This window comes from Phytophthora cinnamomi (assembly GCF_018691715.1).
Source record: "Phytophthora cinnamomi strain GKB4 chromosome Unknown Contig19, whole genome shotgun sequence".
Classification (NCBI taxonomy): domain Eukaryota; phylum Oomycota; class Peronosporomycetes; order Peronosporales; family Peronosporaceae; genus Phytophthora; species Phytophthora cinnamomi.
The window spans coordinates 1,369,792-1,438,822 of NW_027150952.1; the positions used below are offsets into that span (position 1 = coordinate 1,369,792).

General features: G+C 52.6%; 15 protein-coding genes across 15 annotated transcripts; 4 read left to right on the top strand and 11 right to left on the bottom strand.

Annotated features, from left to right (window-relative positions):
• Nucleotides 1-6,656: 6,656 nt before the first annotated feature.
• IUM83_13116 (Zinc finger, RING/FYVE/PHD-type) lies at nt 6,657-7,677 on the bottom strand (the record flags this gene model as incomplete). The annotated part of the gene is made up of 2 exons (XM_067937775.1): nt 6,657-6,666; nt 6,779-7,677. 2 exons carry the CDS (start codon nt 7,675-7,677, stop codon nt 6,657-6,659), a joined length of 909 nt encoding a protein of 302 aa, XP_067795847.1.
• A 955-nt stretch (nt 7,678-8,632) lies between these two features.
• On the bottom strand, nt 8,633-10,111 carry IUM83_13117 (UBX domain-containing protein 2; the record flags this gene model as incomplete). The annotated part of the gene is made up of 3 exons (XM_067937776.1): nt 8,633-8,845; nt 8,910-9,006; nt 9,075-10,111. The coding sequence occupies 3 exons, from the start codon at nt 10,109-10,111 to the stop codon at nt 8,633-8,635; spliced, it is 1,347 nt and encodes a 448-aa protein (XP_067795848.1).
• A 7,715-nt stretch (nt 10,112-17,826) lies between these two features.
• IUM83_13118 (uncharacterized protein) lies at nt 17,827-18,361 on the top strand (the record flags this gene model as incomplete). The annotated part of the gene is made up of 2 exons (XM_067937777.1): nt 17,827-18,253; nt 18,324-18,361. The coding sequence occupies 2 exons, from the start codon at nt 17,827-17,829 to the stop codon at nt 18,359-18,361; spliced, it is 465 nt and encodes a 154-aa protein (XP_067795858.1).
• Nucleotides 18,362-18,551: 190 nt separating this feature from the next.
• On the top strand, nt 18,552-20,111 carry IUM83_13119 (putative ribulose-1,5 bisphosphate carboxylase/oxygenase small subunit N-methyltransferase I; the record flags this gene model as incomplete). The annotated part of the gene is made up of 1 exon (XM_067937778.1): nt 18,552-20,111. The coding sequence occupies one exon, from the start codon at nt 18,552-18,554 to the stop codon at nt 20,109-20,111; it is 1,560 nt and encodes a 519-aa protein (XP_067795843.1).
• Nucleotides 20,112-20,636: 525 nt separating this feature from the next.
• On the bottom strand, nt 20,637-23,175 carry IUM83_13120 (Nucleic acid-binding, OB-fold; the record flags this gene model as incomplete). Its single annotated transcript, XM_067937779.1, has 5 exons — nt 20,637-22,148; nt 22,224-22,490; nt 22,557-22,642; nt 22,720-22,834; nt 22,942-23,175. The coding sequence occupies 5 exons, from the start codon at nt 23,173-23,175 to the stop codon at nt 20,637-20,639; spliced, it is 2,214 nt and encodes a 737-aa protein (XP_067795751.1).
• A 215-nt stretch (nt 23,176-23,390) lies between these two features.
• On the bottom strand, nt 23,391-24,104 carry IUM83_13121 (magnesium-dependent phosphatase-1; the record flags this gene model as incomplete). The annotated part of the gene is made up of 1 exon (XM_067937780.1): nt 23,391-24,104. One exon carries the CDS (start codon nt 24,102-24,104, stop codon nt 23,391-23,393), a length of 714 nt encoding a protein of 237 aa, XP_067795750.1.
• Nucleotides 24,105-25,303: 1,199 nt separating this feature from the next.
• On the bottom strand, nt 25,304-26,659 carry IUM83_13122 (HAD-like domain; the record flags this gene model as incomplete). The annotated part of the gene is made up of 1 exon (XM_067937781.1): nt 25,304-26,659. The coding sequence occupies one exon, from the start codon at nt 26,657-26,659 to the stop codon at nt 25,304-25,306; it is 1,356 nt and encodes a 451-aa protein (XP_067795753.1).
• Nucleotides 26,660-27,332: 673 nt separating this feature from the next.
• On the bottom strand, nt 27,333-27,974 carry IUM83_13123 (magnesium-dependent phosphatase-1; the record flags this gene model as incomplete). The annotated part of the gene is made up of 1 exon (XM_067937782.1): nt 27,333-27,974. One exon carries the CDS (start codon nt 27,972-27,974, stop codon nt 27,333-27,335), a length of 642 nt encoding a protein of 213 aa, XP_067795752.1.
• Nucleotides 27,975-29,215: 1,241 nt separating this feature from the next.
• IUM83_13124 (magnesium-dependent phosphatase-1) lies at nt 29,216-29,857 on the bottom strand (the record flags this gene model as incomplete). The annotated part of the gene is made up of 1 exon (XM_067937783.1): nt 29,216-29,857. One exon carries the CDS (start codon nt 29,855-29,857, stop codon nt 29,216-29,218), a length of 642 nt encoding a protein of 213 aa, XP_067795747.1.
• Nucleotides 29,858-30,721: 864 nt separating this feature from the next.
• On the bottom strand, nt 30,722-32,866 carry IUM83_13125 (DUF4246 domain-containing protein; the record flags this gene model as incomplete). The annotated part of the gene is made up of 1 exon (XM_067937784.1): nt 30,722-32,866. The coding sequence occupies one exon, from the start codon at nt 32,864-32,866 to the stop codon at nt 30,722-30,724; it is 2,145 nt and encodes a 714-aa protein (XP_067795746.1).
• A 617-nt stretch (nt 32,867-33,483) lies between these two features.
• IUM83_13126 (DUF4246 domain-containing protein) lies at nt 33,484-34,515 on the bottom strand (the record flags this gene model as incomplete). The annotated part of the gene is made up of 1 exon (XM_067937785.1): nt 33,484-34,515. One exon carries the CDS (start codon nt 34,513-34,515, stop codon nt 33,484-33,486), a length of 1,032 nt encoding a protein of 343 aa, XP_067795749.1.
• A 1,335-nt stretch (nt 34,516-35,850) lies between these two features.
• IUM83_13127 (Myb-like protein) lies at nt 35,851-36,240 on the bottom strand (the record flags this gene model as incomplete). Its single annotated transcript, XM_067937786.1, has 1 exon — nt 35,851-36,240. One exon carries the CDS (start codon nt 36,238-36,240, stop codon nt 35,851-35,853), a length of 390 nt encoding a protein of 129 aa, XP_067795748.1.
• Nucleotides 36,241-37,458: 1,218 nt separating this feature from the next.
• On the bottom strand, nt 37,459-38,079 carry IUM83_13128 (Myb domain-contaning protein; the record flags this gene model as incomplete). Its single annotated transcript, XM_067937787.1, has 1 exon — nt 37,459-38,079. The coding sequence occupies one exon, from the start codon at nt 38,077-38,079 to the stop codon at nt 37,459-37,461; it is 621 nt and encodes a 206-aa protein (XP_067795745.1).
• A 3,971-nt stretch (nt 38,080-42,050) lies between these two features.
• Nucleotides 42,051-42,311, top strand: IUM83_13129 (Lipase 3; the record flags this gene model as incomplete). The annotated part of the gene is made up of 1 exon (XM_067937788.1): nt 42,051-42,311. One exon carries the CDS (start codon nt 42,051-42,053, stop codon nt 42,309-42,311), a length of 261 nt encoding a protein of 86 aa, XP_067795744.1.
• Nucleotides 42,312-43,190: 879 nt separating this feature from the next.
• IUM83_13130 (Myb domain-contaning protein) lies at nt 43,191-43,811 on the top strand (the record flags this gene model as incomplete). The annotated part of the gene is made up of 1 exon (XM_067937789.1): nt 43,191-43,811. The coding sequence occupies one exon, from the start codon at nt 43,191-43,193 to the stop codon at nt 43,809-43,811; it is 621 nt and encodes a 206-aa protein (XP_067795860.1).
• Nucleotides 43,812-69,031: the final 25,220 nt, after the last annotated feature.

Here is a 69,031-nt window from a genome sequence, read left to right on the forward strand (position 1 = left end):
TTACCGAAATGCACAATCCGGAAGGTGAACGTGAAGAGTATCCACAGCATCAAGGTAGTCCAAATGAACGATATCTGCGTCTCCAGCACGAAGGCCAGCTGGAAGAGCGCGTTGAGGCCACAATTTCGCTTCATAACGGTTGCGAAAACGACAAATGACACAAGTTCAAGTAGCGCAAGCAGAAACATCCTGGACACGACACTGTCAACATTCTCGCGTGTGACGCCTACCATGTCAGTGTGGTATTGTGCGCTGGGTAGGTTGACCATTGCTAAGATAAAGCCAGCATAAAAGAGCGGTATGAACACTTCCACGTACTCGGTCAGCACGATACTCTCTGACGTGAATAATACTTCAAGCGTTTCCTGGAGAATGTTCGAAAAGCTAACCCGCGAGAAGGTTTTTCTAAGAGATTTTGCTTCGGTTGTGCTTATTGTATCTTCTGCTGACTGAGGATGAGGCAGGATAGCAACCAAGTTGCCCCGAAGTTTTGCGGTAGGAGCAGACTCTGGGGATACTTGTTGCTGTAACGCGTATACCTTATTTAATGAGCCCTGATGCGACTTGGCACCAGAATTAGTCGACGCACACATGTATCCTTGGAGTGTTGTAAGTAGTGTTCGCCCTTCGACAGATAGGCGATGAAAGATAGAAGAATTTCCGGGCTCATTCGCACGTTTGAACTACAAGTAGAACAAAGCGTCTTAGTTGTAGCTAGCAAACTTCCTGGATCCAAACGTTTGCCATCGATAAAAGTCCTATTCAGACATACTGTGATATTTCTCGTTCGTTCGTGAAGTTCACGCAATTCAATCAATGTATCCGCAATATCGAAAATCATCACGACTGTTAGGGTAGACAGAGACATAGTGTGCATGAAAGTTGCAAAGTAAAAAGCGTCGAAAAAGTCCACAGTGAAGACGACTTGCGCAGGTACCATATCCTCTTTATGGGAAGCTGAGGACGCAAAGATGGCTTTCATGACGAACTTGAAGACGGGCAGCGCACAATATACTGGAAACTCATACGAAGTGTGATTGACTTTGTTGAACACCACCTGATAGATTGGATAGAGAAAGCACATTGTTCCCTGTAGCGCCGATATTTTGTTGAGTCGGCTGAGCTGCGTTCGCTGTGAAGCAATTCGCCAAAAGGCGCCTGCTCCTAGCACCAAGCGCAATATTCCCACAAGAGTGGCTGAAGCTACCAGAGAGAGGGACGGAAAGAAAAAAGGAACAGGAAATGCCCAAATATTTGCAAGAAGCATACCAGAACCGACGAAACTAGACGTCACGCAAATGCAGTACACTGCAATCTGCGTTGGGAAAAGCGGTGGGACATCAAGCCAGAATCCAATTTGTCTCGCACAGGCGTTAGCGATTGCGAATCCAGTAAATCACACCCAAAACCAAAATCCATAGTTGAACTCCCAGCCCACCGTAGGATCCTGCAGTAGTACGCTTTCTTGGCAGAGCACGAGCGCGATAACAAAAACAATGGCCCCCCAATAGTCACAAGCAACGCGCAGAACAGCGAACTAGTTATAGTATATTCTTCCAATGCCAGCATTCGTTCGATTGAGTATTTGCCTCCACAGTGAGCAAGCTGCTTTCTTTGATACCCATGGAGCAAATTCGAGCTCCAAGCCCCATGATATTGCAAGAACGATGATTTGTCGACATGGAGTTTGGCCACGCGGTTGTTTTGAGCGGCGCTCTCTACAACGAAGATCCAAGTTAGCCATACACAACCGCCGTCTATTTCGGTGTAATGTCAGGGGCAACACGACTTCTAACAATACGCACACTGCAGTAGTAGCACTAGTACTCAAGTATGTGTTTAGCTTGCTTTGTTTAGGCATCGTGCTCGATCCAATCGAATTTGAAGGAAAAGTCGCAGCCTGATTAAACAAAAAGTGATAGTTAACTTTTCACTATCAGGGGGGGGGTCGACAAGCTGGACGTACCGAAATGCACCACACGGTATGGCAAGGTCATCAATATCCACAGCATTAGTGTGGATTGCACGAACAACGCTTGCGTTTCCAAAACAAAAGCCAGCTGATATAGCGCACTAAACCCACAGGTTCTCTTCTTTATCATTGCGAATAGGACAAAGGACCCGATCTCCATCGATGCGTACAAGAAAACTCTTGAAACGACCTCCACGATTTTGCCGTGAGTAAACCCGATCAAGTCGGTGCGGTATTTCGCACTTGGGGTGTTGGCCACCACTAGCACAAACACGCCGTAGATAAGCGGGACGATAGCTTCCATGTACTCGGATAGAACAAGATACTCCGACGTGAAAAGCACCTCCAAAACCTTCTCTAATATATCTGAAGTGTTTTCTACGACTTGGGGTTTACTCTTGCTTTTTGATTTAGCGCCTTTTGGAATGTCATGCTTTGTCGGAGACGTAAGTGAAGCAGGTGCTGGCGGAAGTGGCCCAACCGCAACTGGTTTACGAACGCACGATTTGCACCAACCTTTGGTAGACGCGTATGGAGGTTTTCGATCGATCGTTGAAGCTGAGGACCTTTTCAAATTGTGCTGGTACGAATTCAAAAATGATCCGCTACATGAAGAACGTTCGATCTTACGAAGCAATGCCCTGCTCTCCTCAGACAGTTCGTGATAAGTGCAAGAACGCACTTTGATATTGCTGTGAATTTTTAGGCTTCCTGGGGTGTTGCACAGCGCTCGGGCAACATCGAGAAGGGTGTAATTGTCATTTATTGGTTCTCCACCAAGTCGATGATATCGAGTTAATATTTTTCGGGTGTGTTGACGTAACTCAAACATATCACTTGCTGTCTGGACAAAATCCACTGCCATTACTGCTGCGAGTGGTTTTCCAGATGTAGTCTGGATGAATGTCGCGAAGTAGTATGAGTCGAAGAAGTCCACAGTGAATACAACTTGTGCCGGAGTCATGTCTTCTTTGTGCGAAGCGGCAGTTGCGAAAACCACCTTTAGTAGAAGTCTAATGACTGGAAGCACCAAAAGCACCGGCATCTCGTAGCGTGTGTAACTTACCCGAGCAAAAGCTAGTTGATACACCGGGTAAACTACGTACATGATAGCTTGTACAGACCCGACCTTGTTGAGTCTTCGAAGTTGTTCACGACGAGACAAAACCAGTCTAAAGGTCTGCACTCCTACCACTAGGCGGGCGGACACTCCAACAAGTAGTGTAAGTAGAAGGCAGAGTGTGAACATGTAAAACGGGATTGGAAACACCCAAAGGCTGGCTACCAGCATTCCAGCAGCAACGTAGCCGATTCCCATTAGCGCACAGTAGGATATGACTTGCTTTAACGACAGTGGAGGAATATCATGCCAAAACCCCATCTGGATCGCCGCTGTATTCCCAACCCCAACTCCGATTAACCCCACTCGGATCCAGAAACCATAGTTCACCTTCCAACCACCAGCTGGATCTTGTAGAGGAACGCTTTCTTGAGAGACGAGAAGGGCAATAACAAGAATTGGAGCACCTAAAGTCACCAATAATACCCTGGTTATCGATGTGTTACGCGTGTACTCTTCCAGCGCCAGCATTCGCTCGATTGAGTATTTTCCACCATAGTGAGCAAGTTGCACCGAATACCACGCATCAATAAATCTTGTGCATTGGCGTATCAGGAATCGATGAAGGTGTATTAATCTGGATCGGGGTAGAGTAGATGTCGAAGCCGCGGGCTGTGTTGACTCAACTGATGTGAACATTGGCTGAGCTTCTATGTGTGGTTATGATGAATGTAGTGTCTTCAAAGTATAATGATAGGTCGAATCAACTGACACCTCGCGATGGCAGTTCTAATTATATTGGCGTGCTTTTCTTCAAGGTTAAAACAAAGTCGTCTTCTAATGAAACCAAGTTAAGTGGCATTACGTGAGAAAATATTCAGCTCTGAATTCTGATCGTTGAGGTCCATCGACCCTGCGCAACGGACAATGAAAAAAAAAACACACATTGGGAATAACAATAAATTTGGTACGATAGGCGTAGCCATAAAATGATGAAGACATGATATCCGAGTCTGACACAACGTTTATCAAAAGAGCGGTATACCTTAGTATCTTCAACAAGATCGAACTACAGTACGCATTAGCAACGTCATAAATGCTGTCGAACCCATTCGAAATGAAAGGAAAAATCACAACCTGAACGAACGTAATTGTACCCTTAGAGATAGAAGAAAATTTGTAGAGAAGACTCATTTACAATGAGGATGATAATGTTGAACGTACCGAAGTGCACCACGCGATATGTCAAGGTCATCAGTATCCACAGCATTAGCGTCGACTGCACAAACAGTGTTTGGGTCTCCAACACAAACGCCAGCTGATATAACGCGCTAATAGCACAGCCTCTCTTCTCGATCAATGCCAGGGCTATGAAAGACCCAAACTCCATCAACGCGTACAAGAAAACTCTTGAAACGACCTCAGCAACCTTGTCCTGGGTAATGCCAGTCAAGTCCGAATGATATTGCGCCCAGGGAAATTTTGTCACTACAAAGACAAAAATTCCATAGATGACGGGAACAATAACCTCCATGTACTCGGATAGAATGAGACACTCAGAGGTGAAAAGTACTTTCAGAGTCTCTTCCAGCAGAGCCGACGTTTCGGTCACAGACTTCTTTCTACTCGTGCCTTTCGATGCCTTGAAGGTCGGGATGTCGTGCTTTGTTGGCGACAGACCAGCTACCACAGAAAGTGGCTGGACAAGGGCTTTCTTTCGCGACAACCACTTATGCCACGAGCTGGAAGAGGCGGGGGCAGACTTCGGTGTCTCAAATATAGGCGTAGATAGTGTTCTGAAGTTCTGCTGAAATGAGCTGATAGATGCTCCGGCGTGTGAATAGTGTTCAAACCTACTCAGCAGCAGCCTGTCCTCCTCGGAGAGTTGATGGTAAATACATGAACGTACTTGAATACGGCTCTCGGAGTTGGCGCAGTTGGTTTGCAACGTGGTGCAGAGTGTTCGAAAGGAGACAAGAAGGCTGCTGTGGTTGTTTGTCGCTAGAATGCCTAACCGGTGGAGCTGCTCGAGGATTCTTTGCGTTCGCTGGTGTAGCTCATACGTCTCCGCCAGTGTCTGGATTAAGTCTACCGCCATAACCGCTGCTAAAGTCCACGAAGACACTGATTGAAGGAATGTAGCGAAGTAGAAAGAGTCGAAAAAGTCGACGGTGAATACGACCTGTGCTGGGATCATGTCTTCCTTATTGGCAGCGACTGATGCAAACATCAGCTTCAACACGAGCCGGATAGCAGGAAGCAGCAGGAGTACTGGAAGTTCATAAGCAGTTCCGTTTACCTTAGTGAACAACACTTGATAGACTGGATATACTAGAAACATTAAACTCTGCACCGTTCCGACCCTTTTCAATTGGTGGAGTTGTTCGCGGCGTGAAAGAATTTGCTGGAAAGTAGTGAGGCCAACCACAAGTCGGATGTATACTGTAATAACAGTCCAAGTAACCATACAGAGCGTGCACATGAAAAACGGGATTGGAAACACCCAATACTTTGCTATCACCATTCCACCAGCGACATATCCAGCGGCCATCAGCATGCAGTAAACCAAAATTTGCCTGAGTGAAAAAGGTGGAAAGTCAAGCCAAAACCCGATCTGAATCGCCGCCGCATTTCCAACACCAACTCCAATCAACCCCGCTCGGAACCAGAATCCATAGTTGGCCTTCCAACCATCAGTTGGAGCTTGAAGAGGAACGCTCTCTTGACAAAGCACAAGACCGATGACAAGAAGCGGGACGCCAAAGGTAACTAAGAGTACCCGATCTATCGACGTCGTGCGGACATATTCTTCCAGCGCCAGACCTCGTTCGATTGAGTATTTTCCACCATAGTGAGCAAGTTGTACCGAATACCACGCATCGATGCATCTAGAAGCACGAACCACTAGAAAATCGCGTGCGCGTGCCGATCGCGTTGTGGGTGGAGCTGGTGTCGACACCATGGACTTATCACTGTTTGGGTCAAACGACGAGAACATAACGTGGGACTCGTGGCAAGATGGAAGAGAATGTTTTCGACCAAGCTATTTGTAACACTAGATCATCTATTGCTGCCTACATGTAACAGACAATTCCAGGATATCTATTTTTCGTTTTCATGAAGTCAAAACATGATGACGGATTTTGCGTTGTTCACCAGAATACAATAGTGCAGCAGCAACAACAACAACGACGACGACGACGACGACGACGACGACAACAACAACAACAACAACAACAACAACCACATATAGTTGTAGTTCACGGATTCGGCCAAAAACTCGTCAGAGAAACCATGAATGTCAAGGTGAATTTATGTCGCTATTAAAAGGGAGATTTTTTTTGGTTGTATCAACCGTGAAATCATGGAACCTCATACCACTGGAATCTACGTATACATACCTACACACCTAGCGCGTCTCGTAGAAAGATCCCGCGGCCGTAGTGGTCGCATCATCTCGTTCGCTGCTGCTGGTGATGGATGTTCTACCCGCATCGAGACTTTTCCATCTCTTCCAGCGCAAGTCACGTCGAGCAAACACCACGGGGTTCAGCGCCTTAGCTCGGTGCATGCACAGTATGCACAGACTGCACTTGTTGATGTTGACACGGCCGTCCACGACGCCTACCGGGATCTTCCTCACCACCTGGCACGTGGTGCACACAGGCTTGCGGCACACAATGCATCGCCGGAAGTTGGCACTGTTCTTCGGTCCTCCAAACGCGTTCTTGCAGCGCCCCACGCACTCGTCCATAGGTGGAGCGGTGTGTCTACTAGCAGCTTTGCCCGCGTCGCGGATCATCCACGCCAGCTTTTTTGAGTACGCGGCGTCGCTGGTCATACCGACGCCCAGCACACAGTTCACCAGTACCGGGAACGCCGCGAACTCGGGGATGATCCCCATTGGTGCGGCGAACCCTTTCATGTACAGCTCCACTTTGCCGTTCGACAGCTCCGTCTTGAGCCAGCACAGCGAACATTTCGCTCGAATATAGTGGCGGTTGCTCGCAGGCTCCGACAAGTCCACCGAGTGGAGAACGTAGTAGCCCATGCGCTCTCCGTGTTGTGTCGTGGTCATCCCCATGGAAACAATAACGCACCCGTCCCTCGTTTTAGCCAGCGGAAGGGTCTTCCCCAACGTACAGCGTGCGACACCGCAGAATCGAAAAGGGTCCTCCTCGCTCGGCTCCGCAATAGTCGCCAACAGGTGGAAGTTGTCCATCGCGTCGCTCACAAAGCTCGACCGCATCTTGACGGCGTCGTCGCTGTCGGCGAATGACCCGTACATCTCGTCGTCCAGCGTGCCCTGTAGCATGCCGACGATCTTGACGGAGGGCGCCGCCTTGCACGGTACCAGCTGGAGGCTGCCGTCAAGCGATCGAATTGACGGATACGTCGGACGCGGCCCCGACCGTTCGCGGTAGACGATGAGGTTATCGCGGTGGCCCACAGCCTTCCAGGCTTCCGGGTTCACCACACGCTTCTCCACGAAGCGGAACCTGTCGTAGAACTCGATGGTGTCCAACACCACCTGGTCCGCCAGGTCTTCGAGGCGACGTGCTTCCTCCTGGGAGAGGTACAGGCGCTCTTGCGAGCTGGTTGTGCGGGAACGCGTCGCACGCTCCGAGGAAGTCGTGCTGCTCATGCTGCCGAAAAAGCGTCGGTGGGGTGGCTCGAGCTCAGCAAAACGCGAAGTGAGCTGTCTGTCTGTCAGGGCCTTTGGCCTCATTCATGGCCGATGGCCGAGGTGACGCCGTGCCACGCGTCTAAGTGAAGTTCCGACCAGCACCGATCGCCATTTTTGAGCAGAGAAGGCTCCCGACCGGAATTTCCTGGCCTCTCTTGATGGTTTGGCCAGCACCACAGCCACTTCAAGGACCGATAAGGCTGCTTGGGGCCGGACAGTGCCACTCGTTCAACGAGTCGTTGGGGAAAGGCAGTGTTTTCGCGTTCGTATTAGGCCGAACGTCGTGATCATAGCGTACGGTTTATCAAACCCTCTTAAATTTGGTTAATGGTAATAGCAGGATACTAATTTACAGATAGACTATAATATAATGAAGATGTATAAACGGTTTAGTGTAATGTTTTTGTATTGAAGGGGTATAGGATCTAGAAGTTTGAGCGACCAGTACCCGCAACTTGACACGAACTGGAACGAATCAGAGCTGGACTCGATTGACAAGCTTTGCTTGTACACACAGCTGGGAATGCCGCGTGAGTGATCGCGGCCAAAGCGGGCCTCGGTGGCATTACACCTTCCATTTATCCTGTCGACGGGCTTTTCCTCGCTTCGGGTGGGGCTGGACTGGGATCGTGCGATGCCACGAGAGCACCCTGCAACACTGTTGGTTTTCTTTGACGACGAAATCCACCAGCGATAGATATATTCCATCCTCTTGGGTGCAGCACTGCATCAGCCCAACGGGTGGCTCTTGTTTGAGCCGCTTCTGAACACTGCCAAGCCACGCAATGGCGTCTTGCCACTTCAACGCTGTCTGACAACAACCAAACGACAAGCGATACACATGTAAACGAATGCTGTACAATGCTCGGCGTTGCACCAAACATTCGCTTGTCCGCGAGTGTCTTATCCCCGCTCAAAGAATATACTCGGCCGTCTCCGCGCTGAGCGCTCGGTTGCTGCGAGCGCGAGCCTGGGCCATTTCCCTGGCGGCAAACACAGCAGCGCTGGTCTGCTTGGCGTACCCCATGCACACGAAGCAAATGCAGCAACGCGTCTGCTGCACCACGTTATCGGCCGCCACGTCCACCGTCACTTTCCGCGTCGTCCGACACGAGTTGCAAACCAACTACAATCCAGACATCAGTGGACATCGGCGGTCAATCTCCGACAAGACACCCACTACAACTTACCGCGCGGCAGACGATGCAGCACCCGAGCTTCCGCTTCTTGGCCACCCCGAAATGCGACTTGCACCTCCCCACACACTCGTCGCTCGACGACGCCGGCCTACCACACAACAAATGCACTATTAGCCCCCTCTAGTCATTGCTATCAACACAAAGTACAACACCCACCGCCGTGTGGAGCGCACCGAGTCGTGCAGCATCCAGCGGATCTTCTTGGAGTACGATGTATCGCTGGTCTGGGCGAGTCCCAACGCAGCGTGGAGAGCTCCATTCACCACCGCGAACTCGGGGACACTGCCCATCGGGGCGAAGAACCCTTGCATGTAGAGCTCCACGCCTCCATTCGGCAGCTCACACTTGAGCCAGCACATGGACCCTTTAGCGCGCGTGAACTTGCTGGTGGCGTTGGAACTTCCTCCGATTCCAAGCCCGAGCTGCGTGGTTCGACCCATGGGGCCATTCGAGCTCACGTCCACCGAGTGCACGACGTAGTAGCCAACGCGTTCGCCGCGTGACGTCTCCGTCACGCCCATGGACGTCACGACGCAGTAGTCGCGCTTCTTGGCGAACGGGCCGTAGCCGGAATTGCCCAAATCCGCCCACGTGACGCCGCAGAACCGGAATGGGTCGTCTTTCGTAGCTCCTCGGATGCGAGTGAGCACCCGGAAGTCGTGCACCTGGTCGTGGATGTAGGACGACCGGAGCCTCGCAGCGTTGTCGCTGTCGATGTGCATGCCGTACATTTCGTCGTCCAATGTGCCCTGAAGAGCCCCCAGCACCAGCAAAGTCGGCACCGACGTCTTGCAGATCACCGGTTCTAGGAGACCGTCGGGCGTGCACAGCGTCTGGTGCTGTTGACGCCACGACTCGCGCTCCTTGAACGCGACGAGGTTGTCCTGGCGACGAACCTCTTTCCACTGCTCATCGTGCAGTCGGCGCTTCCGGATGTCACGGAAGTGCAGGTAGTCGGTCAGAGTCTGCCGCATGACGGAGTCGGCGAGGTGCTCGAGTGAATCGGCTTCTTCGACTGAAAGGATAAGTGGGGCGGGAGGGCCGTGGAGTGGAGCAGTGGTGGTGGGTGCGTCGGGGACTAAAGGGCGATAGTTCCTGCTGGCTGTCACGTTGGCATTGGTGCTCATGGACGCACTCAAACTGGCGGAGAAGGTCATCGAGCCGCCGATCTGCGTCGAGAACTGAGGCGCCATTGTCGTTGTGGAGAGAATTCACAAGTGACGAGGAGGAACATCGCGCCGTTGTGGCCATGTGGAAGATGGAATTCGCGTTCTGTGTGACAAGGGTTGTATCTAGGCAAAGAAGCGGAGGATCGGATTCGAGTTGAGTCCACCACCTTGTATGTCCCGCCAGCTCTATAATGTAGAACGTCCGGCTTGATAGCTGCTGTGGAAGTCTTGGTTTTCAAAGCCTCCGGGACGACACCATAGGTTTATTAGAGAGGGTTCTGGTATTCCAGGACCTGGTCATACATAGCTCACGGTCAAGCGAAACCAGAATAGACAGCAGAATTGTGACTTGACCAGGCTCTCAGTACTATTCGACCTGCAAGTTCGAGACGAAGTAGCGTATCATGACGGGTCTTGGGTTGTCATCGAAGGTGGTGCCTTTTCCAGTGACGGCCGCTACAGGTTTTCGTTCGGAATTCGCTGCAAGGATGACAAAAGGACTTCACGCGTGGCATGCAACGCAACTTTCGCACTATGGTGGCAAATACTCCATTGAGCGGATGCTAGCGTTGGAGGAATACAGTCGAACGACGTCGTCGGTTCGAGTTTTCATGGTGATCATCAGCCTCCCAGTTGTTCTCTTTGCGGTTGTGATATGTCAAGAAGTTGTTCCTCTTCAAAATCCGAGAGAGGGTTGGCAAGCAAACTATGGCTTCTGGGTTCGTGTGCTCTTTGCTGGTATTGCTGCTGCGTATGCCGTGGCAGCACAAGTTGGGTACGTGCTGGACATTCCCCCGCTCTCTTTGAAGCAGCAAATAGCGTATTGCGTCTGTTGTGGGGCAAGTTTCCTCGCTATGGGAATGGCGCTTGCTGCGGTGACAGTATTTCCTGTGCCATTTTTTATCTTGTCGCTCTCGATGATATCAGCGCTTTTGCTAGTTATAGTCTTGCGTGTTGTTCTGGGGAGTGAATCTCGAAGTCGTATAGCTTCACAACGGGAGCTGTGGCTACAATTCTTTAGACTTACAACGGTGAATGGATCGATGTGTGCTGGATACCCTGTTTATCAGGTGCTTTTCACTAAGGCAAACCATACGTCGTACGAATTACCGGTGCTTCTGATACTCCCCCTGCTTAAATTTGTCCTAAAGTTAATTTTCATGTCTGTCACTGCCCTCAAGGAGGACACAATACCCGAGGAGGTTGTTTTTTCCGTGAACTTTTTCGACATTTTGTATCTGGTGACGTTCATGCAAACGATATCTTCAACGACGATGACAGTAATTATGGTCATGGATATCATCCATTCGGCAATGTCGCTATTTTCTCTTCACAAACGAACAAGGGAAATCGCTTCTAATCTTCGCGAGGTTTTTGGTGCCGACATCGCGACAACTAAGAATTTCGATTTACTCAATTCCGTTCGATCGCTTTGCAATCATCGACAGAAATTCTACAGTCAAATGCGCCCAGATATTCGCATCCGATCCTGCACTCTTCACCAGTTGTCGTCTGAAAGTACTGATCTACTGAAAAATCTCGAGAAACATCTTCTCTACAATTCTTCATCTCAACAGTATCGCGCGATTGGACATCAAACCGAAGCTAAAGTACACACTAAAAGGAATACAGCGATATCAATCCCATCCCAGACGAAGAAAAAAGCTAAATTCAGACACTCGGACACTGTAGCTCTAGTTACAAGAATTGTGCCAGAACATGGAGCAACAGCGAATAATTTGGTCCTTCATGAAGCTCTGGAATCGCTTTTTACGTCGGAGTGCCTGATACTGGCAGAGTACGTGGAATTCGTAGTGCCGCTGCTCTATGGAGCCTATGTGCTCATGATGGTTCACCTGCAGAGTGCTCGCTATCATTCCGAAATGGCGGGCGTTACTATTGATAACATCGGCAGATCTGTGTCAGGAATATTTTCTTACGCTCTGTTGGAGTTTGCGTCATTTGTTGTACTTGCAATTATCACAAGGAGAAATTGTGGTATTCGCGTATTGTACCAGCTGGCTTTTGTCTTAGAGACGCAAGTGTCCTTGGTATTCTCCAAGGTTATCCTGTGGACGTTGTTGACGCTGACCTATCGCGTTGTCCACTTTGGTAAGTGTTTTCTTTTGTTCTTTTCTTATTCATGCCATATCTGGGGCAATGTTAGTCTGACTGTGCATTTGCTTCCAGGGGCTGACTTTACTTTTCGATTCCAGTGGATCCATAATCAAAGCTGAGGGTATTCAGAAGAGTGAAGTCTGGAAGGCGTCGGTGGAAACACTGTTGGCAATTGCACACCATTATTCAGAGATGACCGGAGTTACTATAGAAAATATCACCTGGCCCGTGTCAGGAACCTTTGCTGACGAATTTTATACCTCACGGTGTTATTTTCCGAACCTCTAAGCATTCCGCCTAATTTGTCAGAAAGGTAGGCAAGATGCGGTGCATTAAAAGTTCTCCTCAGCAAAGTGTATCAAACTGCAGTCTCTGTTCTAGAATCCAATGCAATCGCTGCTATATGCGGACCAATGAACAACCGCTAGAATAGAACGTGTATAGTGAACAAGTATCATTTTAGTCGATCCATCGTCAGACGAACTGAAGTCTCAAGGCTCCATTCCCAGCATGATGCGTCCGTCAAAGGTAGTGCCTTCGGCCGTGGCACCGCGCATAAATTTTTGCACGCGGTTTCAGGCGTGACTGGCGGGATCATTATGCGTTTGGAATTCAACACAAATCTCCCACTTTGGAGGTAAATATTCCATGGAGCGGATGCTTACTCTGAAGGAATACAACCGTACTACATCTTGGACTCGGGCTGTGCTAGTGACCATCAGTATTCCACTTGCTGTCTTCATTGTCGTGATATGCCAAGAAGCCGTTCCACTCCAAGATCCAAATGAAGGTTGGCAGGCAAACTACGGCTGTTGGGTTCGCGTGTACTTTGTGGGAGTTGCTGCATCCTACACCGTCACGTCTCAAGTCGGGCTGTGGCTCCTCTGTCTTCAGGACAGGTGATAGCGTATTACACCTGTTCTGGTGCCGGTTTCGTCGCTGTGGGAGCGACAGTGGCTGCTGTGTCGGTGTTCCTGTACCCTTTTTTGTGTTGTCGATCTCGACAATTCTAGCTCTAGTCTTGGGTGTAACCTTGCGCTTTGTGCTAGGCAAAAACGTTTGGGGAGCAGTCTACTCACAGAGGGGCGATTTGTGACAGTTTTCTAAGATTGTTATGCTGGGAGGCGCAATCTGTTCTGGATACCCAACATACCAAGTGATTTTCACCATGGCGAATCATACGCCCTACGAATTACCGGTGCTTCTGATGCTTCCCGTGGTCAAATATATGATAAACCTTTTTTTCTATATCGGCGGCTATCCACAAGGAGGACATGATGCCTGAACATGTTGTGTTTACGGTCAACTTTTCGATATTCTGTACTAGGCGACTTTCATGCAGACGATTTCTTCAACGATGATGATAGTAATTTTGTCATTGGACTTTATTCATGCAACAATGTCGTTGGTTTCTCTCCACAAGCGAACTAATGCAATTTCAGCTAACCTTCGCATGGTATTCGGCGCCGACATCCCGGTCACGGAACGGTTCGATTATCGACAGAAATTTTACAAACAAGTACTTCCTCTGTCCGGAATTAAATGCAAAATCTAGACGCGGCATTTGTGCTGGCGATGGTTCACCTACCGAGTGCTCGATACCACTCGGAAATGGCGGGTGTTACGCTGGATAACGTGAATACCGCGGTGTCGGGAATAATTGCTTTTGCGTTGTTGGGATCCGCGTCGTTCGTGATTCTCGTGGTTGTCACGAAGCGTACTTGCGGTATACGCGCATTATACCAATTGGCTACTATTTTAGAGACTCAATGGTCGCTAGTCATGTCGAATGGTAATTTTGTGGATGCTCTTAACGCTAACATTTCGGATTGCGCACTTTGGTAAGTTATGGCACGAGGAGTTATCATTTAACTGCGTACACTAATTGTTGTACACATCGTCTATTTATGCTTTCAGGGGCTGATTTCTCCTTCTGTTTTCAGTGGATCCATTCTTCGAACTAGTCGACATTCTCCAGCACAGGAGCTGCATCAGAATAAAAGAGAATGTAAATATCATCCGTACACTGTACACTGGGTGTGGTGTTTTCCTTCTTCGAAGTAAGAAACTTGAACAAGGTCATGTCTATTGTAAACATTTAGTGATAGCAACAAAATAATTGTGTTCATAAGAATTTACAGTTTTAGGCACATGCATTGCTAAGCGCATAGCTCACTCACCACACGATGAATTGGTAAAACGAAGTAGTCCATAAATCGCTCCGGAATTAAACTCAGGACACGGCAGCTCACCATTACAATGTCCGCCCGAACGCGAAGGTTCCTTATGACTTCATGATTGAAGCTATCCAATGGGTTTTACAAAATGCAACTCGTCCATTATGGTGGAAAATACTGGATCGAACGAATGTTGGTCCTCGAAGAGTATTCCCGAGACACCTCGTTGTTCCACGTGTTGGTGGTTGTGATGGGTCCGCCGATTTTCACAGTTGCAGTCTTACTTGGCCAGGAAAGCGTTTCGCTTCAAGGTCCGTCGTAAGGGTGGAAAGCCAACTGGTATTTTTTTTGGTTTCGTGATTGCCTGCTAGGTATTGTAATTAGGTACGAGGCAACCACTCAAGTCCCTCCATGGCTAAACGTTCCGAGCTTTACGCCTAGACAGGTCGTGGTGTTTAGCTTTGCGGATACTGGGTATGCGGATGGTAGTGGGCGAGGTCTGGGTGTTCGCAGTTCCGTTCTTCTCCTAACATGTCCGTGTTGCAATCGGTAGCTATTGTCGGGTTGCTGCGTATTATCGTAGAGCACCTGCATTCTGACTAATCGCGTCACGAAAGGAGGGGCTTTAACGTCTAAACAATGTCGCCGTATTGGAGACCTGATGTGTGCTGGGTATCCCGTCAACCAAGTGTTGCTCACTGAGGTCAACAACACGCCGTACGAACTTTCAGTAATTTTCCTACTGTCCGTGATTAAGCTCACGATGAAGAGAATTTTCCGATCTACCGCTACTAACGAGGACGACATGATCCTCAAGCAAGTCATCTTCACCGTGAATTTGTTCAATTTTTTTTTACCTTGCTACATTCATGCAACCACGTTTAGTGGTAGTAATACTTGTCGATGTTGCCGAGTCTGTGGTCGGGTTGCGCGATCTTAATCGTCGGACGACTATCAGCTGATGGTGGGGCACTGTTTGATATGCTGGAGCACCACCCACGAGCTGGGTTTTCTGATAATTCCAAATTCGTCCGTTGTAATACCTTTCTCTAGTTCTGATAATTGTGTAAGCCCGAATACGCCATCTGGGACTGACGAATTGGCGTCCGGCCTCTGCAGTGAAGCGACTGATAGTGATGAACGTTCTGGCTTAGATCAGATTCAACGTCGAGCATCGGTGATCAAAGCAGCCCAAGTAATTGATGCGTCACTTGAGATTTTTTTCACTTTAGAGTGTATTGTACTGACTGAAAATGCGGAAATCATCATTCCCTTGATGGACTCTTCGTTCTTGTCACGGTTCACTTGCCCAGCGGGCAGTATCACAGCGAGCTGGATGGTGTTACTCTTGACAATGTCGGCGGTATGGTTTCTTGAGTGTTGGTCTACGCGTTGTTGGCGCTTGCATCGTTTCTACTGTTGTCCTTGCCGTGATTATGAAGCGGAATTGATCCAGACGCTTTATCAACTAGCATTTGTGCTAGAAACAGAAATTGCGTTCGTGCCACCCAAGCTCGTCATGTGGATACTGTACACATTGACGTACAGAGTCACACACTTCGGTACGCTATTGCCTGGCTCGAACTTCTCTACGCTGAAACACTAGGTTTTCGTCTGGCACAGGCCCTGATTCCCCCTTTCGATTCGATTGGATTAAACCTCAATCGAGTGGCTAATGTCCAGAGAAAAATAAACGTAGTGGCCTTGTTGGTGGACTTGTTGATATATTACTAGCTATGATAAGCTGGTTGTTGACGGGGTATTATAAAGGGTGTATCTCAGTCCAGGCCCAGTGGTGCTAGGGACAGGGACGCCTCGATCCATTTAGATATTAAACTTGTCTAATACAAACCCTCCACGCGGCCACACGACGCAGATCGAGTTGCTGTCCGCATGAATCCGTCGTTGTTAGAAGCTGGGAGGTTTTGTGCTCTTCAGAATTTAGATAATGGTTCCTGTAACTACCGAAAACCCAGATTAAATCAATATAACTCACTTACATCACGCCAATGATCACAGGCTGCTCTAAGATAAGAATGCAGGTTTAACCACATTTGTCACCACCTCACTGTCGACACCCACCACGACAATAATAAATTCATCCAACTGTGATCACTCGACGATGCAGACGCACCCCAACAAGCGACAACAATGACGAGGAAGGAGCAAGCACGCAATGGACTCATGATCTGGGGGAAAAAGTTCTACGATACATGGTTCGACTTGCAGCTTATCCATTTTGGAGGCAAGTATTCGATCGAACGGATGTTGGCACTCGAGGAATATACTCGAAACACGTCGTTGACTCGTGTGCTGTTCCTAAGCATCGGGCTGCCGCTTCTCATTGTCGCTCTTGTACTGTGCCAAGAGAGTGTTCCTCTTCAAGATCCAGCTGACGGATGGAAAGCCAACTACGGGTTTTGGGTGCGTGTGGCTTTGGTTGGCGCTGCAATCGCCCAAGCTGTTGCGAACAAAGTTGAACCTTGGCTCGAGGTTCCTTCACTTTCGTTTAGGCAAATTTTAGCGTACTGTAGCATCGTCGGCCTTGGTCTCGCTGGTGTTGGAGTGGTGATTGCTGAGATCTGGGTCTTTCCAATTCCTTTTTTCATGCTTATCCTTTCAAGTCCGGTTACTCTTCTAATCATCGGTGGCCTCCGAGCCGTCGCTGGAGCTTGTACGTTTAGACTGATAACCTCACAAATAGGGCTCCGTCGCCGGATGAATTTGGTCTCGGGGCTACAAGCCTTGATGGGTACTGCTTATCCAGCTTATCAGGCTCTCTTCACAAAAGTGAATCACACCAACTATGAGTTGCCCGTGATTTTGTTGCTTCCGATATTCAAGCTCATCACGAAAGCGATCCTTGCACACGCTGCTTCTCACAAACAGGACATGATACCAGAACAAGTTGTATTTACTGTCGATTTCTTCGACGCTTTTTATCTCGCGACTTTCATGCAAACGTTGTCGACGTCAACTCTAGTGGTGGTTTTAGTTGTTGATTTACTGCAGACGGCTATAGAGATGCAGGAATTGCACCAGCGAACGCGCGGTATGATAGATCAACTTCACAAAATCGCTGGGACAACCGCTGACACTCATGGTGGTGGCCTGCTCACTAACCTCAAGGCACTGTGCTCAAAGCCGGATGTGCTTCGAAAGCAAATGCGCTCAAAAATTGAAGTGCGTTCGTGTATTTTCCACAAACTCTCTCACGAAGGTAGAATTCTGTTGGAAAAGGTGGTCAACGAATCGAGAGCAGGGTCATCGACTTCTATTTCCCCGTTTCAAAGTCCACAATTTTCAGCTCGAGTACTATCCAGGTCGGCTTCCCTAGTGAAAAGCAGTCGCCGTAGCTCGTCCAGTCGATGGTTCAGACACGGTTCTCGGAATGTCATCGCTGTTCAGCCACTTCCTGCACTTGGAATACCAAGCGCGCCAACCATGTCAAAATCTATTGTGCACGACAAACCAACCACCTTAAGTATTAAGAGCGCCGGAGCCCTCCAGGAAGCCCTGGAGGTGCTCTTTGCCTCAGAGTGCATCGTTCTTACTGAGTACGTGGAAGTTTTCGTACCAATTATCTATGGGGCATTCATCCTCGTGATGGTTCATTTGCCCAGCGCAAAGTACCACACGGAAATGATGGGCGTCACACACGAAAATGCCAACAACATGGTGTCTCGGATGTTCGTCTACGCTCTACTCGAGTTCTTGTCATTCGTGATTCTCGCAGTTGTTACGAAGCGAATCTGCGGAATCCAGATCATTTACCAGCTAGCATTCGTGCTGGAAACGCAGATGGCATCAGTGCTAACCAAGGTGATGCTGTGGCTGCTGGTAACGCTAACATATCGCGTCGTTCACTTCGGTACGTTCCAACCACTCGAGACTCAAACATCATGATTATACATGTACTGACTGGCATTACTTGAAATCAGGTGTCGATTTTACCTTTCGCTTCGACTGGATAGCCTAACACTACTGTAACACTAGATTGCCTGGGACTGTTAGATGCGAGTTCAAGAGTTCATTTGTGTACCCACATTCCCCTTCAAACCCGTTGCGTCCTTTCGCGCATCAAGCGATCTTCAGAAAGATACCATGCGTGTCATCCGTAGCGTCTAGCGGTCATTCCTGGAAAACCTCGCACCAAGTCAAGCACAATAATGGTGGCGGCGTTCAGTATTTTCTCGCTGTTATTGCTGTACGGAGGTCGCTCAGCCTCGCCCTTGTCGATCGACGCAAGTGCGGATGTCGTCTCTGCTGCCAGACCGGAAGTTGAGGTGGAATTCGACCTGGACCCGGAATCCAAAGCGGAGTGGGGCGGCTACACTGCCTCGCGCTCGGATCGACCGGTGCTCGAAGGTCGGTCGACGTTCCCCGACGGGAGTCCAATGGGGATCAACATCCGACCCATTGGAGGTGCAGCCAACGTGGCGACCCCCACCTCCACGGTTCTGAAAGGTGAGGGTTTCAACTTCGGTCGGGGAACGGCCTACGTGACGACGGAGGACGTGACGCGAGGGGAAGAGTTGCTGTCGCTGCCAATGAGCAAGGTGATGAGTGTTGCTTCAGCGGCTAGAGGTCGGGTGGGGCTGTTGCTGGAGGTGAACCCGGATCTACCGCCAGCCATCGCGTTGGGGCTGCACTTGCTGGAAGAACGGGCGCTTGGGGTGAAGTCCAACTTCTCCGAGTTTGTGTCGACGTTGCCCAGTGTTGACGCACTCAACAGCACGCTGTTCTACTCGGAAGACAAGCTCAAGGAGATGGAGGGGACCCAGCTGCTGCGCTACACGATGGGGAGAGTTCAAGCGGTCGAAGCGTTCTACGACGCACTGCTACAGCCGGTCACGTCGAAAGAGGCGGTCGATCCTCCGATCTTCAAGGAGGAGGACTTCACACTGGAGCAGTTCCGCTGGGCTATGGGCGTTGTGTGGGCAAGTGCGTTCCCAATGGGTGAACACGAACAAGATGTGATGCTGGCGCCTGTTCTGGACACGATCGGGATCTGCACCGATGTCGATGATGAAGGCAATGAGACCTGCCCTCCTAACCGAATCGAAGTGGATCAAAATACGCAGCGCTTGGTCGTGTTTGCTTCAGCGGCTTACAAGAAGGGAGAGGAGGTTCGACTCAGTATGCCGGGTAAATCATCGGCGCAGTTCATGCTGAACCACGGCTTCGCGCGTGATCGAGCGTCACAGAAGCTGGACAAGCTGGACCTCACTGTGACGCTGGACCCCAGCGATGCACTTGCTCCCATGAAGAGCTACTTGTTGCAGACGCAACTGAACGAGAGTGTTAACGCCAGCTACGCTTTTTTTCACGGTGGTTCCAAGATTGACGATGAGATTGCGAGGTCACTGAAGATGAAACTCTTGTCTGGGGCCGAGTTGTCGCGCTACAAGGAGCTGCTTACGCCGAAGGAGGAAAGACACTCCGAACACGACCGAGCAATTCTGAGCCTTCGCAACGAATTTGTTTTCACGCGCGCCATCGTGTCAACGTGCACGACTCTGCTGGAGCAGTACCCGACGTCGATCGAACAAGACGAGCGTGCTCTTGATAAGCTTGCAGACGAAGACGACCTCGAAAGTACGCGCAAGGCTCACGTGCACCGTATTCTTATCATGGAAAAGCAGATTCTGGAACAGACCAAGGACATTGCGCTCGAGGACTGGAAAAGCCTCGTCTTTTCCTCGCACCTCAACCTTCAAGAAGTTTAGGTCAAGGGGGCAGGCAAACGCAGGCCAAGATACCAAACGTTGCCCTATTGCAGCACATCGTTCACTGTCAAAAGCAGATTTGAGTGTAATTCATGAATCAGCACTTTGGTTAAAATAACCTCCTGATGCGAATCAACACACCTACATACTCGACTTGGCGACTTTCATGTAACCAGAACTTCAACATCGATGACACTATCGATATTGTATCACAAATTCTGCCGCTTCCCTGTTCGCGCGAAATTTCAGCTAGCATCGCGAGGTTTTCGGCACTGACTTGTACTTACTTTCTTCTAGTACAATTAACCCATGTTCTTCCTGATATACTTAAGTAATGCTTTTCTGCTGCAGTTGTCGCTTGTACGCAAAAAAATACCCAACCCCCCATCATGGTGAAGCACGTATAACAGCAAAACAACTCGCATCTCACATCCTACACCACGGTTCATTAGGCAGGTGTCGAACATGATTCATGGATCAGCACTTCTTGTCACCATCTTTAAATCTGCCACCCTGTGCACGTACCTAATTGTACGCTTCATACTCACCAGTGCGAGCCAGGGACAACGTTTCCACCTGCAGCATGGAGTGACCACGCGCGTTGCGAGCCATGAATCCTACTGCGACCAGCTCGTCTCCTTTTCTAAGAAGGCTCACCACCTTTGCGAACATGTCTGGAGACCAATCAAGCGTGTCACGCTGCAGGAACACTTGCAGAGGACTGTCGTACCCGCTTCCAGCCAATTCCAGCGAAACGAAGGCCAAGCCATTGCTAAATCGACGAACACGAGAAATTTCGCCTGTAGCTTGGATGTATACTTTTCGTGGGTCGGCAGCATTGTCAGTAACAGCTTGCTCTTGATCTTGTGCCGCCTTCAACCGTGTGTCTGGGCTGTTCATGACGACAAGCTTGTCCCCCAGTTCACTCCTTCTCTTATTTAAGTTTGTTTGCAATTGCAACCACGTCTCAATAGCAGCATCTCGGGCAACCGTGCTTGCGCTGCTAGGTTCTACACCGGACGGTTGCTCGGTGGCGGCGGTAGCCGCAAGACTTGGAAGGGTTTGTTGCTTGAAACAGCAGTACACGTACACTGGTGTCCCTGGAAACTGTTTTCGGGTTGCAATAAGTGACAGCACGTCGTATCCCAAGTCTTGGTGCGTCAGAAACTCTTTTTTACGCCATTGCTTGCGTGGAGTTAAGCAGACCAAAGACGCGCTTTGGCTTACAGCAGAGCTGCCACAAGCGGACACGAGCTGATCCAGCGTACGGCACAGGAGGCGGAAAAACGTGGGGTTCTTCTTGGCACGACCACGAAACCCCCGGAAGATAAAGCCAGCATCTAGAACACAAGCGAGCGCTGGTGCTAGTGATCCTTCCTTTTCAAACGACACGGTGATCTTCTCTTCTTCGGGTTCCTCCTCCTCACCCGTACTCGAGAGAGCGAAGGAGGATTGCAGCGTAAAGAAACCACATGGGTCAATCTTAATAGTCTCCTCTTCGTCGTTCTCACCGTTTGGCTCTGCACCAAGGTCGATGGTGCATTTGTGGAGCTGCAGCTTCAGCCGCTTGATACCCCTCTCGCCGCTGTCAATAACACTGAATGATAGTTCCTCGGACAACGAAATTGTGTAGACGTTCGTGTATCCACCACGCAACAACAAGCGAACGGCCATGCGACGCGGATGCCATCCAAGAGCGAGAACATGGGTATCCGTTTCGAGATGCGACGCCACAGCCGACGGCAGGCTACTGCCGATTGTCTGCTCCTCTGCCATGTACTCTTCCTGGGTCATCGAAGAAACGTCACGGACTAACTCACCGACGGTATCGCCAATGAAATCGAGGACTCCATCATACCGTTTCCTCAAGTCCTTCATCTGCTTCTCATTGGTGTCCGCTTCCGCGCGCTCTCCAGGCATCTTCTCAATCTTTTCGATCATCTCTTTACGAACACAACCCTTCATGACGCTCGATGCCAACGAGAGATCAGCGTGAGAGGTGTTAACAACAGACTTGCCACCAACCCACAAGCGGATCTACACGGAGACAAAATAAGAAAGCCAATGAGACGTTGTAGCGAGAGCAGCATGATCCAAACGTCAACAACGTACCTCGCGATGGTCCGAGAGCACACTGAAGTCATCGTAAACAAGATCTGGGCCGCGTCCGAAGAGGACTTCCTGCTTGCCGTACCAGTTGCAGCAGGGCAGCGTGACGACACCGCACACCTGTTCCGCCTGCACCGCGCTCAGCGCCTGGTCCAGTGTCACGTGGGCGTGCACCAGCACCACAATAGCCCTTCTCAGGGCGATTCGCACGTTCTCAATTTTGTTGCGCACCACCACAAGGTTCGCCACATCCGCCCATCCCTTCGACCGCTGCAAAACATCAACAAAGCTATCAACTCCTCATCCAAATCCCCCCACCAACTTCTTGCAGCTAACCTCGCTCGTTCCCTTCTCCATCGCTGGATCCACACTGTAACACTTCCAGCCTCGCATTCGGAACGCAAACATCGCAGCCGTCCGGGCTGTAAAAAAGGTAAAAAAAAAACTGTAAATCACATGATACGAGTACATTTCAACAGCACTACGGCCCAAAACCCACGAGTGTTGCCATCTCCAACGACGACAATTCCGTCGTGTTTCTCGCTGTTCTGCAGCTCTTCCCCATTGCTTTTGGGCTCGATGTACCGTCGAACGGCATTAAACAGAGCCATACTCTGAGTTGTAATAACAGCAAAGCACGTATCCACAACGAAATTTCAAAGAACCGGTCGTCAGATTTCACCGACCACTTAATATTCTTGTTGAGAGGTTGGACGGTTACCTCCGTGACCTCCTTGGCGTCCGGGAACAGGCCGTGCTGCAGCAGCGCTGGCGCGCAGTGCAGTTTGCCCACGAACTCATTGAGGTAGCGCAGCGACACGGGCGGCGTGGAGGCTGAAACTGTTGCAACGGGTGGAGACACGTCCGTATCAGAGCTGGGCGAAGTTTCTCCGCTGTTACAGGCCTGGGGCGGCCGGCACAGCCGCCACCGCGAGACGTGTCGGCTCGACGCCATGGTGACCGATATTGAGTGGCAGTTAGGTCGGTAAAATGGGTACATTTCATTTGGGTCCTCGTATGTATCCAAATTTGATTTGAATGTATTCTAGATAAGAATAAGGGTCTAGATATGTTCCCATTTTACGAACGCTCCGCTATTGAAGCTGCCAGCGTTCCTACATGTTGAATAGTCTTTGTGTATGTTGCAGCGAGCCTACATGGAGCCTAGAGTTAGTTCTCACTGATTTGCTTCCGTTTGGCGGCCTGGAACGCCTCCATGCCCTGGATCCAGGAGCCCTCGGTCAGTCCCTGCGGACAGTAGGCGCAGGTCACTCCGAGCCGCTGGATGTCCGTCACGTTGCCATACTCGTTGTCGAAGAAGAGCATGTCTTCGTACGGGATGCCGCTGTCCTTCTTGAGCTGCTCGAAATGCACGCGCTTGTTGCGCGGGTAGATGGCTTCGTAGTCGACGATGGTCTGCAGCGCCGTCTTGACCACCGCCTCGTCCTCCTCCTCGTCTTCCTCCTCCTCCTCTTCATCCTCGTTCTCCTCTCCGTCACCCGTTGCAGCAGCGGATCGACTGCCAATGTCGACGTCCATGAGGCGCATGCAGGTCTTGGCCCACTTGGGCTCCGTCGTCCTGGAGGCCACCGCCACCTCCGTCGTGTCGCGGAACTGCGGGTCCGTCTCCAGGATGCTCAGCACCGTATGCACCGCCCCGAAGAAGTGCACTTGCTCGCCCTTGCAGTCCGTTACGACGCCCGTGCTCGGGTTCTTCTTGAACGGAGCCCCCCACAGCTCGTACATCTCCGGGTACCACAGGGTGAAGTCCAGGTCGAACACCACGAGCCGCGGGACGTGGTCCCATTTCCGACTACTAGCGCTGTGAGCCCTCGCGGCAGACCCAGACGTCTTGGCCTTGGCGCGCTTCGCCTTGAGCTTCATTTTCGCTTTGGCGCGGGGCATAGCGAACGACCCAGCGGAGACCCAAAAGGTCAACAGCTCGATGGGGTGAACAGTGGTGAACCGTTACGAACAGGGATTCGTAGTAATGAAAGATATCGGGGTATTATAGTACAGTGATATCGCAGTTCATATTATAATATATTGTAACATATATTAAACACGATATGCACACATTATTAATAATATAGTACTCATTTCCGTTCCATTAAGTACGATTGTAGCTATTACAATTTCGCCGTGGTGGTTAGATTCCTCCGACGCATGGATATCTGAAGCGCTACTGCCAACTGGTGACTACTTTGAGGCCAAGCGCACATCTTACAAAGTCGTGGGTGTCTGGCGGTGTCTGGACCACCCGCCTGTACTCGGGTTTTATGGTGCGTGATGCCCGCCTTCTTGTGCGACAACTGATCTTGTCGGCAACCCCCAACTAATTCACCGCCTACGCATTTATGGCAAAATGAACCGGGTGAATTTGGGTACCCGAAACGTGCCGTCGTGTGGGTGCAGGGTGGGGCGAGTAACCGATATGCAAATAAGTTATGATATTTAGCTACCTATTTCGAAGCCTGACCATATGCCTGGTGGCTGCTTGCACGGGTGCTTACTACTAAAAATACTCGACATTCCATAGAATAGACTGTCTGTTTGTTAAGCATCAACGATGACGCACCTGATAGGTGTCACTCTTGACGACGGAGGGCAGCGGCCTCAGCGGTTGATAGAGCGGTCTCAGTTTGTAGATCTATGTGCTGACCAAGCCGCCACCAGATGCTGCAGTAGTTATTGTTAGCTGAGTAGATTATAGCACGCATACGCACCTCTTTCAGGAGGTACAACCCAAAGAGCCCGTCCAGCCGACGACGCAGACCTAGGGCAGCAGGAGCGACCAGGTGTGCAACTGAGCCTTCAGTGTCCAGCATATTACATTGGTCGATTTAGTACTATCAAAATAATATCAGTGTAATTCTATCGACATTATATTACTGTTTGCAACTTTATTTATTGATGTTATATTAATATTACATTATTATTATATTACTATAGTTAATGTTTATTGCTGTACTACGAATCCACGACGGGTAGTCGTCGGATTGCAAACAATGTAGCCATCTTCTCCAGGAACGCAGCTATGTATTGTTGCTCTAGGATTGTAGGCTGCGTAGTATGTAACTGGGCTAGGATTCAGTGTCGAGGAAGAGGTACTGAGCGCATGCATTGTCGCTATCGACGGCGGACTTGTAGTTTTCGCCGTCATTGGTGCTAAATCCCGACGTGATCCACGAGCCGATGACTTTGTCCTGGCCCTGCAGGAGGTAAGCGTTGTTCGTGTCGGGCTCGGTGGTGCCGAAGTACTCGCACGCCTTCTGGTAGAAGCCGTTGATGCACGATGAATTGGACTTGAGGCGGTTGTTCGTGTCGACGACGCCGTCGCGAACTGTGTTGAGCATCTCGCAGTCGCCGGTGGAGTCTCCCGTCGCGAAAATTGGTGCAGCGTCATTGTGCTTTGGCTGCAGAATGTTCGTGACGATAGTTGCCTTGCCCGGGCCCCACGTGATAGGATAGTTGTTGATGAGTTCTCCGGTGAATATACCTGCCTCGTCCGTCTTGAAGCGGACACCATAGACGTTATCGCTCGGCACCATGTTGCCGAGTCCGAAGAGATTAGCGGCTTCAGCGGCGAATAGTTGGGGCGACGCGCTGATCACATACACATCAACTCCGGCCGCGCGCAGAGCACGCATGGTCGACTCTTGGCCGTTGAAGAAGCGCAATCCTTTCGAGTATGAACCCTCAACTTCCAGCTCACCGGTGGATGTATACGTGAGAGTCTCGAGCGATTCGGCCAAGTTCCAGCGGATGCTGGAGTGGATGAGAGCCTTGATCTCGTCCTCGGTCATCCCAACCAGCAACTGAGGGAATACGGTCATGGCGATGGTCATTGCACAGTCGGAGTGATCGTCGCCTCCGTCCATGGCCTCCAAGCCGAACGTAAGTAAGGAAAGCTTTGCCCGGAAGTTGATGAACTCCGTGGTCTGCTTGATGCTGTCCAGCGAGGGAGGCACCGCGTAACCCTTGGTAAGGTTGTGGGTTGGTCCGATGTACGAGTTGAACAGCACAGCATAATCCTCGGCAGTCTTGGCAAGAACTGTGGCCAACGTTACGTCGGAACCGTTGGCATCCTGTCCCAACACCGAGTTAGTGCCATTGACAAGACAAGCGTCGCTGCTGGTAGTATTGTATCCGAGCGCGAAGATCGTCTCGAAGTTTTCTGGCCTGACGCGAAAGTATAAGTTTTCCACCTGGTACAAGACAGATGTGTACGATATGTCGCCGAACATGCACGTGTTGTCCCAGTCGAAGACAGCATAGCCCTCGCCGTCAGCGCGGACCGAGCTAACATTTTCCAACAAGTTGGACACCACTTCGTTGTTGTAGTCCGGGGCCTCAGCTGTGAAGAAGATTTGGTCGGCGGAAGTGCAGGAGTACAGCATGGCCACTGATAGCGTGACTGGGGCGAGGACGCGATCCATGCTTGGAAGTTTTGGGTGGGCGCAGGCTTGAGGCAAATTAGAGAATGAGTTGCCGGCTCCAAGTAGCCTTGCCGTAGTCATGTAGCCTACGCATTGTAGGGAACATACACCCAGATAGGCGCAGTAGCTTCCGACATTCGTGTCGGTTTGCCACGACAGCTGAGATTCTCAGCCTGAGAACCAGTATTTCGAGCTTATTTGCTAGGTTCATGGGTGCTATAGTGTTGGCGTAGCGACGTATGGATAACCGCACGCAATAGAGATTTCTTTTGATCATTAGCATACCAAACCAACCTAATCGAGTTCGTTCACCGCGGTTTCGTTTTCTGGCTGGGTGACTTCTATACGTCCTTCCGTTGCCTCTTTAGAAAGTGCGGCCTGTCTGTTACTATGGAGACAAATGCAGTTTTGCGCGAGGTAGACTTTCCCTGCGTGAGTCGGACGTGTGTCTCTTGTTCTTCAGCTCTTACTACGCCTTTAACATTAAATGTTTAATATACGTTACGTCTCGAAAGTCGAGTCGTTGTGGTAAAACTGAAATGAAAGCAAGAAAACTGATTCCTTGAGGTTTGTATCATGTTTTCTTAGTGACTGCAAACTCGTCGATGAAGTTTAGCAGATCACAGCAAAGGCTTTCGTTGGTCCAATTGCGGTAGTCCTTCCCATAGTCGTCTTACTGGCTCTGTTGCTTCTTGGCGAGCTGAAAGTCCTCCATGCCCTGCAGCCACGACGCCACCGTCAGGCCCTCCGGACAGTGCGAGCACACCACGCCCAGCGCGCTCACGTCGTGCACGTTCTCTTCGTCGTCGTCGTTGAACAGCATGTCCTCGAACGCGACGCCGCTCTGCTGCTGCAGCTGGCGGAAGTGCGTCGTCTTGCTGCCCGGGAACACCGTCACGAAGTCGGCGAGGCTGCCGAGCGACTGCGTGCCGACGATCTCGCCATCCTGACCGCGAAGCTGCACGTCCATGAGGCCGAGCACCGTCTTGGCCGTCTCGACCTCCTCCGTCCTGGACGCCACGCCGATCTTCGTATCACGGAACTGCGGGTCCGTCTTGAGCACGCTCAGCACGGCGTGGATCTCCGGGTAGAAGTGCACTTGCCAGCCGACGGCGTCCGTGACGTCCCCTGTCGCCGGGTCCTTGCTCAGCTTTTCGGCGTGCAGCTCGTCCATGGCGGGGAACCACATGGTGAAGTCGAGGTCGAAGACCACGAGCTCCGGGACGTACGTCCACTTGCGGAAGACGCGCGTGGCGTGGTCCGGGTCCTTGGACTCAATGGAGCGGTTCTTGCCGGGGGCGAGATCTTTCGGCATGGTGGCAATAGAGTTGAATTGGTTGAGTAGAGTTGAGTTGGGTAGGCGTGGCCTTGGTGAGTTTGCCTTCTGGAAGGTAAATTGAGGAATGAGGAGGACGGTAGGAAGGAAGCGGATGCAGTCTGTGGAATTGCCACAAACTTCGGTGTGCATTCCCCGGGGCCCTACCTATCGGCCAGTTGTGTGGTGGTTTGACATTCGTCTTCTGTGGAAGATCGGCGTGCAATCGTCAATCTGCCATAATCAGCAACTGATTCGGCTTCAACGTGCTGCGCGCACTGCTTGCTCACGTGCACCGCTTACTCGTGTACCATAGAGTTTTGCGCATTAGCGAATGAGGAGTGCGTCGTGTTCGGGACACGGTTGTCCATGATGCGAGTGCGTCACGGCAATGGCAACACGCTCCTAGTATTCAATCCCAGCGCACATCGTCTTGACGATCTGCGTGCGGGACTTGGACAGAGACCGCCTGTTGTGGGGCTGCTGGCGAAGAAGTGAAGGGTTTCGGCGGTGCAATCTGTGTCGAGTGTGCTCCTCCTGTTAATTCACTGGCGAGACATGGGCGCTGAACGTCCGTCTTAACATGTACTAATGCGCACGCGGACGACTGGCTTGTTGCTTGCTGTGTGCGCTGCTGATCCCGCCAGACGCTTCACGTGCTCGCGAGATTCTTCCGTTCTTGTGGCCCCTGGAGAATGTTGCGTGCACAGGTACCAGCTCAGGGACTCGCGACCGACCGTCACTCACGAGCGAAGAGCTACACAGGGAGAAGTCGACGCCTTGAACTGCGTCCGTGAGTGTCAAGCCTGCAATTGCTCCAGAGGATCATGGCTGTTAGGTATATGTTTTTATTCCACTTCAAGGACATGCTGCTCGCTTTGCGAGACTGTTGCGGCTCTCACTGCGCCCCACTTGCTGCCGATTCCGTGGAGTTCACAACAAACTGAAGTAAGAGTGCAAGGTGTGCTTGCACGCTGTTGGCAGTGCAAGGTGTGCCGTTGCAAACGAACGAGCATAAAACGATCATGTCTGACTCACATCCAAGCGCACCAAGCAGACAAAAATGTAGCCATCTCTTCGCGGCACTCGCCAAACAAGCTGCTCCGCTGGAGCTCCAGCGCTAGCACCCGGCACGCACAACATCAAAGTTGCGCTGCGTATATAGTCACCTACGTATATTCGCGCAGAGGGTTTAAAGCTGCTACCGTAGGCTACTTCCAGCACATCTGCACGTGACCCACTCACCCACTCTGCTGCTTCTTGGCGAACTGAAAGTCCTCCATGCCCTGCAGCCACGACGCCACCGTCAGGCCCTCCGGACAGTGCGAGCACACCACGCCCAGCGCGCTCACGTCGTGCACGTTCTCTTCGTCGTCGTCGTTGAACAGCATGTCCTCGAACGCGACGCCGCTCTGCTGCTGCAGCTGGCGGAAGTGCGTCGTCTTGCTGCCCGGGAACACCGTCACGAAGTCGGCGAGGCTACCGAGCGACTGCGTGCCGACGATCTCGCCATCCTGGCCGCGAAGCTGCACGTCCATGAGGCCGAGCACCGTCTTGGCCGTCTCGACCTCCTCCGTCCTGGACGCCACGCCGATCTTCGTATCACGGAACTGCGGGTCCGTCTTGAGCACGCTCAGCACGGCGTGGATCTCCGGGTAGAAGTGCACTTGCCAGCCGACGGCGTCCGTGACGTCCCCTGTCGCCGGGTCCTTGCTCAGCTTTTCGGCGTGCAGCTCGTCCATGGCGGGGAACCACATGGTGAAGTCGAGGTCGAAGACCACGAGCTCCGGGACGTACGTCCACTTGCGGAAGGCGCGCGTGGCGTGGTCCGGGTCCTTGGACTCAATGGAGCGGTTCTTGCCGGGGGCGAGAGCTTTCGGCATGGTGACAATGTGGAAGCTTGAAAGTTTAGTCTTGAGTAGATTCAGGCGAATTGAGGAATGAGGAATCGCGAGTGGAGACCATGGGACACGATGCCAACGCCTGCGTCGTGACCGTCCGAGGTCTCTTCTATCCACGGCTTATGCGTTTGCCATAAGATCGCAGTTCCGGTCTCCGCAGCACAATCGGGGGAGATTCAATGGTGCGAGGTTCAGGGTCGCAGCAGACGGCGGTGCGCGATGGTGCAGCGTCACGGCAGTGGACGCGCGTTCCCCGCCTCGTGGTGTTCGACCTGGACTACACGCTCTGGGGCCCCTACATCGACGTGTTGAATGGTGGGCCGTTCACGCAGACGGACCGCCCGGGCACTGTGCTCGATCGCTACGGGGAGGAGTTGAGTCTGCTGCCGGACGTCCAGGCAGTGCTGGATGTGATCCAGACGGACCTGCAGTTCCGTGACACGAAAGTTGCCATTGCATCGCGCACGGGGGAGATTGACGCAGCGAAGGAGTGTATGGGCCTTCTGAAGGTGAGCATTGGTGGAGAACAGGAGATGAAGACTCTGGAGAGTATCGCCAGCTTCGTGGAGATCTATCCGACGTGCAAAGTCGCCCATTTCAAGGAGTTTGAGCAGCAGAGCGGCGTGGCCTACGACGAAATGCTGTTCTTCGACGACGAGTATCGCAACATCCAGGACATCCGGAAGATCGGAGTCACGTGCCAGTACTGCGAAGATGGACTCACGTGGACGTCCTGGCTGCAGGGGATGGAGGCCTACCAAATAGCCAAGAGAAAGTAGCGATGCATTGGCTTATGCAGACTAAGCTGTAAGCGGGTGCAGTAGCGGCCTGTATGGAGTTGGCAGCTTAGTGCTCGCACAATGAAAAGTAGCGGGAGTTTCCGAACGTGTCTTCGTCGTCTTCTTGCACTGCGGCGCGCTCTTCCATCAGCAGCAGGCGATGCTGCTTGGCTGCAGTTAGCGACATACCGCGAGGTAGCATCGACTGGATGTTTTGCTCGACTGAATCAACGAGGTGGAGCCGCTGCAGCATGCTCTCGAGAGTTGGCGTGATCCATTCTTGTTGCTGTGGAGGGATCACCGACGTCGAAAAGATGGAGTTTTCTGGATCAATGAGGAAGAACGCGAGGATTTTACGAACTCCGGGTTTGGTTGGGTCTTCCAGTTCGAACGGCTGGACTTGGTGCTGCAGCCAGTTAGGAAACGCCACACAGCGAGATGCTGAGGTTTCAACAGAGCCGAGTACTTGCACCAGGAGCTCCCCGTTGAAGAGCCCATAGATTTCTGCGACTCCGTCGTCATCGCTTTGCTGATACGGTGGTTCTTCAACCTCCGCGCGGTATGCCAGTCGTGAGTCCTTGATGTTGTCGCTAGCAAAGTAGTAGATGCCTGTGCCGATGATCTTTTCTGCAGGCGTGCCCTCAACATGCCACGACCCACCTTTATACTCGGGATTTTCGGGTGTAAGGATGATCTCGGCGATTTTCACAATAGCTTGCACTACCTTACCACGCAGTGAGATCGGATTAGTCTCCTTCGACAGCTCCACGACGTCTGGGACTCGAGGACGTCGTGGCAATACCGGTATACGCCACGAATCATGGCTCATCATGTCCACGTCGAAAGTCGACGGTAGCATCCCCTCGGCCCGATCAGTGAGCATACGCTCGAAGAGCGGCACAAAACGACCGAAGATAGTCTCAATCGAGTTGTACAGCTCAGAATGTTGTTCTGGATGCAAGTTGTTGATGTACGACAGGGCACGGGCCGCGATATCACAATCTTGCCCAGATTCACCTCCATCGGTGATGAAAAAATCGGTAGGGATCCACTGGTAATCCGTGTTGCAACCCGATGGCTGCTCTACAATTTCAGATCCATTGAACATCAAGCGATGCATTTGCTCACTCGGAGACGAGAGCGTCGAAGGGTCTAGCGCATTTGAAGCCTTCTTCGTCTCGCCAAATACACAACAGAAAAGTGATGGATGAACCAGGTCCAAGACTTGTTTCTTGGAGTGTGGGTGCCAATCCTTCTCGTCGTCCGGCACGCTTTCCAGCACTGCCACCTCATTCGTGAATTTCTTCGCAACTTCTTCAGTGATTAAGTTGTCGCTGATCCATACGCCATCGATTCCAGCAGGACAAAGCACAACTTCAGCCGGATCTGTGTCTGCGTTGAGCCCTTCCCTTTCCGCAATGAGCACAAGAACTTTCATCATGTAGGATTGTACCGCATCGAGCTCACGGTGAATTTTCTCGCAATGCAGCTTGAGCTTCAGCAAACGGTCGGCGCTTAGAAGATCCGACCCAGGTGGCAACGGCAGCGCTTCCTCAACACTAACACCTCGACGAACCGCAAGAACAAACGCCACAGCTCGAGGAACAAGCTCCGGGTCCTTTAGATGATGAGCACTAGCGAACGCTTCTCTAGTGGCGGCATTTCCCCACTCCTCAACACAAACTTGACTCAGTTTTTCATGCAACAAAAGCTGGTTGAGGGTCCATTTCACGGTCGGGTAGGACTCCCGCGCTGCCACCTTCTGCTTCAGCGCGCGCATCTTTTTCTTCTCTTCCTCCGATAAGTCGTTGCTGTCTTCGTCGTCACCTACAGAACCACTTTCATGCGTGTCTTCGGTCTTTTGACGTTCGACTTCCTCTTCAAAGTCCTCCATGTCGCTGTACTCCTCCTCAGACTCGTCGCCCATATAAAACTCCGTGACAATACCACTCAGCCATTCTCTCAGGTCTTCGTATCTCAACGCTTCATCAGGTTCCGCGAGCAGGTCGTCGAGATAGTCGACAGGAAATTGGCCATGTCTCCAGTTCACCAATGACTGGGCAAATGACGCGAACAAGAGCTGCTGCTCTACCTCACTCATCCATTTCTTGCGGATCTCTGGGTCTTGACTTTTGATCCACCACCGAGGTTTCTGCAGGATGCTGGCGATCGCCTGCTGCACATTGAGCTCCAGCAACGGTCGCGGCTCCATTTCCGAAAAATACGCAGAGAAATCAATGCGTTCCTAAAAGCGTCCTAATCCTAAGGATCTTTCCTAAAATATCATGTGGACCACAATTTTATTAGGACTGGGTTAGGACAAGTTGGGCCAAAATACGTACCGTAAGTAACATTACAGGCGAGGGTGAGCGGATGCGAGCGCGAGACTCTGTGCATTCACTAATAGCCAACACCCGCCGATTAGGCGCGTCGCTAAGTCCGCAGACGAGAGCCAACGCGCGAGTGTCCTGTCAATCTATAGTCAAAACAAGATGAATATTATTGTGTCTCCTTGGATTATCTGTGGATTTTAGGACGGATTTTAGAGATTTTTGTTAGGACAGATTAGGTTTAGGACGCTTTTAGGTGGCACAGGGCGAGTTCCAGAATAACGATTTTTGGCGACTATGGGCAGTAGTGCTGCACGTTGCAGAATAGAAAGTCAAGATCTCTCGTTGCACATTGCAACGGTCAGGGCTCCTAGGGCAAAAGCGATCTTGGGCGATGGTGCACAACCACGATCGGAAGAAACTACTCAAGTGAAGAACTACATTGAGAAACTAGATGTTGGCTGAGGTACAGCCACGCTCGACATTATAGGCTTGTTACCTAGTGCTCGCACAGTGAGAAATAGCGAGAGTCACTGAGCCGAGCGTATTCCGGAGTTTCGGGCACAGCACGCTCCTTCATCAGCTTCAGCCGATGCTTTTTGGCTTCTTCCAGAGTCATGCCTGTGGGCAGCATCGACCGAATGTTTTTATCGACTTCTTCAACATCTGTAAATTTCATAGGCGTCTTCATCCATTCCGCTTGCTGCGGTGGGATCACGGAAGTCGAAGGGATTGAGGTATTTGGATCAACGAGGAAGAAAGCCAAAATTTTGCGAGCTCCAGGTTTGGTAGGGTCTTCCAGCTCAAACGGCTGGACTTGGTGCTGCAGAGTGTTGGGAAACACGACACAGCGATACTCCAAGGTCTCAACAGAGCCTAGCACCTGGACGAGTAGCTCACCGCTGATGAGTCCGTAGATTTCAGCAGCGCCATCGTGGTCGTCATGTTGACAAAGAGGTTCGGCAACTTCGGCACGAAATGACAAGCGAGAATTCTTGATATTCTCGCAACTGAAGTAGTAGATGCCGGTGCCAACGATCCTTTCTGCTCGTGAGCCCTCAATATGCCACGTTCCTCCGTTATACTTCGGCTTCTCAGGGGTTAACAGGATCTCTGCGATTTTCACAATAACCTGCAATTTTCCGTCACGAAGAGATGCTGCCATGCGTTTCTTCGGTAGCTTGTTCAGTGCTGGGATTTTGGGTCGTGGAGGAAGTTCCTTGTACACACTGTAGCGTTCCATGTCGACGTCAAATGCAGAATATAGTATCCCCACTTCTTTATCACCCAGCATTCGCTCGAATAATGGTACAAACCGACCGAAGATTTTCCCGATCGAGTCGTACAAATCCTCATGTTCGTCTGGATGCAAGTTGTTGATGTAAGATAAAATACGCGCTCTCACACAGGTGAATTTCCCAGGTTTCCCGCCACCGTCCACAAGGACATCAGTAGGAATCCACTGATACTCCGTGTTGCAGCCCTGCGGTTTCTTCACATTCTCAGACCCAGTGAACATGAGGCGGTGCATCTGCCCTGCTGGGGAACTAAACGACGTTGGGTCTGCCGCTGGACTGGTTTTCGTAGTCTCTCCAAACACACAGCAAAAGAGCGACGGGTGAACCAGGTCCAGCACTTGCCTTTCGGAGTGAGGGTGCCAATCCTTCTCTTCGTCCCGCACATTTTCTAATGCCGCCACTTCATTTATAAATTTTGTGGCAACATCATTAGAAATGATGTTATCGCTAATCCAAACACCATCGACTCCAGCTGGAGAGATCACGACTTTTGCAGGGTCCGTAGTGACAGTCGGTTTTTTTTTCTTCGCCACCAACTCGATATACTTCGTAATGTAGCTCCGAACTGCAGCAAGTTCGTGGTGTATCTTTTCGCAGTGCAGTTTGAGCTTCAACTTGCGATCTGCTGACAAAAGTGTCGACCCGCTGGGTAGTGGAAGCGCTTCCTCAACGCTGGCACCCCGACGTATTGCAAGCACAAACTCAGCAGCTCGAGGAGGAATGCTCGGATCATTCACAGAGTAAGCGGCATCTACAGCAAATTTGGTCGACGTTTTCGTCCACCTTTTCATTGGAATCGTACTCAGTCTTTCGTGAAGCAAGAGCTGGTTGAAGGTCCATTTCACCGTAGGGTAAGACTCGCGCGGTTTAATTTTATTCTCAAGAGCGCAACGTCTTTTCTCCAACTTATGGCCGCCGTCTCCTGACCCAGCCTCGCCCCTTTTTCTCTTCTTCGTGTTAACGTCACCTTCATCTTCGTTTTCTTCATGTTTCTCTTCTTCGTCTTCTTCCTCTTCCTCGTTTGTTTTATCCTTCTTGAATTCGACAATAACACTCTGGAGCCAGCGCATCAGTTTTTCGTGCTTTTTGGTGTTATTCCGCTCCTCCAGGAGTTCGTCCAGAGCGTAAAGCGGGTCGTGGCCGTTATACCATTGTGCCAACGACTGATCGAAAGTCTTGAGCAGAAACTGCATCTCCACCTCGTCCAGCCACTTCGCTCGGATCTCCTGGTCGTGCCACTTCATCCACCACCGAGGCTTCTGCAGGATGCTGGCGATCGCCTGCTGCACATTGAGCTCCAGCAATGGTCGCGGGTCCATCGTGAAGAAAGTTTGATTATGAGAAGTTTCAGCAATACATGTACCAAGGAGAATTGATGGGAATCGAGCAGATGGAATTTGATAAGATAGGAATGACTTGGAGGAAAGATTGCAACTATTGCACTCAAACGATTTTTGATTGAGATTCATAAGCATTTCACTGCATTCTACTACTACTACTGGCCACACTAACCATGTAAGACGGTAACTCGGGACTAGTCGAGTTTTGGTAGTCATAAAAAAACTTACTTAAAGCGAGAGGATCTCGCTGTCCCACACGGCCGGTTCAGGTGCTGTCGAAGTAGCGATCGAAGAGCTGATAGCCCCGATACTGACCCAGAACGGGTCGTCGTCGGAGAACGCCGCGAGTCCTGTAATGGGCTCCTCACAGTCCATCGCGAGTGGCTGGAACTCGTCCAGGAACTCCATCGTCAGCGCACGCTCGACGTCATCGTCCAGTTCGCTGATCTCCGACTGTGTCGGCGCCACCTCGGTCGGAACCTCAAACCGGATGCTGTCAACTGTCGTCGGAGAGCACGGGAACAGCTCGTCGAGCTTTGGGAGTCCGGTGGAGCTCAGCTTGAGCTGCTTGAGCTTGCGACGCTCAATCTTCTGGCGGTACTTCTGCGCGTGGGTCATGGCTTGTCGTGTCGACCGGGTGCCGACGTGGTTGGCGATGACCTTCCACGGACCCGACGGGTACATCTCCAGCGCCTCGAGGAACCGCTCGTGCTCCTCCGAGGTCCAGAGCAGGCGACTGCGGTCGTTCATGCGTTTCTTGGACTTTTCACGGGCGAGACGCGCGCGACGTCGAGCTGCCGTCACCTTCTCGGCTGAGCGAGGTGGGATGCGGATAAGTTGGTTGCCATCCTGGAAGAATCCGTTCTGCACGACGGAGGAGATGGTCATAGTTGGGTGGTGGTTGGAAATGTAGGGCAAGTTGCAGCCTTTGAGGTGCGAGTGCTTTGACGCTAAATGGGGAATGAGTCTTGCTTCAATGTGCAACCTCATCGGTGAAGGCCTTCGACTGGCGGATACGTTCGTGTGAAGTTTGCCTTTGCTAGTCAACGGCCGATCATCGTTTGCGGTGGAAATTTTCCTGATACATTGCGGTGAGCCCGGCCGAGCACTTGATAGATGCTCTGGGGCGTGGGTGGGAGAGACCGACGGTCGTCGGTCGGAAAAGGCCCGCGCTTTGGACAGGCTGGGGCGTGGGTGGGAGACGTTCACCCGCGGTTTTTAATAGACGTGGGGAAGAAAACCCGAGATGCGGCGCTGGGCTTTTTTCGAACGGCGGTGGTCTTGCTCGCCGCTCGCCATAAAACGGACCCATCGCAGCTTAACGCAGCCATTTGATTGAAAAACGGATTTTCCGATACAAAGCCCAAGTGAGTCGGCGACGGCCGCGCTGGTCGGCGCTGCGCTCCACGTGAGCTCGGGCGCCACTTGAATCAAAAGTGCACATAGCGATACGAACGGAGACGCAAGCGGAGAAGACGCGATGCGGCAAAGCTGCAGCCTGGTCACATGCACCGCCACGACCGCACAAACTTGATTCGAGTCGTCACGCGTCAACGAGAATGGGGTCTGGTGATGCATCGGAAGAGACCCTGCCGCTCGTGCGGATGTGGTTTGACGGGCGTAGGGACTTCCTCCTAGGGATGCAGTGCAGTGTATGTACAGTACAGTGGCGGCGCTGCGGGCAGTGCAAATGCGTATAGCGCCATGGCGGCAAGGGTGACTGATGGTGGCGTCTGAGGCCAGTTACACTATTCTCGCGAAAGCGCTCGTTTATATTCTTCTGAGCCACTTATATCGATTCCAAGGATACTCGGCAGTTAACTGCTACCTACAACTTCAACTGAACCGCGATCCAAAGCTCGGATCCACAGACGCGTAGGTCGGATCTATAGTTGCATGGCCCGCGTCGCCCACGTCGAGCAGGAAGTCACCATCTTGCGTGTACGGCAGCGGTTCGGCGTGGTCGATCTCGCTCGGGTGGAAGTTGTCGAGGAACTCCAGCAGCACGGCGTGCTCCGTCGCGTCGTCCGGTGGTGCGTCCACGGGCTCCGTCATGGATGCTGCTCTGGTCTGGCCCGTACCGTCGACAGTGTTGAGCAGAGAGGACTCGGAGTGCGCACTGTCGATACTTCCGCGACGCTCCTTTTGCTTCCGGCGCTCGATCTTCTGTCGGTACTTCTGCGCGTGCGTCATCGTCTGCCTGGTGGTTCGCGTCCCGACGTGGTCGGCGATGACTCTCCAGGGCCCAGAAGGATAGAGCTCCAGCGCCTCGAGGAAGCGGTCATGCTCGTCGGTGGTCCACAGCATGCGGCTGCGCTCGCTCGGAGGGTCCAGGCGCCGACTGCGCCTCCGTCTGGTGCCGTTGTTTTCGTCGGCGCGGATTGGGATGCGGATCAACTGTTGGTCGTCGCTGTCCCCTTCGAAGAGTCCGTTCTGGACGACATCCGAGATTGCCATGCCTGAGTTTCTTCGCTTTGAGACGGGTAAAGCTGGTTTTGCTGTAGTGTTGCAGGGGGTGTTGCCATGCGCCTGTGTCACGGGGTCAATTTTAAAATGAGAGCAAGCACGTGGAGCCTGTTCGGAAGGCTCGTATTGAATTTGCCTGACGCTGCTCGACATGCTGAAGGCATCCATGTGCTTTGTGCTTTGCTTAATAGCCCGTCCAACCCGGCCGCATCCGGAGATGCATCGTCCCTGGCTATTATCCAGATTTATTTCTCGAGCGAGTGGCACGTAGCCACCGCAATCTCTACTGAATTGATCGGCTTCGTCGGTCGGACAAGGAGAAGAAGACACGGGAATCGAAACACGTTGACTCAGTCTGTAGTCACCCACTCTGATCGTTGAGACGGATTGGGATAAATCTGGAGAGAGTGTCAACTACCACCACTCGAGTGGGTTTATTTATCGCGTACAACGTATAACCCACTTGTATGCGGTTCTTTTCAGTTCAACCCTTCGCGACACTGTGTGTTCTACGACCGCCTAGAAAGTGGATTTTTGGGCAGAAAAGTGCCCAGACTCATGTGGACGAAGAGTACGGATCACGCGTTGAAGTTGGTCAGGCGCTTGTCGATTCTATTGCCGGGACCACACTACATGTATTTACGTGTTCGAACAGGCATCGTATTCCAGACACTGGTCGGATAATACACGACAAGAAAAAGATAGTTCTACTACTAACAGCAAGTTGATTAGACCAATAATTGATAGTCGACCATTTTTCTACAGTACATACAAGTACAGGCTGCGAGAGCAAGCATCCGCAATACGGCTCTCGTCATGCCCCGCACGAGCTATGTATAATACATGTAGGACTCCCATCGCCTGCCGCGAGCCCGACGAAAAATCGGAACCCAGCGGGTTAGGCCACAAATCTTAATCAGCTTCGCGCTTTAATCAATCGGCTGTTTCAAGTTGGCCTGCTTGCTTCACCTCGATAGCTCGTGTAGCCCCAGCCTGTAGCCCCAACCATCCGCTAGGGCCTGGCACCACACTGTGTGGAAGACGTTACGATCAATCTTGGTTGTTGCGGCTTGCATGGACTTGGCGACGGCAACTGCACAAAGTCGCTGCGGTCTTCTCGTCCACATGGCCGGCTATCGGTCGTGCGTGCTCCGGCTAACTGAGGTGGTGTCTCCGTAACCGGATGCACCACGCCAGCACCAGGTGCAGCAGTAGCATCACCAATAGCCGTACTAAGAGCTGTTAGGTCGGGTATACCAAGTTTCTAAAAGCACGGGACCTTCGTTATTGTCTAGACTTTGGGCTTTGCTGCGTATTTTTCCCCTCCATCGTGCCGCAAAGTGTCGTGATGATAGCTTGGAGTACTGAGACGTGCAGTGCACGGCAGGACTCGCGGTAAGGCTTGCCCAGATGACGGCTGCAAAACCCACCTCACAGTGAGGTGGCCAAGGAAGCACACATGTACCGATGTACAGCAACAAATGCAGGTGCTTGTAAACGATAATGACAAAGATTTGTTGCCTAACCCGCCGGGTTCTGTTTTCCGAAATGCTCGTGCGCGAGGATGGGGTGGGAAACTCACGCGCAAATTGATTTAGCTTGCTGGAGTTTTACAGTACAGTATGTACATGTAGCAGAGTTTGAAATCTTTTGTCGGCGCGATAACTATTTGTAGAAAATGGGGTTAGAAGTAAAAGAACTTGATTTATTCACCAGTATGTGGCTTTCAACTTTCTTAATCTAGGTGATTACATTCTACAGATGCTGCACTACACCATCAGCTGGCAACGCAGCACCATTTATCTTGGGTACGACCTATCGACGGCTGTGTGCCACTCGCTCGACAAATTAATCTGTACAGTACCCAAAGCTTGAAACAAGAAAAGGCGCGCATCGCATCGTCGTATGCCGTGAACGTCTAGCAGCACGCAACACACCTACCTCCTGCTCCTCATTTTGAAATTAACTCCGCCACGACCAGCACCAGGACTCACCTATGACGATTTCAGATGTCGTCCAGAACGGACTCTTCGAAGGGGACAGCGACGACCAACAGTTGATCCGCATCCCAGTCCGCGCCGACGAAAACAACGGCACCAGACGGAGGCGCAGTCGGCGCCTGGACCCTCCGAGCGAGCGCAGCCGCATGCTATGGACCACCGACGAGCATGACCGCTTCCTCGAGGCGCTGGAGCTCTATCCTTCTGGGCCCTGGAGAGTCATCGCCGACCACGTCGGGACGCGAACCACCAGGCAGACGATGACGCACGCGCAGAAGTACCGAGAGAAGATCGAGCGTCGGAAGCAGAAGATGCGCAGGGGAAGTATTGACAGTAGTGACTCCAACAGTTCTCCAGAGGCCACGAAAATGTCTGATGGAACCGCACGCATGATGAAGCCCGTAACCAAGATGTTAGATGAAGCGACAGAGCGTGCAGTGCTTATGGAATTTGTGAAGAACTTCCAGCCAAGCGATATTGACCAAGTGGGCTATCTTCCATACTCACAGGGTAGCTTCTTCTTGCTGAACGTTTGCCTCTGAGTCCTAGTTGCAATGGCTATTGACACACTCGGAGACTCGAATATAGAACCAGCAACAAGCACCATAGCGCGTATAATATAGCATCTTGTTGAGGGTTAATGAAGATACGTGTAGTTTAGTTTGACGACTTCATGACTTTGCATGGTGGGTTTTACGGTCAAGCTACTGCCAATTTGTCTTGCTTTTCTAACAGTTCTTGGTGCTACATAGTGTGCTCCGCAGACATGGTCTGTGGATTTTACCGTACACAAGTGCTGTTTGTACAGGCGTGTGTCTGTGAGTACCCTGTCCTAGTTTCCAAATCAGGTACGAATTCGTTGCTCGAGGCAGCTACTGTGTCAATCGAATTCTGTTCTTATGGAGGCCGCTGCAGACAGCCATTGTGTCAAGCGCAGCCAAATTGATCAAAATATGCCACCCAACCAGTCTAGAGTGAAAGCTTCAGGCAAATCTATCTAATTCCACCAATGCCTTCGTATTATTTGCTACACACGAACAAACAGCTTGCAAACGCTAGCGTTTGCAATACGGCTAGCGTGTGTGCGAATAGTACTGCTGCACTTTGCTACCAGTTGCACACTTCCGTGAGAGCGGTGACTGTGCCTAATTGTTGTCTTTTTAAAAAAAAAACGTATTTTTATCATGCGAAACAAGAACTTCAAGTTTGTTTGGTGTAGTGTATCAAGACGAGTGCAAATTTGGGTGGGACTGCGGTTGGCATCCAATTCACTCTTAGACACAGCCCGAGTAAAAGCAAACTCTCTGCGCAGCTTCTGCTACAGTGTTGCTGCTTTTTGGACCGATAAATGTTGGTGCATTTGCGGCCACTTGCGCTCCAGTTGCTCGTTGGTGCATCCAGCTACGGAGCTGCCACCTCAGTTAGCCGGAGCACGCACGACCGATTGCCCGCCATGTGGACGAGAAGACCTCAGCGACTTTGTGCAGTTGCCGTCGCCAAGTCCATGCAAGCCGCAACAACAAGATTGGTCGTAACGTCTTCCACACAGTGTGGTGCCAGGCCCTAGCGGATGGTTGGGGCTACAGGCTGGGGCTACACGAGCTATCGAGGTGAAGCAAGCAGGCCAACTTGAAACAGCCGATTGATTAAAGCGCGAAGCTGATTAAGATTTATGGCCTAACCCGCTGGGTTCCGATTTTTCGTCGGGCTCGCGGCAGGCGATGGGAGTCCTACATGTATTATACATAGCTCGTGCGGGGCATGACGAAAACCATATTGCGGATGCTTGCTTTCGCAGCCTGTCCGTGACCCTGGCAATAGAATCGACAAGCGCCTGACCAACTTCAACGCGTGATCCGTGCTCTTCGTCCACATAAGTCTGGGCACTTTCTCTCCAAAAATCCATTTTCTAGGCGGTCGTAAAACAGTGTCGCGAATGGTTGAACGGACCCCCCCCCCCCCCTGCTTGTTTCGACCGCTTCGGAGAGCTCGTCAGCGACTACGCCTTCGTTGAATTCGGAGGAGCCTGATAGCGTCGGTGCTGTTGCCACGACGGTGAGCGCGACGATCGCCGTCATGATGCAGACGTACCTCATGCCGTTCGTACTCAGTGGCAACCCCAACTCCGAGTCGAGTGTGGGCACCTTCAACAACATCTTTACGATCGCGGACGATGACCTGGCGAACGCGAAGAGCCTGTTCTGTAACAAGGCGCCGTGGTAAGTATTAAGCGAAATGATGCTAGTGGTTTCCGATAGTACAGTACAAAAAAGTACAGTGCGTGCACATGCAGTGTGTAGCACTCTCCTGTATCAACTTGGTGGTCCTTCTAGCATAAACAGTAGCTGTATTACAGCTACTGTTTATGCGGAGATACAGCTGCTGTATCCCCGCGAACAGCAGGGCTAAACCGGCTTGCATTGCAAGCAAAGTCATTCATGATGATGAGATGAGGTACATGTATAGGGTAGCATTTGTACCAAGCTGAATCCGAACAACCCTAGTGTCGTAGGATAACCTGCGGCTGATCATGCATGCGCACGGTGTCATCAGCGAAACGCCCATGCCTCCAGCAAGGGCCAGTAAAACATTAGCGATATATGTTCACCAATGAGTCTGGAACGCGTCAGTGCGCTTAATGAAGTGGGTTATACGTTGTACGCGATAAATAAACCCACTCGAGTGGTGGTAGTTGACACACTTCAGATTTATCCCAATCCGTCCCACGTTAAGATTGGGTGACTACAGACTGAGTCGACATGTTTCGATTCCCGTGTCTTCTTCTCTTTGTCCGACCGACGAGGCCGATCAATTCAGTAGAGCTTGCAGTAGCTGCGTGCCACTCGCTCGAGAAATAAATCTGGATAATAGCCAGGAACGATGCATCTCTGGATGCGGCCGGGTTGGACGGGCTAAGCAAAGCACATGGATGCCTTCAGTATGTCGAGCAGCGTCTGGCAAATTCAACACGAGCCTTCCGAACAGGCTCCACGTGCTTGCTCTCATTTCAAAATTGACCCCGTGACACAGGCGCATGGCAACACCCCCTGCAACACTACAGCAAAACCAGCTTTACCCGTCTCAAAGCGAAGAAACTCAGGCATGGCAATCTCGGATGTCGTCCAGAACGGACTCTTCGAAGGGGACAGCGACGACCAACAGTTGATCCGCATCCCAATCCGCGCCGACGAAAACAACGGCACCAGACGGAGGCGCAGTCGGCGCCTGGACCCTCCGAGCGAGCGCAGCCGCATGCTGTGGACCACCGACGAGCATGACCGCTTCCTCGAGGCGCTGGAGCTCTATCCTTCTGGGCCCTGGAGAGTCATCGCCGACCACGTCGGGACGCGAACCACCAGGCAGACGATGACGCACGCGCAGAAGTACCGACAGAAGATCGAGCGCCGGAAGCAAAAGGAGCGTCGCGGAAGTATCGACAGTGCGCACTCCGAGTCCTCTCTGCTCAACACTGTCGACGGTACGGGCCAGACCAGAGCAGCATCCATGACGGAGCCCGTGGACGCACCACCGGACGACGCGACGGAGCACGCCGTGCTGCTGGAGTTCCTCGACAACTTCCACCCGAGCGAGATCGACCACGCCGAACCGCTGCCGTACACGCAAGATGGTGACTTCCTGCTCGACGTGGGCGACGCGGGCCATGCAACTATAGATCCGACCTACGCGTCTGTGGATCCGAGCTTTGGATCGCGGTTCAGTTGAAGTTGTAGGTAGCAGTTAACTGCCGAGTATCCTTGGAATCGATATAAGTGGCTCAGAAGAATATAAACGAGCGCTTTCGCGAGAATAGTGTAACTGGCCTCAGACGCCACCATCAGTCACCCTTGCCGCCATGGCGCTATACGCATTTGCACTGCCCGCAGCGCCGCCACTGTACTGTACATACACTGCACTGCATCCCTAGGAGGAAGTCCCTACGCCCGTCAAACCACATCCGCACGAGCGGCAGGGTCTCTTCCGATGCATCACCAGACCCCATTCTCGTTGACGCGTGACGACTCGAATCAAGTTTGTGCGGTCGTGGCGGTGCATGTGACCAGGCTGCAGCTTTGCCGCATCGCGTCTTCTCCGCTTGCGTCTCCGTTCGTATCGCTATGTGCACTTTTGATTCAAGTGGCGCCCGAGCTCACGTGGAGCGCAGCGCCGACCAGCGCGGCCGTCGCCGACTCACTTGGGCTTTGTATCGGAAAATCCGTTTTTCAATCAAATGGCTGCGTTAACCTGCGATGGGTCCGTTTTATGGCGAGCGGCGAGCAAGACCACCGCCGTTCGAAAAAAGCCCAGCGCCGCATCTCGGGTTTTCTTCCCCACGTCTATTAAAACCCGCGGGTGAACGTCTCCCACCCACGCCCCAGCCTGTCCAAAGCGCGGGCCTTTTCCGACCGACGACCGTCGGTCTCTCCCACCCACGTCCCAGAGCATCTATCAAGTGCTCGGCCGGGCTCACCGCAATGTATCAGGAAAATTTCCACCGCAAACGATGATCGGCCGTTGACTAGCAAAGGCAAACTTCACACGAACGTATCCGCCAGTTGAAGGCCTTCACCGATGAGGTTGCACATTGAAGCAAGACTCATTCCCCATTTAGCGTCAAAGCACTCGCACCTCAAAGGCTGCAACTTGCCCTACATTTCCAACCACCATGGCGTCCATATCTCGTCCGTATTCCGCGTGAGATATATGTATGTTTCTCGGTTGACGATGAACACGTTTGCCGTCATTCGCTAACCGTAAATTTGCACTCTGAAGTATAATAAAAATAGACTCCCTGTATAGTGGTGTAAGGTGTGCACAACTAACGTTACCTGTCAGCCTACTCACTGGAACACTTGCCGAGGCCCCGCGCACTTGAGGTCCTTTCTGGTCTACTTACTGTCGATGACCATGCCCACCGTGTCCATAGCGTTGTGTTTGTCGCCTTTGGTATCTGCATAATCGTTTATTGGTCCAGCATCGATGTACTTACTTAACGTGTTTGTGACGCATTGCGTTAAAATATTTTACGCAAGTTATTACGAATAACGTAATTTATAATTTCGCGGCAATTTACGATACGTATTACGGGACGACTCACGGGACGGCTGCAAGGTAAAGTTTACGGGGCGACCCGTCAACTAACAATTGCGAGTGACCAGGAAGTGAGTAACAGGTCTACAGTGCAAGACAGTACGGACTTCATTTTGCCCTTTTCAAAACCAAGCTTTCACTACGTCACATGGTTGGGTTCCCTGTCGTTAGTGCAAATGTCACTTTCCTTTATCTCTGCGTACTTGATTCAGTCGGTGGTCTCGGTACTTACGGGTACTCGGTCGACCACGACGCAATGCATTCTTCGAGAATAAAGCACCTCATCCTCTCCAGGACACGCTGATGTGGTCGTGTGAGTAAAGCGAACGCGTAGAGTAATGTCAACCAGTCCTCCGAAGGACTATCGGTTCCTTAACTGGCCTTACTTTAGCGTATGAGGCATGATCTTGCAAGTAACTCATGGGTAAATCTCATTTGATGTAATGCTCTTGGCCGCAATATATTATCTTTTACTGATACCATTCTTTGTGAAAAGCATGCTTCGGATAGCGAGGCCTCGCCATCATCGCTAATAGCGACTCGCTATATCGAGTCGAATTTGGCGCGAAGAGGCGCAGTGATAGCGACGCCCTGGTGGGAGATAAATTACCGCCCCTCGTAATTTTCGCGCCAAATCGCGATAGCGATAGCGAGTTCGGATGGAGATGCTCTGACACGTTGCCTTCCATGCACCTAACTTTAGGCATCAGTTTCACACTCACGCTTCACTATGGCTGAGTACTCAGCATTCGATTTCTGTGAAAGTCAACTATTCAGTATCCAGCCGCTCCTCTGCTGTTTCTACCTCCACCTCCCGAGGGAGATGTAGTGAAAGTAAGCAGATCTTGGGTGTATTAATAATTCCTAATAACCGTGGAGTCTTGTGTGTAGCCCAGGCTCCATGGTTGTTAGGATTTAGGCAAGACCGAGTACATCAATATCATCATAATTAAGATGTGGTGAAAGTCGCACCAATGATTGAGTCACCACCAACTATCTTGCCGGCGCTATGCTCGGCTGCGTACTGCGTTGTACTGTTGGCACTACTGAGCTTCCCACCGCTGCACAAGTCTATCGGTTCGCCTGTGTCCAATTTCGAAAAATTCGGCAACCTCGAGCGTGTCACTGAGTGTGAGCAGCCAGCGGTCGTGGTTACGGGCATCACGTTGGGCGACAGCCGCATCTGATCGTTCGTGCTGACCTGCATCAGGGCCGTTCTTAACGGTAGTGCTGTCGTCGCAGTTAAGTTAACGTACCTAAACTAACCTCCAGCTAAACTGCCTCCAGAAACTTGCGTAACCTACGTTAACCTCTGAAAACCTATCATACAATCTCCAAGTTAAATCAGGGCAGGATCTTGCGGAGGCGCCTCACTTTGAAGAACGCGATGGACGAGCTCCGAGCTCCGGATCCGGCCCGCCAAACAACCAGCTCCAATCTGGAACGAGAACGCAGTGATATGCTGCAGGCTGTGGACTATGGGCCAAGGACGCGTAACAGATGGCTGCCCAGTCGTAGCCGTTGTTCAAGTGGTCAGACTCACTATGAAACTCCGTTGCGTGACCGCTCCCCGAGCCGCTATCAGCTCCGCAGCGCGTCCAAGACACCGCCTCTAGTTGCTGTGAGTCATGGCGCAAGGACGCCTCGCAGATATACACCTAGTGTAGTGGGTCTAACTTGACTCACTACTTTAGCTTACACGTTGCGCAACGTGTATGAGGAAGCGTAAGTACTTAGTAATTACTTAGGTTAATTATATTTGAATACACAAATATAAGTTAAGTAAGAAAGGATTCCAAGTGACTTAGATTAGGTAAAATGAGAACTGTATTGTTTGTAACTTGATCTTCCTCTAAAATCTGCTAAAACTATTTATCATCTATGAAAGGGTTGGCAGCGGCTGGCTGTCAGTAGTCCCCCCAACGTTAATTTCAACCTCGCGGTTGAGCCAAACGTCAAGAATCAGAGGTTGAGGTTAAAGCCTACGTCTGTACACTTTCATTGCACACTTTATACTCATTATTGGAGGGAAGGCAGTTGCGCCGCAGATGGTGGACTTGCGCATCGTGCTGCAGCAACTGCTGGGCCTCGCGCATGAGAAGTGCGTGACCTGCCAGCGTCGGTGTGAGTCTGTGTGAGATGCTGGAACACGACGGCCGCGCGCGTCTCGTGCAGACACCAACGACCACGGGCCTGCAGCCAGCCTTCGGCGCCGCGGCCACCGACACGGACAGCTGGGCCACGACGGACAACAACCTGCTATATAACACGATCGGTACGCAGCCGATGAAGGCCGACGGTGCGCAGTGTGAGGCGTTAAAAGCGCAAGCAAAGATATCATCATTAGCAAGTTAAATCCTTATGAATTAGTTTTACACAACGTTTTTTTTTGCGGTCGGCATTTTCAGCCATGAAAACTATATCACGCACTAGGCTAGGATCCATTTGACAGCGCTTCGCTGTCACTGTGTTGCCTGCCGTGGAAAACGCCCGTTCTGATGGCACTGATGTAGCGACGCATCCTAACCACTTTCGTGCCAATAGCTTAAGAGAAGGGTATTGTTGACCGTTCACAGACCACCATACAAGGGGATCCTGCTTACGGGGGACAATCTTCGCAGCATCGAGATAAGAAACAAATTCCTGAGCGCACGTGAGCCGAATATTTTGAAGCAACAGACCATCACCAGAAGGCAAATTTTCTTCTTCGTCATCAGAGCCCAACACGTCGTCCCAAACACCAGTTGTATCATCACTTGGAGATCGCTGCAAAGAGCTTCTGCGTGAATGCTGGGCCGGTGTACGTGGTTGTTCTGCAAAATCAAAGGTTGCTAATGCAGCTGCGTCAACTAATGCGTTTTTTGCTGCCTCAACTTCATCAGGTCGTACCAAATTCATTTTGTAGAAACGCGGATCCAGAAACGTGATCCAAACCAGCTCAAACTTCAGTCCTTGAAAGCGCTCTATGAAAAGCGAAAGAATGGCTTTACGAACCACGTGCATTTTTGAAAGCGTATCGGCTTGAAAGTCATGGCGGCCCACAAGTCGCGCCTGCTTATCAAAGATAGTTGAGCTACTAAGCACTTTTTTGATCCTGCGGAGCATCGGGAATGCCAATGCTAATGTAGGATAGTAATTACCTCCAAGAACCTTCGTAACAGCAGCGATAGGGTCCAGCAGCGCTACCATACACTTAATCATAAACCAATCCCTAGGCACTGGGTACTTGTCTTGACTGAGATCCCTAAATTCCGCCTTCCCCTCTGGCTTCTCAAGATAAGTAAAAAAGGTATCTAGAGGTGCTTCGAGCTCAATAAGTCGCTCCAGCATATCACGACACGAATTCCATCTTGTCGGACAATCTGTGATTAAATGCAGCGGTGGTCTTTTCCATTCCTCGCTCTGTATAGCGTCCAAGCGATTTGTCGCTTTTGGCGACTTGCGAAAATACGTTGCGAGGGTGCGAAATCGCTGGACAACGTCACGAATGTCGGCTAACGCACGTTTTGCAGCTGTGTCGTTCTTTAGTGACTTACGTAGATTTGTTTCGATCTCACTCAGCACCTCTTGTTGCTTCTCCTCGGAGGCAGCAACAATTTCATCTTCTTGTAGAGTTCCGCCATGAACAGGTACATCGATGGCAGCTGTCGTAATGGAAGTAGCCACCATAGTTTCACCAATAGATCCTTTCTGTCGCGCCAAGGCGCTACCCAAAACTAGATGCAGCGAGTGGGCGATGCATGAGATGTTATTTACACCTAATATATCGCTAGCGAGAACGGCATTTGAAGCGCCGTCGCGAACCAATAATGTGCACATCGCCAAGTTAAGCTCCCACCGTTCCAGCATTTTCTCCAACCCGGTCGCCACAGCAACACCAGTATGCATACCGGGAAATACCTTAACTTCAAGCGTCCAACAACACATTGTGAAGTCTTCTTCGAGGTAATGCAGGGTTAGCGCCATATAACTTTGGGCCCGGCGACTTGTCCAAATGTCCGTTGTAATGCAAAAGTACTGACAACTCGTGTGGATACGAGCTTTTAATGAAGCTCTCAACTCAGCCGCAACTCGCTCAATATCAGCTCGTAACTGTGTAGCACCCGGTACATCTAAAACTACACCACCCAGTTCCTGCGTAATAAAAACAATAAATTCCAGGAGACCGGGATCCTCAATGATGGCTAGCGGCCGCATGCTTTGTGCCACCCACTTAGCAAGTAGTCCGTTGGCATAGCTCTGTTGAGCCTTTGTCACCGCCGTAAGCTGTCGCTTGGTCGATTCTGGAACTAAATCAAATGCATTCTGCAGCTGCCGTTTCGCCGTACGAGCCCTGGTCTCTTGGCGATCTTGTTCAGCTCTTAGAAGCACATCCATATGATACTTCTGCATATGCAGCTTAACTGAATTGGTCGAGCCATGCGAATACTTCACGAGAGAGTGGCATTTTGTGCAGTATGCTGAAGATGCCATTTTAGAGTTGAGCTTATCGATCGGTAGCGATGCCCACTGGTCACCGGGGACAAGGCGGATAAACTCCCACCTTTCGGGGTACTTTGGGCGCCACATTTTGAACAGGTTGCTCGGTTCAGGCGCTCTGGGCAGGGGAGGCTCAGCACGAACTTGTGAGGGGCTTGGCGCACTCAATCTTGGCGACCGTCTGACGGCGATAGGTGGGCGAGAAGACCTCGCGGACGACTGGCTTCTGGGAGTTGGCGCTCGGTTTCGAGCTCGAGAAGGAATCGGCGAAGTGAACGATAGTGTCGACGCAGAACGAATAGCCACAGGTATGACAGGAGAACTGTGAGGGCCTTCGTTCATGGTATTCGCAGCTGGAGCTTCTATTGCGTTCCGCAGGTAGATGACGGAGTTTGTCAGATTTTCTAGGCTAGGCAATGTGAGGCTGACAGCGCTTTACCAACCTCTCAACCTCAACCGACAACGTTTCGGTTAAGTCCGTTGACCGAACGTTGAGCCAATCAACGTTGAGAGGCCTAGCTGTCAGAGCCCCGCTAATATGCATGTCTCTGATTGGTAGAAAGATGCTGCTTTCTACCAATAGGATCTTTGGGTATGTGTGGACCACTCACTGTGGTGGTCCACTTCAATGTATCCATTGGTGTGTCTTACACCAAGACGAGGAAGTATCTAAAACTTTTAACAGATAACCTATCTGTTAAATTCACAAGTGGCTTGTAGCCACTTGTGCGTGTAACCCCGTTACACCATCCCCCCTTAAGGTTAGACGCGCGGGGTCCCCGCACGTCAATCTTTTGGAATTGACCGTTCGTCAATTCTTCGCGTTTGGAGAAGAAACCCGCGCTCATTCAACGATGAGCGCGCCTCAGAAGAAGCCCGCAAAGTCGGTGGGGAGTCATCTCTCCATCGACGACTACTTCGAACGCCAGAAGGCGAAGTACGGCGACGTCGTCGACTTCGACGACGACGATGAAGACATGGAGGGCGAGGAGGACTCGCCCTCAAAGCGTAAAGACTCAGTGTCGAGCGAATCGTTCGACCCTCACGCCAAGAACGTTCGCCCGCGTGAAGGGGACGAATCGGACGCTTCGAGTTCGAAGCGTTCGCGTACTGAGAGCGATACCCCACTCGCTTCCGCTGGGGCTCTCAGTACTCCGCGCGCTGCTGCTGCAGCGCGTGATGTCAAAGCTCAAAGCTCTCCGCGCGCTGCAGGCGCAGCGCGCGATCCATGGATGCCGTCCGCGTCCGAGATCGCGGACCGGTATGGGAACTCGGTACCTCCGAATGAGGTGCCGCTGTACGTATGCAGCGCCATCAAAGATGACGCTGTGGCTGCCGAGCTGCACTTTGATGCGGAAACGCATCAAAGGCGCGATTACTACATCGGACTCTTTCATGAGCTCCGATGGTTTCAAAGCAAGAAGACCTCTTCTCGCAGCAAAGTGCCCGAATGGCAGGCACTTTGTCAAAGCTGGAACGCCTTTGTTGAAAACTTCAACAAGAGGCCGAGTGCTTACCGTGATCGGATTAAGCAAGCGCGTGATCGCTTCGAGACGTACTCGAAGCGTGGAAAGCTGGAGCAACTTCATGTTGCTGCTGAGGAGGCGAATGTGCCGTGCGCTGTGCCCGAGGGCTTTCAGTGCACGAAGTGTTTTCCAGGCGCGGTCCGCTTGAGCGACCGCGACCTGAACGGGTACACGTCGTTCCGTGTGCCCGAGAGTCTCAAAGAGCTCCGTGCTAAGTTCTTAGCACGTGAGGGTTCGGGCGCTAGCGATGATCGCAGCGCTCGTGTTACTTCCGCTGCTCCAGCGCGTACTGCTCTTCGTACGCCCTCACCATTTCCGGAACGTCCTCCAGCAAGACGTTCCGCGGCTCCCATGTATCTCGATGGGGAGGAAATCCTCTCCAACGAATACGAAAACGAGCCCCTTGAGGGTTCGTTTTCGGGATACTATGGTCAACAAAAATCCGCTCAACAATCCAGCGGGTTGAGCCGCGGGCGTCACGGATCGGCGGTGGCGGGGGTGGGAACACGCCCCGGGTATGATCAGCCCCGGGCTGATCAGTATGCGCCTCTCCACGACCGGGTGACCGTCGTGGAGCGTCTGCAGGGCGCTGAGTTCGCCGCCCTGAAACAGGAGCTGGCGAACTAGAAGGCCCAAGTCGCGGCGGTCTCGCAGACCGCCTCGAATATCCAGGTCGAGCTGGGGACCCAGATGAAGGGGTTGCTCCAGCGCGTCCGCGCGCTGGAGGAGAGGTTGTTCGTCGCCGAGGCCAAGTCCTCCGCTTCTGCCTCGGCTCCTGCCGAGGCTTCGGGTCAGCCGAGCTAGATGGCTCGTGCTGCCGGTATGGCTTCAGCCGTCCGACGTAAAAGGTCGGATGGAGGCGCATGCTATACGGTATGTCTAGCGTGTATGCGTTGCCGTGCCGTGCCAACACAGTGAACGGCCCGATGAAGCGCGGAGCAAGCTTGCTTGCTCCGACATCCGAAACTGCATGTCTAGGCAGGTTTTGTGTAGCTAACAAAACTAACGAACCAACTTTAAATTCATTTGTGTTGCCTCTGCCCGCATTGTCTGCGTTCAGCTTCTGTTGATCAACAGAAGCTGCTATTGTGTCTTGGACAAACCGAATCACGGCTTGTCTTTTGGTGATGAAACTGATTGCATCCGAGCTGAAGTCATTCAGCTCGCTCTCCGCTAGAGGCCCGGCCTCTGCGTGGTTCTTTGCGGTGTCTGCGCCCTGCGCAGACCCGTGGTCGTTGGCCTTGTTGTTGGGGAGTCTGCCTGCGCAGACTCATGCGGTTTGTCCATTGTTGCAGCTGACACTGTGCAAGTGTCAGCGGTTTTCTGCGGCTGCTGTATTGCAGTCGTAGATCCTCCCCCACTTAAAGTGGGAGCCATCACTCCGAGTAAACTCGGTAGGCGTGGATGCCGCATGGCATTCACGTAGAACGGTGTATGCCCGGTCGAGGCATGCACTGAGTTGTTGATGTCAAACTCTGCCATCGATAAGCACTCGCTCCAGTATTGGAACGAGTGAGCGTATCTCTTCAACATATCGACGAGCACGCGATTCACGCGCTCGGTTTGACCGTCCGTCTGCGGATGGTCCGCAGTCGACATGGACAGCTGGCTCCCAAGAAGTGTAAACACTTCTTGCCACAGGTGCGCTGTGAAGCGCGGGTCTCTGTCCGACACGATGTCGGACGGCATGCCATGGTGTTTGAACACCATGTCGACGAGCAGACGGGCCGTCTGCTTCGCGGTCACCTCTGCTGGCACCGCAGCAAGATGTACCATCTTGCTGAAGCGGTCTACTAAGACCACAACACCGGTGTTCCCTCCGCTATCCGGGGGAAGACCAAAGATGAAGTCCAAAGACATGGACTTCCAACACTCCGACGGAGTCGGTAGTGATCGCAGTGGAGCCTGCGCGAATGGCGCAGGGTTTACGCGTTGGCATACCTCGCAAGCACGGATGTACTTGCGCACCCACTTATACTGGTGGTGCCAGTAGAAGTCGCGCGTGAGAAGGACGTAAGTCTTCTCACGTCCGAGATGTCCCGCAGTCGGGGCATCATGATACTCGTACATGATCCTGAGTCGCAGGTCATGGTCATTTGGCACGACAACGCGATCCGCGTTGTCGTCGACTGCGTTGTAAAGTAGCAGTCCGTCGTGCACACGAAAGCGGTGTGCACGCGCTCGAAGGTGCTTGGGCAGCTTCTGACGGGACTTGTCAGAAGGCGCTGTGCCATAGGCCAGCAAGAGTTTCGCGTCCGCGTCGTGGGCGTACGCGGCCTTCACATCATCCAACAGAGATGATGTGGGTTTGCTCGATCGCATGGCGCCAATGGCATTGACGTCAACCGCTTCTGCATAGTCCGGCCGGCGTGATAACGCGTCGGCCACCACGTTCAATCTTCCGGGTTTGTATTCGACCCGGAAGTTATACTCCGCAAAGAATGAGAGCCATCTCGCCATTCTTTGTGAAATGTGTGGCGACTTCACTGCGGTACGCAGTGAAGCATGGTTGGTGTAGACCACAAATGGTCTACTCCCAAGCAAGTACACTCGGAACTTTGCGAGTGCATATTTCATGGCAAGGAGTTCCTTGTCATGCACCGGATAGTTGCGCTCAGCTGGCTTCAGCTGACGCGATTGGTAGTAGACGACACGATCACGGCCCTCGTGATCGTGCTGCATCAACGCGCATCCGATTGCAAAGTCGGATGCGTCACACACTACGTGAAATGGGCGATCTTGGTCAGCCACTGCCAAGATCGGCGCCTCAGTCAAGCCCCGCTTGACTGCATCGAATGCCTTTTGGCAATCGGGTGTCCAATTCCACACAGCTTCTTTCTTAAGAAGTTGTGACAGCGGGCGGATCTTGCCCGCATAATCCTCCACGTACTTGCACAAGTACGTGGCCAAGCCAAGGAACTGCCTCAGTTCCTTGACACTTGAAGGCGTTGGCCATTCATTGATCACTCTGACCTTTTCCGGGTCAGGGCGAACACCATTCTTCCCTACGAGACACCCGAGGACGGGTATCTCGCTCGCCCCGAAGATGCACTTCTTCAGGTTCGCGTAGAGCTTATGCTTTCGCATAAGCTCAAGTAGCTTCCGGAGATGCACCCTGTGCATCTCAATGTCGGTCTTCTCGTCCACAGCCCGGCTGTGGATGAATACATCATCGAAGTAGCTCGGTGCGAAGTCGCGCACCGAGCGCAACAAGTGCGTTACGCACCTGTTGAAAGTCGCAGGGGCATTCTTAAGCCCCTGTGGCATTACTAGCCATTCCCAGAGCATGCCGCTTGGCGTGCTCACTGCCGTGAGAGGGATATCGCTCTCACGCATTAGGATTTGATAAAATCCATCTCGCAAGTCGAGAGCACTGTAAACGGTGCTCCCGGCCATCGAATCGATGATAACATCTTTTCGTGGTATCGGCGTCTGCGCCGGTACCGTCGCATCGTTCAGCTTGTTGTAGGCATGAACGATGCGCCATCCGCCCTGTGGCTTCTTGACACAGAACGTCGGAGCACTGTGCGGGGACTTTGATTCCCGCACTTGTCCTGCTTTACGACGACTTTCAAAGAAGTCGTCGATCGCTTTTACTTGTTCTCGCGGCAGTAGCCACTGCCGCGTGACACAGTACTTCGTGCCCGGCACGAGATCAATCTCGTGCTGAATGCCCTTATCCTGCGGAAGCTCCGCAGGAATGTCTTCCGGGAGTACGTCTTTGCACTCCCTCAACAATTCGTAATAGGGACTCGACTTCAGCGAGTCCCAACCTTGTTCCTCGAAGCGCTCTCGCTTCGTCTTCGCACTGAGAGTGTTTTCACTCTCAGTGGTACTTCCCATGAAGAGCTGCCTCAGCTCTTCGCTCTCGCTCGCCGTTCTTTCGCTGTCCGAAAGAACGCAGACTTGCTCGATGCGTCCATCGTGCAAGTCGCGCGTGAAGCGCTTCCAGCTCATGACTGGAAGCGAAGTCAACTCCGACGCCGTCGTCGGAGGATTAGCGAGTTCCATCCCACGATACTGGAATCCAGTATCGGTGCGCGGCAAGACGTTCAGCGTCTCAACGCCCGGCGTCACCGCCTCAGTCTGCCCAGCAGACTGCTCTTGTTGCGTCTCGGTCCCAGACCGAGACTTGCGCAGCGTTCTCCGCTTGCGCCGTCTTCTTGTTGTGCGGAGCCCGGCTCCACACAGTTGTTCTTCTGGTCCAGGCCCGGCCGTGGACAGTTGTTCGCCGGCGGACCCTGTCCGCGGGCGCGCGGTATCAAGCCCGGCTTGACCGCATTTTCCTTCGTGCAACCCGGCTGCACGGAAATGTGTCTCTTCGCCGGCAGACCCTGTCTGCGGCGCGCGATATCAAGCCCGGCTTGATCGCATGGCGCTTCGGCGTGCAGCCCGGCTGCACGACAGCATGCAAATTGCGTCAGTGCGGTACGTTTGCAACCGTCCGCACTGTTTGTAGCGTCAACTCCCGGAGTTGACACGCCTACGTCACCTCGACCCCATTCATTGGCGGAGCCCCTCATCACCGGGGGTGTGTCGACTCTGGGAGCTGACGCGTCGTTGTCGACCTGACATTTTCGGGTCAGGGACTGTCCCTTACACGCTTGAACGTGGGTATTGGTTCCTGGAACCAGTACATCTTTTTCTTCTGACGTCGGCAGCATTGCCGACGTTGGTCTCACGTGTGCGCGCCCTCGCGCACTTCTTGGGCACTCCGGGACAGCAGCATAAGGCGCTGTCTCGACTGGTGAGCCGCGCGCACCTGCTGGTGCGCGCTGCGGTAACAGGGCCATCGCTCTCTGTTCCGCTGTCGCGGCCGAAGCGCACGAGCGTGCGCTTCTTCCAGTCTATCACCGGATCATGCCGTGCAAGCCACGGTATCCCATTACCACGTCGAACTTATCGTCCAGGTCCAGGACGATAAAGTGTTCGACAAACACTCGTTGTTTGTACGAGAAGCGCACGTTCACGACGCGCTTCTCAGTCTTCACGATGGCACCTGTTGCCAGTCGTACCTCCAGAAGACTTCGGGGTGTATCTACCTCCTCGAAGTCAAGTCTCGACAGGCTTCGTAGTGGAACAAAGTTGTTCGACGCGCCTGAATCTACCAAAGCTCGAACAGAGTCACTCGCTCTCTTCGAGTAAACCTTCAAGATGACTAGGTTCGGCCTGTCATCTTGTTTCTTGCAGTGAGAGCTGGTCTCACTGGGGGCTGCAGTCCTCAGTGTCGCGTGCCCGATGTCGGCACGCGCGACTGCATTACCAGTAGGGTGCCCCGCGCCTACTGGATGTTCGCGTTTTTTTGTTGGTCCGCGGCGATGCCTAACATCGCCACGACGGCCACCTCCAGGGGGCATGGGAGCTGTGCACTCCCGTGCAAAGTGACCGATCCTTCCGCAACGGAAGCATCGCACGTTACCTCCCTGCTGCTGGTAACCAGCAGTTGTTGCGTTCGAGAGGTCCATTGGCTCCGGACCTCCCGGCCTCGCTACCGGGCGCGGTTGCGGCCTCGGCACGTTCACATGCAGTTTAGCCTGCCGCTGTCTAAATTCTTCTTGCATGGCAAGAGTAATCGCAGCTTCGAGAGTACTCGGGTACTCTCGGAAGAGATAGGTCTTCACGGGCCCATCTCTAAGTCCTTTCATGAACGTGACGACCTGGGTCGCCTCGTCAATCGGGTTAGTCACGATATTTGATACCAAGTATCGTGCGCGCTGCGCGTAAGCATGGACGTCATGCTTACCCTGCTGAAGGTCGAGGAACTCCGCCCTCGACCGGAACTCGTTTTGCGGGGGCTCAAACGCTTGTTTGAGCTCCTCTTTGAACACTTCGTACGTGCTGAAGCACGTAGGATCGGAGAGTCGGCGTCCATACGCCCAACTCCTTGCGCGTCCGCCAAGGCAGGACATGGCGAACGCGACCTTCGACAGCGGGTCGACGATGCGTCGAGCCGCTATGGCTGTGTCGAGCTCGACAAGCCATCGGAGGAGAGGCTCGCCCTCTCTTCCCACGTAATTGCTTACGCTCAACTTTAATGGTTGAGCACGCGGTGTCGTCCCTGACGACGCCGTCACTGAGGAAGCAGCGTCACGCTGCTCCTTCATGATGAACACCAGAGCAACACCATGTTGCTCCGTCGGCGATAGCGTACGCAGCATCGTGGCTATCGCCGCTTCTCCAATGACTGTGGACAGTCGTTGGAGGGCCTCCCACTCTGGGTCAGACAGGTGGGGGCAGTCTGCGCGTGCAACATGTGTTGCAGGCGTGTTGGAGCTCTCCATGGGCACCTCCGTGCTCATGTGGTTCTCGGCTCCGCGTTCGTACACCGCGTACGAACGTCAAGCAGTCGGTCGTTGGACGGACTACTAAGTGCTACCAGGTGTAGTGGGTCTAACTTGACTCACTACTTTCGATTACACGTTGCGCTACGTGTATGAGGAAGCGTAAGTACTTAGTAATTACTTAGGTTAATTATATTTGAGTACACAAATATAAGTTAACTTAGACAAGACTCCAAGTAGCTAGTTTAAGGTAAAATGAGAACTGTATTGCTTGTAAATTGATCTTCCTCTAAAATCTGCTAAAAACTGTCTATCATCTATGAAAGGGTTGGCAGCGGCTGGCTGTCAGAGCCCCGCTAATATGCATGTCTCTGATTGGTAGAAAGATGCTGCTTTCTACCAATAGGATCTTTGGGTATGTGTGAACCACTCACTGTGGAGGTCCACTTCAATGTATCCATTGGTGTGTCTTACACCAAGGTGAGGAAGTATCTAAAACTTTTAAAAGATATCCTATCTGTTAAATTCACAAGTGGCTTGCAGCCACTTGTACGTGTAACCCCGTTACACAAGACGCTAAGCGTCTTGACGGGTACCGATACTGGATTCCAGTATCGTGACATGGAACTCGCTAGTCCTCCGACGACGGCGTCGGAGTTGACTTCGCTTCCAGCCATGAGCTGGAAGCGCTTCACGCGCGACTTGCACGATGGACGCATCGAGCAAGTCTGCGTTCTTTCGGACAGCGAAAGAACGGCGAGCGAGAGCGAAGAGCTGAGGCAGCTCTTCATGGGAAGTACCACTGAGAGTGAAAACACTCTCAGTGCGAAGACGATTCGAGAGCGCTTCGAGGAACAAGGTTGGGACTCGCTGAAGTCGAGTCCCTATTACGAATTGTTGAGGGAGTGCAAAGACGTACTCCCGGAAGACATTCCTGCGGAGCTTCCGCAGGATAAGGGCATTCAGCACGAGATTGATCTCGTGCCGGACACGAAGTACTGTGTCACGCGGCAGTGGCCACTGCCGCGAGAACAAGTAAAAGCGATCGACGACTTCTTTGAAAGTCGTCGTAAAGCAGGACAAGTGCGGGAATCAAAGTCCCCGCACAGTGCTCCGACGTTCTGTGTCAAGAAGCCACAGGGCGGATGGCGCATCGTTCATGCCTACAACAAGCTGAACGATGCGACGGTACCGGCGCAGACGCCGATACCACGAAAAGATGTTATCATCGATTCGATGGCCGGGAGCACCATTTACAGTGCTCTCGACTTGCGAGATGGATTTTATCAAATCCTAATGCGTGAGAGCGATATCCCTCTCACGGCAGTGAGCACGCCAAGCGGCATGCTCTGGGAATGGCTAGTAATGCCACAGGGGCTTAAGAATGCCCCTGCGACTTTCAACAGGTGCGTAACGCACTTGTTGCGCTCGGTGCGCGACTTCGCACCGAGCTACTTCGATGATGTATTCATCCACAGCCGGGCTGTGGACGAAAAGACCGACATTGAGATGCACAGGGTGCATCTCCGGAAGCTACTTGAGCTTATGCGAAAGCATAAGCTCTACGCGAACCTGAAGAAGTGCATCTTCGGGGCGAGCGAGATACCCGTCCTCGGGTGTCTCGTAGGGAAGAATGGTGTTCGCCCTGACCCGGAAAAGGTCAGAATGATCAATGAATGGCCAACGCCTTCAAGTGTCAAGGAACTGAGGCAGTTCCTTGGCTTGGCCACGTACTTGTGCAAGTACGTGGAGGACTATGCGGGCAAGATCCGCCCGCTGTCACAGCTTCTTAAGAAAGAAGCTGTGTGGAATTGGACACCCGATTGCCAAAAGGCATTCGATGCAGTCAAGCGGGGCTTGACTGAGGCGCCGATCTTGGCAGTGGCTGACCAAGATCGCCCATTTCACGTAGTGTGTGACGCATCCGACTTTGCAATCGGATGCGCGTTGATGCAGCACGATCACGAGGGCCGTGATCGTGTCGTCTACTACCAATCGCGTCAGCTGAAGCCAGCTGAGCGCAACTATCCGGTGCATGACAAGGAACTCCTTGCCATGAAATATGCACTCGCAAAGTTCCGAGTGTATTTGCTTGGGAGTAGACCATTTGTGGTCTACACTGACCATGCATCACTGCGCACCGCAGTGAAGTCGCCACATTTCACAAAGAATGGCGAGATGGCTCTCATTCTTTGCGGAGTATAACTTCCGGGTCGAATACAAACCCGGAAGATTGAACGTGGTGGCCGACGCGTTATCACGTCGGCCGGACTATGCAGAAGCTGTTGACGTCAATGCCATTGGCGCCATGCGATCGAGCAAACCCACATCATCTCTGTTGGATGATGTGAAGGCCGCGTACGCCCACGACGCGGACGCGAAACTCTTGCTGGCCTATGGCACAGCGCCTTCTGACAAGTCCCGTCAGAAGCTGCCCAAGCACCTTCGAGCGCGTGCACACCGCTTTCGTGTGCACGACGGACTGCTACTTTACAACGCAGTCGACGACAACGCGGATCGCGTTGTCGTGCCAAATGACCATGACCTGCGACTCAGGATCATGTACGAGTATCATGATGCCCCGACTGCGGGACATCTCGGACGTGAGAAGACTTACGTCCTTCTCACGTGCGACTTCTACTGGCACCACCAGTATAAGTGGGTGCGCAAGTACATCCGTGCTTGCGAGGTATGCCAACGCGTAAACCCTGCGCCATTCGCGCAGGCTCCACTGCGATCACTACCGACTCCGTCGGAGTGTTGGAAGTCCATGTCTTTGGACTTCATCTTTGGTCTTCCCCCGGATAGCGGAGGGAACACCGGTGTTGTGGTCTTAGTAGACCGCTTCAGCAAGATGGTACATCTTGCTGCGGTGCCAGCAGAGGTGACCGCGAAGCAGACGGCCCGTCTGCTCGTCGACATGGTGTTCAAACACCATGGCATGCCGTCCGACATCGTGTCGGACAGAGACCCGCGCTTCACAGCGCATCTGTGGCAAGAAGTGTTTACACTTCTTGGGAGCCAGCTTTCCATGTCGACTGCGGATCATCCGCAGACGGACGGTCAAACCGAGCGCGTGAATCGCGTGCTCGTCGATATGTTGAAGAGCTACGCTCACTCGTTCCAATACTGGAGCGAGTGCTTATCGATGGCAGAGTTTGCCATCAACAACTCAGTGCATGCCTCGACCGGGCATACACCGTTCTACGTGAATGCCATGCGGCATCCACGTCTACCGAGTTTACTCGGAGTGATGGCTCCCACTTTAAGTGGGGGATGATCTACGACTGCAATACAGCAGCCGCAGAAACCGCTGACACTTGCACAGTGTCAGCTGCAACAATGGACAAACCACATGAGTCTGCGCAGGGCGCAGACTCCCCTAACAACAAGGCCAACGACCACGGGTCTGCGCAGGGCGCAGACACCGCAAAAAACCACGCAGAGGCCGGGCCTCTAGCGGAGAGCGAGCTGAATGACTTCAGCTCGGATGCAATCAGTTTCATCACCAAAAGACAAGCCGTGATTCGGTTTGTCCAAGACACAATAGCAGCTTCTGTTGATCAACAGAAGCTGAACGCAGACAATGCGGGCAGAGGCAACACAAATGAATTTAAAGTTGGTTCATTAGTTTTGTTAGCTACACAAAACCTGCCTAGACATGCAGTTTCGGATTTCGGAGCAAGCAAGCTTGCTCCGCGCTTCATCGGGCCGTTCACTGTGTTGGCACGGCACGGCAACGCATACACGCTAGACATACCGTCTAGCATGCGCCTCCATCCGACCTTTTACGTCGGACGGCTGAAGCCATACCGGCAGCACGAGCCATCTAGCTCGGCTGACCCGAAGCCTCGGCAGGAGCCGAGGCAGAAGCGGAGGACTTGGCCTCGGCGACGAACAACCTCTCCTCCAGCGCGCGGACGCGCTGGAGCAACCCCTTCATCTGGGTCCCCAGCTCGACCTGGATATTCGAGGCGGTCTGCGAGACCGCCGCGACTTGGGCCTTCTGGTTCGCCAGCTCCTGTTTCAGGGCGGCGAACCCAACGCCCTGCAGACGCTCCACGACGGTCACCCGGTCGTGGAGAGGCGCATACTGATCAGCCCGGGGGTGATCATACCCGGGGCGTGTTCCCACCCCCGCCACCGCCGATCCGTGACGCCCGCGGCTCAACCCGCTGGATTGTTGAGCGGATTGTTGACCATAGTATCCCGAAAACGAACCCTCAAGGGGCTCGTTTTCGTATTCGTTGGAGAGGATTTCCTCCCCATCGAGATACATGGGAGCCGCGGAACGTCTTGCTGGAGGACGTTCCGGAAATGGTGAGGGCGTACGAAGAGCAGTACGCGCTGGAGCAGCGGAAGTAACACGAGCGCTGCGATCATCGCTAGCGCCCGAACCCTCACGTGCTAAGAACTTAGCACGGAGCTCTTTGAGACTCTCGGGCACACGGAACGACGTGTACCCGTTCAGGTCGCGGTCGCTCAAGCGGACCGCGCCTGAAACACTTCGTGCACTGAAAGCCCTCGGGCACAGCGCACGGCACATTCGCCTCCTCAGCAGCAACATGAAGTTGCTCCAGCTTTCCACGCTTCGAGTACGTCTCGAAGCGATCACGCGCTTGCTTAATCCGATCACGGTAAGCACTCGGCCTCTTGTTGAAGTTTTCAACAAAGGCGTTCCAGCTTTGACAAAGTGCCTGCCATTCGGGCACTTTGCTGCGAGAAGAGGTCTTCTTGCTTTGAAACCATCGGAGCTCATGAAAGAGTCCGATGTAGTAATCGCGCCTTTGATGCGTTTCCGCATCAAAGTGCAGCTCGGCAGCCACAGCGTCATCTTTGATGGCGCTGCATACGTACAGCGGCACCTCATTCGGAGGTACCGAGTTCCCATACCGGTCCGCGATCTCGGACGCGGACGGCATCCATGGATCGCGCGCTGCGCCTGCAGCGCGCGGAGAGCTTTGAGCTTTGACATCACGCGCTGCAGCAGCAGCGCGCGGAGTACTGAGAGCCCCAGCGGAAGCGAGTGGGGTATCGCTCTCAGTACGCGAACGCTTCGAACTCGAAGCGTCCGATTCGTCCCCTTCACGCGGGCGAACGTTCTTGGCGTGAGGGTCGAACGATTCGCTCGACACTGAGTCTTTACGCTTTGAGGGCGAGTCCTCCTCGCCCTCCATGTCTTCATCGTCGTCGTCGAAGTCGACGACGTCGCCGTACTTCGCCTTCTGGCGTTCGAAGTAGTCGTCGATGGAGAGATGACTCCCCACCGACTTTGCGGGCTTCTTCTGAGGCGCGCTCATCGTTGAATGAGCGCGGGTTTCTTCTCCAAACGCGGAGAATTGACGAACGGTCAATTCCAAAAGATTGACGTGCGGGGACCCCGCGCGTCTAACCTTAAGGGGGGGATGGTGTAACGGGGTTACACGTACAAGTGGCTTGCAGCCACTTGTGAATTTAACAGATAGGTTATCTGTTAAACGTTTTGGATACTTCCTCACATTGGTGTAAGACACACCGATGGATACATTGAAGTGGACCACCACAGTGAGTGGTCCACACATACCCAAAGATCCTATTGGTAGAAAGCAGCATCTTTCTACCAATCAGAGACATGCATATTAGCGGGGCTCTGACAGCCAGCCGCTGCCAACCCTTTCATAGATGATAGACAGTTTTTAGCAGATTTTAGAGGAAGATCAATTTACAAGCAATACAGTTCTCATTTTACCTTAAACTAGCTACTTGGAGTCTTGTCTAAGTTAACTTATATTTGTGTACTCAAATATAATTAACCTAAGTAATTACTAAGTACTTACGCTTCCTCATACACGTTGCGCAACGTGTAAGCTAAAGTAGTGAGTCAAGTTGGACCCACTACAATGATCAGCCCCGGGCTGATCAGTATGCGCCTCTCCACGACCGGGTGACCGCCGTGGAGCGTTTGCAGGGCGTTGGGTTCGCCGCTCTGAAGCAGGAGCTGGCGAACCAGAAGGCCCAAGTCGCGGCGGTCTCGCAGACCGCCTCGAATATCCAGGTCGAGCTGGGGACCCAGATGAAGGGGTTGCTCCAGCGCGTCCGCGCGCTGGAGGAGAGGTTGTTCGTCGCCGAGGCCAAGTCCTCCGCTTCTGCCTCGGCTCCTGCCGAGGCTTCGGGTCAGCCGAGCTAGATGGCTCGTGCTGCCGGTATGGCTTCAGCCGTCCGACGTAAAAGGTCGGATGGAGGCGCATGCTAGACGGTATGTCTAGCGTGTATGCGTTGCCGTGCCGTGCCAACACAGTGAACGGCCCGATGAAGCGCGGAGAAAGCTTGCTTGCTCCGAAATCCGAAACTGCATGTCTAGGCAGGTTTTGTGTAGCTAACAAAACTAATGAACCAACTTTAAATTCATTTGTGTTGCCTCTGCCCGCATTGTCTGCGTTCAGCTTCTGTTGATCAACAGAAGCTGCTATTATGTCTTGGACAAACCGAATCACGGCTTGTCTTTTGGTGATGAAACTGATTGCATCCGAGCTGAAGTCATTCAGCTCGCTCTCCGCTAGAGGCCCGGCCTCTGCGTGGTTCTTTGCGGTGTCTGCGCCCTGCGCAGACCCGTGGTCGTTGGCCTTGTTGTTGTGGAAGTCTGCGCCCTGCGCAGACTCATGTGGTTTGTCCATTGTTGCAGCTGACACTGTGCAAGTGTCAGCGGTTTTCTGCGGCTGCTGTGTTGCAGTCGCAGATCCTCCCCCACTTAAAGTGGGAGCCATCACTCCGAGTAAACTCGGTAGACGTGGATGCCGCATGGCATTCACGTAGAACGGTGTATGCCCGGTCGAGGCATGCACTGAGTTGTTGATGGCAAACTCTGCCATCGATAAGCACTCGCTCCAGTATTGGAACGAGTGAGCGTAGCTCTTCAACATATCGACGAGCACGCGATTCACGCGCTCGGTTTGACCGTCCGTCTGCGGATGATCCGCAGTCGACATGGAAAGCTGGCTCCCAAGAAGTGTAAACACTTCTTGCCACAGATGCGCTGTGAAGCGCGGGTCTCTGTCCGACACGATGTCGGACGGCATGCCATGGTGTTTGAACACCATGTCGACGAGCAGACGGGCCGTCTGCTTCGCGGTCACCTCTGCCGGCACCGCAGCAAGATGTACCATCTTGCTGAAGCGGTCGACGAAGACCACAACACCGGTATTCCCTCCGCTATCCGGGGGAAGACCAAAGATGAAGTCCAAAGACATGGACTTCCAACACTCCGACGGAGTCGGTAGTGATCGCAGTGGAGCCTGCGCGAATGGCGCAGGGTTTACGCGTTGGCATACCTCGCAAGCACGGATGTACTTGCGCACCCACTTTATACTGGTGGTGCCAGTAGAAGTCGCGCGTGAGAAGGACGTAAGTCTTCTCACGTCCGAGATGTCCCGCAGTCGGGGCATCATGATACTCGTACATGATCCTGAGTCGCAGGTCATGGTCATTTGGCACGACAACGCGATCCGCGTTGTCGTCGACTGCGTTGTAAAGTAGCAGTCCGTCGTGCACACGAAAGCGGTGTGCACGCGCTCGAAGGTGCTTGGGCAGCTTCTGACGGGACTTGTCAGAAGGCGCTGTGCCATAGGCCAGCAAGAGTTTCGCGTCCGCGTCGTGGGCGTACGCGGCCTTCACATCATCCAACAGAGATGATGTGGGTTTGCTCGATCGCATGGCGCCAATGGCATTGACGTCAACAGCTTCTGCATAGTCCGGCCGGCGTGATAACGCGTCGGCCACCACGTTCAATCTTCCGGGTTTGTATTCGACCCGGAAGTTATACTCCGCAAAGAATGAGAGCCATCTCGCCATTCTTTGTGATATGTGTGGCGACTTCACTGCGGTGCGCAGTGATGCATGGTCAGTGTAGACCACAAATGGTCTACTCCCAAGCAAATACACTCGGAACTTTGCGAGTGCATATTTCATGGCAAGGAGTTCCTTGTCATGCACCGGATAATTGCGCTCAGCTGGCTTCAGCTGACGCGATTGGTAGTAGACGACACGATCACGGCCCTCGTGATCGTGCTGCATCAACGCGCATCCGATTGCAAAGTCGGATGCGTCACATACGACGTGAAATGGACGATCTTGGTCGGCTACTGCCAAGATCGGTGCCTCAGTCAAGCCCCGCTTGACTGCATCGAATGCCTTTTGGCAATCGGGTGTCCAATTCCACACAGCTTCTTTCTTAAGAAGTTGTGACAGCGGGCGGATCTTGCCCGCATAATCCTCCACGTACTTGCACAAGTACGTGGCCAAGCCAAGGAACTGCCTCAGTTCCTTGACACTTGAAGGCGTTGGCCATTCATTGATCATTCTGACCTTTTCCGGGTCAGGGCGAACACCATTCTTCCCTACGAGACACCCGAGGACGGATATCTCGCTCGCCCCGAAGATGCACTTCTTCAGGTTCGCGTAGAGCTTATGCTTTCGCATAAGCTCAAGTAGCTTCCGGAGATGCACCCTGTGCATCTCAATGTCGGTCTTTTCGTCCACAGCCCGGCTGTGGATGAATACATCATCGAAGTAGCTCGGTGCGAAGTCGCGCACCGAGCGCAACAAGTGCGTTACGCACCTGTTGAAAGTCGCAGTGGCATTCTTAAGCCCCTGTGGCATTACTAGCCATTCCCAGAGCATGCCGCTTGGCGTGCTCACTGCCGTGAGAGGGATATCGCTCTCACGCATTAGGATTTGGTAGAATCCATCTCGCAAGTCGAGAGCACTGTAAACGGTGCTCCCGGCCATCGAATCGATGATAACATCTTTTCGTGGTATCGGCGTCTGCGCCGGTACCGTCGCATCGTTCAGCTTGTTGTAGGCATGAACGATGCGCCATCCGCCCTGTGGCTTCGTGACACAGAACGTCGGAGCACTGTGCGGGGACTTTGATTCCCGCACTTGTCCTGCTTTACGACGACTTTCAAAGAAGTCGTCGATCGCTTTCACTTGCTCTCGCGGCAGTGGCCACTGCCGCGTGACACAGTACTTCGTGCCCGGCACGAGATCAATCTCGTGCTGAATGCCCTTATCCTGCGGAAGCTCCGCAGGAATCTCTTCCGGGAGTACGTCTTTGCACTCCCTCAACAATTCGTAATAGGGACTCGACTTCAGCGAGTCCCAACCTTGTTCCTCGAAGCGCTCTCGAATCGTCTTCGCACTGAGAGTGTCTTCACTCTCAGTGGTACTTCCCATGAAGAGCTGCCTCAGCTCTTCGCTCTCGCTCGCCGTTCTTTCGCTGTCCGAAAGAACGCAGACTTGTTCGATGCGTCCATCGTGCAAGTCGCGCGTGAAGCGCTTCCAGCTCATGACTGGAAGCGAAGTCAACTCCGACACCGTCGTCGGAGGATTAGCGAGTTCCATCCCACGATACTGGAATCCAGTATCGGTACGCGGCAAGACGTTCAGCGTCTCAACGCCCGGCGTCACCGCCTCAGTCTGCCCAGCAGACTGCTCTTGTTGCGTCTCGGTCCCAGACCGAGACTTGCGCAGCGTTCTCCGCTTGCGCCGTCTTCTTGTTGTGCGGAGCCCGGCTCCACACAGTTGTTCTTCTGGTCCAGGCCCGGCCGTGGACAGTTGTTCGCCGGCGGACCCTGTCCGCGGGCGCGCGGTATCAAGCCCGGCTTGACCGCATTTTCCTTCGTGCAACCCGGCTGCACGGAAATGTGTCTCTTCGCCGGCAGACCCTGTCTGCGGCGCGCGATATCAAGCCCGGCTTGATCGCATGGCGCTTCGGCGTGCAGCCCGGCTGCACGACAGCATGCAAATTGCGTCAGTGCGGTACGTTTGCAACCGTCCGCACTGTTTGTAGCGTCAACTCCCGGAGTTGACACGCCTACGTCACCTCGACGCCATTCATTGGCGGAGCCCCTCATCACCGGGGGGGTGTCGACTCTGGGAGCTGACGCGTCGTTGTCGACCTGACATTTTCGGGTCAGGGACTGTCCCTTACACGCTTGAACGTGGGTATTGGTTCCTGGAACCAGTACATCTTTTTCTTCTGACGTCGGCAGCATTGCCGACGTTGGTCTCACGTGTGCGCGCCCTCGCGCACTTCTTGGGCACTCCAGGACAGCAGCATTAAGCGCTGTCTCGACTGGTAAGCCGCGCGCACCTGCTGGTGCGTGCGCTGCGGTAACAGGGCCATCGCTCTCTGTTCCGCAGTTGCGACCGAAGCGCACGCTCGTGCGCTTCTTCCAGTCAATTACCGGATCATTCCGTGGTTTGCACGGCATGCCCACTACTACGTCGAACTTATCGTCCAGATCCAGGACGATAACGTGTTCGACAAACACTCGTTGTTTGTACGAGAAGCGCACGTTCACGACGCGCTTCTCAGTCTTCACGATGGCACCTGTTGCCAGTCGTACCTCCAGAAGACTTCGGGGTGTATCTACCTCCTCGAAGTCAAGTCTCGACAGGCTTCGTAGTGGAACAAAGTTGTTCGACGCGCCTGAATCTACCAAAGCTCGAACAGAGTCACTCGCTCTCTTCGAGTAAACCTTCAAGATGACTAGGTTCGGCCTGTCATCTTGTTTCTTGCAGTGAGAGCTGGTCTCACTGGGGGCTGCAGTCCTCAGTGTCGCGTGCCCGATGTCGGCACGCGCGACTGCATTACCAGTAGGGTGCCCCGCGCCTACTGGATGTTCGCGTTTTTTTGTTGGTCCGCGGCGATGCCTAACATCGCCACGACGGCCACCTCCAGGGGGCATGGGAGCTGTGCACTCCCGTGCAAAGTGACCGATCCTTCCGCAACGGAAGCATCGCACGTTACCTCCCTGCTGCTGGTAACCAGCAGTTGTTGCGTTCGAGAGGTCCATTGGCTCCGGACCTCCCGGTCTCGCTACCGGGCGCGGTTGCGGCCTCGGCACGTTCACATGCAGTTTAGCCTGCCGCTGTCTAAATTCTTCTTGCATGGCAAGAGTAATCGCAGCTTCGAGAGTACTCGGGTACTCTCGGAAGAGATAGGTCTTCACGGGCCCATCTCTAAGTCCTTTCATGAACGTGACGACCTGGGTCGCCTCGTCAATCGGGTTAGTCACGATATTTGATACCAAGTATCGTGCGCGCTGCGCGTAAGCATGGACGTCATGCTTACCCTGCTGAAGGTCGAGGAACTCCGCCCTCGACCGGAACTCGTTTTGCGGGGGCTCAAACGCTTGTTTGAGCTCCTCTTTGAACACTTCGTACGTGCTGAAGCACGTAGGATCGGAGAGTCGGCGTCCATACGCCCAACTCCTTGCGCGTCCGCCAAGGCAGGACATGGCGAACGCGACCTTCGACAGCGGGTCGACGATGCGTCGAGCCGCTATGGCTGTGTCGAGCTCGACAAGCCATCGGAGGAGAGGCTCGCCCTCTCTTCCCACGTAATTGCTTACGCTCAACTTTAATGGTTGAGCACGCGGTGTCGTCCCTGACGACGCCGTCACTGAGGAAGCAGCGTCACGCTGCTCCTTCATGATGAACCCCAGAGCAACACCATGTTGCTCCGTCGGCGATAGCGTACGCAGCATCGTGGCTATCGCCGCTTCTCCAATGACTGTGGACAGTCGTT